We start from the raw sequence: 70,988 nt of genomic DNA, 5'->3' as shown, positions 1-70,988 counted from the left end.
TATGCCCCACACACGCTGTTTAACACAAAATAGTGTCATCTGCTCAACAACTTCAGCACGTGGGGCGTCCACTCCTCCTTCATTTGTCTCTCGTGGGTCCCACTGCCCCTAAAATTAACTTTACAGTTGCATAAGCTGAACCGGAAACCACGCAAGCCCAGCTCAATGCACCTGCTTAAGGCTTGATGACTTAATCCCTCACTTCGTGAGCACCATTTAGTATATATTCAACACAGCAACTTCCACTGCCTCCCCGAATTTTGTAGCGAGAGCTACATTGGCCGTATTCTCGCCGTTTCGCTGTGGCCGGTAGCCACACCGCGAGCTGAGCCGTTGCCTAGCAACCGCCGCAGCTGGCAGCGCCGCTCGCCGCGCCATCTGGCATGACGTCAGAGGGGGAGCCGGTGAAATCGCGTTGCAACAACAGAAGAGGTGCCGGCGTTGAATTGTATATAAAGAAGGGGCGGCTCGGTGGGATTCGTCGTCAGATATGAAAAGTGAGTCGGAGAGACAATCAGGCTTCGTAGCAGGAACAAAACCAAGAGGAGGTAACGAGCCGAGGAGACCGAGGAAGAACGAGCCGCACGCCTAGAGGAGCGTCGTAAGTACGAAGCGGCCAGGCGAGTGGATTCAGATGAGAATGGTTTGTCGTCTAGTTCACCCTGATTTACCAGAGACAAACCTTGGCCTCAAAGTACTGAGTCGGAGCCATTGAGACGGCTGCTTGCTACTTCACCGACCATCGGGCCGTCTTTTTGGCAACTGAGAAACAACAACATGAACACTTTGAAAATTAATGCGTTACAGTTCCAGAATGTCTAGATTTTAATGTAACCAAGCTTAACGAAAGGTAACAACAAAACATAAACACTGAGACGTACCAAGCTAAACGATAAGGATGTAACCACAGAGATAACCAAGCTAAACAATAAGATTAGCCGTAGCTCTCGCTACGCACATCCAGGCAAAACTGAGTTAAGCCACAGCCATTTTTTTTATTATTCCAATCAAATTAGTGTCTGTAAGTGACTGTGCTTCTGTATAAGCAATATGAGTAGAACAGCGGCCCATGCACACTCAAATACGTTTGGCACCGGGGGGATCGAATAAACGGAAAGCTGAACTAGTTGGCGACTAAATTAGTTTGCCTCTGAGGAAAGTCTTTGTTGAACACTCTTCGCACCAGTACCTACATCTGAGTTCTAGTAAAATCCCTAAAATGACAAAAGTAAAATCAACAAAGAATTCTGCGAGCCAATCTAAGGCATAACAAGACACCCTTGCCCCAAAAAGCCTTCCTGTGGCTAGCCACTCAAAGTGTAGTTTTAAAATTTAGATTATACCGGCCTCGTTTTTCTCTTCTGAACTACGAACTAGTATAATAAATTCAAACTTTTCTTTTATATTTGAGAGCGACCGACATCTTACTGAATTGGGCGTGGGCTGTAAAATAGTCCAACTGTAACGCCCATGCCAGTAAAGGGTTTCTTTTTTTTTTTTTCTGGAAGCCCTAAGCACTAATCAGGTTTGGCATCTGGCATGGTTTCCTTTCTTTATTTCTTTCCCCAGGGTGATTTCCCCACGGGCGGCTTAATAAGAAGCCCTACGCCGTCAAGAGCGGCCTCTATTGGAAATGGCCTCTATTAGCATCCGGCGTAGACGAGTACGGACAACTTGCGCGGAGAGTGGCAGCATGAACGAGCGCCTGATGGACTGATGTCCACAACAACAATCTCACTGTGTATGTTCCATTGAATAAAGAACGGAGTTTTCTGGTCTGCAATTCTACGATCTCATTCGAGGTACGAATGATCAAAGCGTGCCCTTTCAGCGCTACTGGCATGGAGCGCTTCAAGGAGTCAGAAGAACAGAGCAACTTAGTCATCTGGTACCCCCTGTATATGTATTACCGTGCTAGTCAAAGTTGGCAGCGCGGATTCCGTCACTGGAGAAGGGGTTAAAACGTTCTGTTGCTCTCCAGTCGCAATTCCGCATTTTCAAGTCCCTTGCTCAGCGACGAAGGTTGGCATGCTCCGCCCTCCAGCACGTAACAAGGCGTCTCAGGAATTCCAGCACGGGAAGCCGCATTCTTCCGCCAGCTCCTCGAAAAACGCTGCAACTCGGGCCAATCAATCACTCCCGTTTTTCGGTTTTATTCCTTCGCCCCTCGCTCGAAATTGCCGGGCGTTCTCAGCCCACCTACACGCAGCTGCTCAACTCTCCGTACATACATGCTTAGCGGCTAAAGCCGCGGAAGGGTTCGGGGGGGGGGGGGGGGGGGGGGGGGATGCAGTGACGCCCGCATGCGAGCACGCGTTATTAACTCGGCACCACGCAGCAGTTGCGCCAGCGGAGAAATTATTGTCGCTGAGGCGCGACGCAGGCAGACAGTCACGCTGCCTCGGGAGCGTAAAAGCCCCGACCGACACAGCGCGCTCTCGAGACGATAGGCGAGGAGGATGAGTAAGAGAAGGAGAGAAGCCCTCATTCCTGTACCGCTTAGCATGTTGTGCGATACTCCGCCCCTCTCGCCACGTTCCTCCTGATGTAACCGCGCAGCGCACGCAACCGACCTCACCTTTACCCCTATCGCCGAGGCAGGGCACGCAAGGTCGCTGGCGTACCTTGAAGAAGCAGCAGCAGCAGCAGCACAAGTGAGGAGGAGGGTGGGGGAGAGCGGAGGGGCACCCTGTTGATTGTGCGCCATCCAGCCGACAAGCCCGGTGGCAGCGGAGCAATACTAATGAGCCGACGGCTCCGCAGAAAGACACACCCGGCGCCGTGGCGGTGTTGCCTCTCCCGCTGCTCACGCTGCGCTCAGGATATGCACACTACGCCGCCCCCGCTGCGGCGAGCGTGGGCCTGCGGAGGCAAATTCATTAGCTGCCAATGTCGAAAGCACGCCAGCACCAGCAGGAGCAGCGACCGCCGCTGGGGACGCCTTTCCCAGCGAAGGTGTGCTCGACCCCTTCACACACTCTCTGTCTATAGCTACGTTGCGAGAGCTATAACCCCTAGCACCGCTTGGATAACTGAGCCTGGAGGTTTCACTTAAGCTACAGTCGATTCCAGAAAGCTATTCACGGATGAAAAAAAAAATGAAAAAGTACATGCGTTAGGCAGGAACCTTGGCATTATGGGCGCCTGTAGTGAGCATGTGCTCATCGCCATGCACGAACCAGACTCCTCAACTGCGACCATTATTCTGGAAAGGGAACCACGCTTAACTGACAGTCCAGCTGTGTGTCTACCGCAGCGCTGCATACATTTAGTGAGGCACAGCGTAGCTACGAAGTTGGGTTCCGACGGGCGATTCCGCGTGGTCAACCGGAAAGGTTTGCCAACGCCGTCATTTCCATGGCCCGCTGAGCGACGATGCCAGTTGGACAACGGGCGCCGCGCACGCTGCACGGCGCTACTAGGCCTCCGGCAATTGCCGTGGGCCCCTCTACGCTGGCAGGCCTCATGCGCTGAGCGAGCGCGCGCGTCGCTTCCATTGTTTCGGGCGGGATTCGCGCACTAGTGTTTCTACGAGTGCAGACGTGTGTGCGGTCTGAAATGAGCGAGTTAGAAGACTGCCCGGCTGTGCCGCAAGGCGCGGCCTACAGCGCGCGGCCTTTGTTTCTGACCCTTTGGGGCGAACTGGATAAGCCGGCAGCAGTGGGCGGAGTTGTGAAGAATTGGCTCGGCGCGGCTAAAGAGTGCCGTGGTTCTGACCTTTCACCGTCGGAGCACTAGGCGCTACCGTTAATAAACGACGAGGGTCAGAAGGATACCTTTGTAAACTTTGTTTCAAGAAGGTAGAGGGTGTTCTGTCGTTTACTACTCCTGCAGCAATGTCGCTGGCGGTTTATGGGGTTGGAGTTTGTGAGCCGTCGTGAGGTGGCTTAGGATGGTTGTTTGTGTTACTGCATGTCTAGAATTTTTGTGTCTCAGGCAGCCCTTTTATGGACTAGTCCCCAAAGAGGTATAAAAATTTTATTTTATATAGTTGGTTCAGCTTCGTGGTTTACAATGAGCCAAACGAATTCATGCGCAGAGCAAGTGGTTACCATTTTTGTGGGTAGTTTTGTTTGAACAGGCATCTTTAGGTACTTGCTTATGCTCGCAAATTTTAATGTAAACACAACCCTTGTCACCCTTTGAGGATAATGTTAGTCAGCAGTAGTCGATAAATAAAATAAAAAGAAATTAACTGTAATGCACTCCATGGCGAATCAAATACCTCTAATATTTGGAAAAAGATGACAAAGAAAGTGAAAATGGCGTCCTTTGCGTGTCTCCTGTAATGATAGCAGCCACTAATCGCACATGTGTAGAGAGCTGGAAGGTACTGGCTTGTTGGGAGTTTAGCTTAGCCTGTACAAAAAGTCAAACGTTTCTGTCTGCTGCTTTCAGGTGTTGAGGATGAAAATCGACCTGGCCGCACCATAGCCGTCGGCGTCATCATCATCAGCCGAGTTGATGAATCAGATAGCAACGACCTTACTCAATGTCTTCATACTACTCGTGTTTCGGTGCCACTCACGAAACAAATAAAAAATAACAATGCAGGAGGAGCCCATCTAAATATATGAAAGATAAGAATTGCACCAACTTGTGCTCAACAAGCGGGGAAAGGAACTATAGTTCACATTATGTTGCTGACGACAACCAGCTTTCCTTCGAAGAAAACGCAAGGAAAGAAGACATGTCGAGGTCAAGGCAGCTTAACACATATCATGGCACCAGAACAAACCCGAAGCAATAGAAAAATCGCTCGACAGCAAGTTCACATGTCATGATGGTATTGCCTAAACGAGGTAGGGGAGCAATGTGAATCACTAAAGAAAGAGAAAGTCAAGGCAACAGAACCAGAAGACCGCCTGATGTTTCTGGAGTCCATGGTCTGCCTGTCATCCCTGGAGGATTTGTTCTTGTGGCAACTATCCCGACGTCATGGGAGTTGCCTTAGGTGACCGTTGCCTCGTAAAATAAAATCGATCTCTACGCGTACGTAAATACGCGTACACTATGGGTACATAACTGAGCGCACATTGACGACAAGACTGCCATGACGCTGGATGGATTTTCCTCCAGTCACTACGGCTAACTACCTGAAGCACTAGCACTAGCCTCAGCCTTCTCTCCGCTTTGTGGTAGCCGACATTTTGATTCTCAACATTTATTTATAACTTAACAGCGCAACAAAGAGGACCGCCGTAAGATATGTCACTTTTCTTTTTGCCGTCTTTCTGAATACAGGTCACTTTTTATTCGCGTGATACAAACGAACGCAAGGCTGTACCGCGTCCGAAGCTATGTTTGCTTACAACTCTGATGCCGCTCAAAGAATACAGAACTGAAATAAATATTACTTAGCTCGGTCACGCGCTATTAAAGCTGTTGTGCGTTTGGTTCACTTGCTTCATATTCGCTGCTGCTTCTAAGAGCAATGAAATGTAACTGTGGCACCGACATGCTATCATCAAACATTGGATATAATTAGACACAAGGCAACGAAATACTACGACTGGTTGCACGAGATTAAATAATATGATAACGCGCAGAAGATGTCGAGCGCATCATCAAATATTGTATTCCAACTACCAACTTAAACCTTGAAACGTTCAGCAAACGCAAATCGACGTATTTCAAGCGTAACTTATCTAACTTGCCGTCACGCTTCATGAACTGAAACGTCTTACTGATTTCAGTGAAATCGCAGTTTCGATGCCTGGATGCGGGGAAGGATTTTTAATGAGCACTGTATCAAAATTACATCAATAAGAATCTATTTCTCGAGATTTCAGTGCGTACTAGGAAACTGACCTCGATGCATCTCCATTTGGAACCGATCACTACGGCATTAACCATAATACACAGTGCGCCCTTAACCCCCCTCAACCCACCCCCATTTTCCTCTGGACAGCTGTCCCTCCGTAACGATATCCATTGCACCAACTTGAAACAGGGATAAACATTTTTGGCACCCGAAACAATACAGATAGCCATTTTAGGGTTTCAACATCATTGAGGCTATATGGTTCGAGATTCCGGTGCTTACAAGTTGTCCCGACTCAGTGGCTTAAAATTTTTCAAGTGCCATTGACCGCCGGTGCCAGAGGTCATACAGGCAGTGCCTGTGTCTCACAGCTTCCGAATTTCAGCCAAAGAAGACGCCTCAATTTCGAAACCACAGTTCTGCAACGGCGTGATTAAGGAACTCCGCCTGTAAGTGCCGAAGTGCGGTACACAGGCGTACGGGCCTCCGCAGGCCGAGGAGCTGTCAGTCCCGGTTGTCCGCGCAGTCAGGACGGCGGTGGCGATAAGCATCGGCCAGGCGTCGCCGAGCCGGACCCCCTCCCGCTGTGTTTCGGAAACTGCATTGTCACCGAGAGAGCGGCTTGCGGAATGTCCCCGGGTCCGTTCTCGCCGGCGTCTCGCAGCGCGCTCGACCGCGCCGAAGAATTCCAACTGCGTTTTGACTCGGCTCCCGGAGACCGCTCGGCCAGCCAACAACACTCGTTCTGTTACGCTGGCCGCTTCTGTATCCCTTTCGCTTAGCCACGCTACTGACCCCGAACACTAATGCTTGTCGGCGTTTTGTCATCGGGCCAGGTGTGCCACTGCCGCCGGTTTTGCAAGGCATCCTCTGCACTGTTGTCTCAACGCGGCACCCTGCGGGGCACTCTTGGGAGTTGGTGATTGCTGCGGCGACAAACAGCTTGTATTGCGACGCGATGAGCGAGAAGAGGCATCCGCTAGCAGCAGCTGTTCTCCTCCTGCAGTTGAGTGCATGGCATTAGTGCCTAATAGTGCCACTGTAGGGTTCTTTGCCATCGGAATATTTTAAATAATGCCCCAGCAGAAGAGGTCAACTTCCACGGCCGGAATGAACTAAAACAGTACAACCCTGTTGGCAGGATGTTCCGTAAATACGACAAGATGTTTTCAGGATCGAAGCCTTTGATCGCAATTATTTTTTTCGTTTTCATGACCTGCTGAAGACACGGTTCCCTTTGCCAAAAGATCTTCCCGTCTTCATGTGAGGTTAGGGTTGTAGCACGATTTAACCTCGCGTCGTTATCCCTCTCAGCATCATATTCCCCTTAACACAACCCATATGCGCAAAAACCTACGTCCAGAGTCTCCGTTACCGAAACCCCAGCGTGCTAAGCGCGTTCTCAATATCTTGTGAATAGTGTTACGTCACCATCGCAATTGAGGTTATTGCAGGCAAAGATTCTACCTATGGGTGATTGGTTGATGTATAGTATGATGTATGTTTGCGTAAAATTGCATCCTTTTAGGCTTGTACTGCAGTAGAAGTGGTCAATATTTACATGCATTGAGTACTGGGAGTCCTGATACCACTCCTGGGACATGGTGTAGCGGTTAAGTGACGCGCCGCTACCGTACAAGGCTGGCATTGATGTGGCTTGAGAGACCTAGGTTACTTTTCCCGAGGAACCACTCACGGTTAATGATTAATTGAACTGCTACCTGCCACGGGGGCACATTGCTCTCAATCCATTGGGAAGGTTGTGGTGACGCCACAAGGCCACGTGACCGAGGTGGCCCACCTGCCAATCAGGTGATTGGCACCCGGCTCTTCAAGGTCGCGAAGGGACCACACGGACAGACAGCAGCTTTTCAGCGGAGTGGAACCATTAGTGCTGCCGCACTAGAATAAATAAGTTATTTATTGTTTCATTTCCAGGAAAAATAAAACCGCATGATTGGCAGGCATACACGAATATCTTTGCTTTCGTGGATGCTCTAGCGAAAAGCCAAGCTGCATGTCGACAGCATGCGCTTTTGCATTCAAATAACGGACAGGGGTGCAAACGGCACAAAAATGCGATGAAATTAATGACGCTGTCGGGGACCTGAATGAACAGGTACTTTTGCAGAATGTAGTCAAACGAGGTATCAGAATACAGCTTATTGCTGTGCAAAAGTTTCAGAACTAGTAGTGCATTATGCACCCGCGACCGTGAGTGAAAAAGCCTCTTTTGCAGCGCCATGTCTAGCGAGGTTGCTGCTACTGGGAGCTTTTCAAAGTGGACGAAATGGAGTGGGGCTTTTGGTGCGGGCCTTTGACACACCTCTTGAGACTGGGTGTTTTCCTACACCAGCCGTGGTTAGGCTATTGCTAACCTTTGAACACTGACAGTGGAGAGGTTTCTGTTTCTCTTTTTTTACCGTCTGGGCTGTGTTCGGCTCCTTCCCCAGCTTTCAAGCCGTCGGTGTCAGGTCGTCGTCGTCGGTGTCGTCGTCCGTAGGCATGCCCTATTCCGGAGAAAAAAGACAGACAACTGTATACAACATAAGTACAAAGCTCCTGGTTCAGCCACAACCACTCAACGGCCACTCTTCACTCCACCCTCCGGCGAAGGCTAGCTCGGGAAACCGAGTTCATACCGAAGGTCCTAACACGGACCACGGTGCGCAGCACATTTCGCGTCAACCACGAATCGCCGCAAAAAGCCATAAAGGCTATTTTTGTTTCTTCAATGGCAGTGGCAGCCATGCGTTACGTCATCCATGGGTTACCAGCTAGCGGTGATCAGTGCGCCGTGTCCTAAGGATAAGTGGCTGTAAGACACTATTATTCATTCTCATTCATTTCATTTCTTTTATTTCAAGGCATTGATTCCGGTAGTTGAGAACTCACAATGCTGTTCTTGAAAAACAAATGTAGCTTCAGGATCAGAAGCTGTTTGCCATGCGATATCGTGACCTCAAAAGCATCACGCCGCAGTTGAAATTGCCGCTCGTTTCTTAGGCGTGACGAAGATCTGGTTTTAATCAATTAAATGAAAGCTTATATATGCGTCACTGTCAGAAAAACGATATGTTATTTAGAGATAGTTTTGGCTAGGATTTAATCATGTTTTTTCTTTTCATGTACTTAAAAAACTCTTGAAATGTGTTTAATTTGTTGGCTGGTACATCTATATGAATTGAATTTGTGTTGTTTGAATAAGTGTAGCATAGATGCGCGGAAAATTAATTAGGCAGAGATTCTCTGTACGTCACAAAATTTCGGTGTCTCATTGCCAAAGTTCATCGAATTTCATGTTTTTAAGAAATTTTTGCGCTTTCGTAGCTTTACACTCTTAGAAAAAAGGGGCGAACAGGGGGCGAGAGGTTAGTCTTTTTGGGGACTAACTGACCTGCCACTGGCAATCGTCCTTTTCGGGACTAACTGCAAAGGGTGTAACTGTTCGTCCCCTTGGAAAGGGTGTAACAGTTAGTCCCCGGGAGCAGACATTTAATGAAAAAATGCGAACGACTCGTGATTTCCAGCGTAATTTACAGCGGGATAGTTTCCGACAGAACTTCACACATATAACAACGGTAAAGGAAACAGAAATAAACATACATGAAAACACCAGGATTCGAACCGACAACCTATGGATTATGAGCCGAGCGCGGATACGACTACGCCACCAAAGCGGACGGTGTACGGCCGAAAATAAAAGCCTTATATGCGAAACACACACATTGTCTGTCTGTACCGCTCAAATTGTTATCAAACATATTGCTGTTTAGAGCACAGTACGGTGATCTTAGTGTCATATGCTTTTTAAACAACCTGCGGTAAGCTTTATGCGCACGCACAACGGTCTAAATCGCGTTTTGGCCAAAAAACGAAGTGCTGAACTGTGTATACGCGTACATTACGGCCGGTACTTCACAACCACAACAGTTGTTTTGTTTTCGTTTCTTTTTTTTTTGCATATAAAGTGGTCTAATTTGTTGCAACTGGCAGCTGCACATTACAGCCTGTTGAAAACATAGAAGGCGATGGTTCACTGCGTTTTTTGTTGCTGGCGGACAGCTGTGACAGGGGATTGACTGCTTCCACTCACCGATTCGCTAAGTGTCGCCGATACTTACACAGCACCACATAAGCTCGTAGACGACGGCAACGATATGAAACTACGTGTACTTGCTCAACCCTAACCTTTACAACTTGCATTTGACACGTATTGAAGCCCGTAGTATTTGTTTATGCACTTGCACAGCAGCCAGACGTTTCGGTGGCACGAAGCCTTTTCTCACTCAAAAGGGTATCCGCTTCGTCACAGGCAGCGGCGGTACTCTCACTGGCCTTAGACCACGCCCTGCGCTTCAAAAATCGAGTACTATTGCAGTCAGGGTCTTCTCGCGCGATTTTCGCGTGCTGCTATGCTGCGATTCGCCCCCCGTTAGTCTCTTTCTCGGCAGTTAGTCCGTTGAGTTTGCGCACGGCGCGCATTTTTGGCAAGAAGAGTGTCGTGTGCAAATTTAGGGACTAAAGAGCCCTTTTGAGGACTAAAGTTGTCTTTACTCCCTCCTGAGCCGGTTTTTTTCTTAGAGTGTACACTGAAAACAAATTTTAAAAATCTGTAAGCTTACATTGCCCCCACTATAAAACGCTACTACTCGCTATTATTACGCTACTACAAAAATGGACATTGATAATTGCATCTAGAGGACATTGTTACGTCCACTTCCTGACTTTTGACAGAGTCGCAGTTATAATATTACCGCAAAACAAAGTAAAAAGTGAGGTATGAAAATTTCCTTTTCGTTATACTAAAAGACAGTTTTCTGAACGCATATTACGTAACTTTAGCGCAGTGAAAGCGTAATGAGAGCGTTCCCGCAGACGCACTTTATTTGTTGAAGAAAAAAAAAAAAACCTGGCGTCGGCAACGACATAAAGCTTCCTACTTTGTCAGTTTCCCTTGCAGTTCCTTTTCAAATTTTTTTCTTGCTACGTGAGTAAATACATCCACAATAAAACAACTAGCACATGTTGCACACACACGCTTCGTAAACGCAGAGCTCCCAGTAAACAGGAAAAGGGCGTCAAGTGTTTCTGAGGGTATTGATGCTCGACCTTGCAAGGGGTGTGCTGCACTCATGCCTGCGTATATCAGCGCCAAGGTTGCACGTGAGGAGACTACGCCTTCAAATTTCCGCACTGAGTCTCGCCTTCGCATTCCAAACTCAGTGCCATGTTCTTTTCACTCTTGGTTCAGCTCCTGCGTTTGTGAGATCTCGGCGTCAAACGTTTCCGCGTATATCCTCCTTAATGACATGGGCTCAGATCTCTGCGTCCATTCACCTCTTTTTCTTTGGTAAAAAACCCCGCGCTTTTAACATCAGACGCCCTTGACTGGATGCTTTCTTGCTTCTGAAACTGCGTTTTTCGCTGGGGAAAAACCGCGGAGTCGTGGCACTCTCCCAGAATATCGTATCTGCATTTTTACGTCTGTTCTGAGACTGAATCTTATCTCCGTGCTAATTTGGTTTTGCTATTGTGTTTATAAATTATTTCCTTGCACTGAGCAGTCATCGCATTAACGACCAACGGTGATGGAAAACGCGATTAGTTGCTGCGAATACGCGTATTGGAAACGTACCAAACAGGTCTATCAAGATCTTGCTCATCATCATCATCAGCAGCAGCAGCCTGACTACGCCCACTGCAGGGGAAGGTCCTCTCCCATGTCTCTCCAGTTAACCTTGTTCTTTGCCAGCTGCGGTCACCCTATCCCTGCAAACTTCTTGATCTCATTCGCCCACCTAACTTTCTGCTACCCCCTGCTACGCTTCCAATGGCGGCCTGATCACACGGTTGAAACATCAGCCTTGAGCTGTACGTGCTTGGTAGAAGCACCACCACTTTGACCACTGATACAAGCGAGACCTGTTAGTTTCTTCTATTGTGATGTATGGGAACGTCGACAAATTCAATATTTCCGGTCGCCATAAAATGGTCTGTTCAGCAGCATGACAGGTGTTTTGCTCCATAACAGCAGAAAACATAGAAACATGCACTGCTGGATAAAACTTCTTTTTGTTTCCGTGAGACCTATCGACTAAACCACTCCTACGAACGTGCAAGAAACTGTTGTCTACAGTGCCTCAGGGTTCCGAACAAAAGTGGCAAACTGCTGCGACTATACAAAGAGAACACGGCTACGTGAAACTTCCTCGCGTGTTAGGGGGCAGAAAGATTCATGCGGTGTTCGATGTTGACCATAGTTCGCCCTCAGCAAGAGCGGCGATACACATTGCACCAGTTCGGAATTTCGCCGCAGAAACTCGACCCTCCACAATGTGGTGTTCGCGTCGAAACAAAAACCTTTGGAAGCACACGCAACAGACGGTCAGCGGAGACAAAGGATCCACCAGAAGAGGAGACGCGGTCGGGGGTTGGTGGACAGCGGCCGGAGGAAGGGGGGGGGGGGGGGGGGGGGGGGGGGTGCAGTTGCGGGCGGCGTAAGGGTAGGCGGCACAAGAAGATAAAGTTTGGATGCGTCGAGCGAGCCACGGCAATGCTGCTTTTGTTGACATGCGGCGATGGCGGCTGGAACAATGTTCCACGCCGCGACACAGCAGAAGCAGCAGCAGCAGCAGCACAGAAAACCTTTCCACCACTCTCTTTCCCTCGTTCCCTCTATACATCCGCTTTCTGCGTTTTAGTTTTCTTTATTCTTTCTTCTTTCGTTTAAGCGCGTCGCGTTGTGTCCGCGCGCGCTGCTTACTGCTCCTGCCCATTGCCCAACAACGGCCGTCTTTTGTTCCGTTCCATGCCAGGAAGAAAAGGCAACTACTTTTCGGAAGCTGCGCTGTTAATTCTTGTTTGTTTCTTGCCGTACTTTGCCTCCCGCGCTTGCCCGCGTGTTGCCATTTTATGGGCGAGACAGTAGTGCGGCAACGGATTCGCCCCTCTGCGCATTGCAGCATAGGCGCAAGCGTGCACTTGGGCATGGAAGACGCGTCGGCACGTACTACATGGTTTCTCCCCCCATTCCCATCCCTCCTTCTTCTCAGCTTGTTTGAAATGTACACGAGCGGTCGTCGGGTATACACATGGTCGAATGCGTCGATGATGCCATTTCAAAGCATTGCAAAGCGTAGCGCATATCCTACAGTGCCCGTGGTTGGGTATGCACGCGACGTGGTAGCGGAAAAACACACGCGGCCTCTGTACAGCTCTCTCCGTGTAGCACTTGAAACCAGAGCAGCCCTTTCCGCGACGCTCTTCAAAGCTGCACTCCGGCATTTTTTTGTTTTTTTTTCTTCTACATTTCGCGCACATTCCTTAATGTTTTTGCCCATTTTGCTCATGTCTGGCAGGATGGTATAATTTCGTTTTTTTTTTTTTTACTTCTCCACACGCCGAATATTCGTGGAATGCTTGGTAGCATTGGCAACTGCCGCTGGGTTTAGCAGTTGTCGCATCCTTTCGTTCAATGCCAGCTGGTGGCTGCGGACTGCAGCGTGTATAGTTATGCGCGTTTAGCGTTAACCAAGAGACATAGAAAAGAAAGCTTAAAGACAGATTGGCGTCGCCAGCGTCGAGCCGGCGCTAAAGCGTCGCTGCGCGACGCTCGGCAGCCTGGGAATTCGGGCGACGTTAATCTGATGGCTGCGCCGCTAGCCGCTGGAGACGTGCTGTGCTTTAGGCCACTGCACGACGCGTCTACGCTTCCGGGCGTCGACGCGTTCACGTTCGCGCTGTCGCCATGTTCAGAGGCGGCGAACAGAAAGAGCTGACTGCAGCGCCTAATGTGGTTGAGGTTGCTGTCACGGCCCTTTATTTAATGGTCCTCTTTTGTTAGCTGTGGTGGTCCAGCAGGAGGTTTCGTTAGGAAAGGAATCTAAACTAGTCATATGCGTGCCCCATATTTGTCTTGCGTGCGTGCGCGCGTGCGTGAGCACTCTCCGAAAAAGCAAATACACCCGAAAGCTATTTCGTACGTGCGACTCTAGTTCACATTGACATCACGTATCGGTAATGATGCCTGCCACGGTCCGTCATCATGTCCGCATTTTGAACCAACAAAGAAATTTCTGGTGTACACGTAAACCACAAGCGTTTGCAACCGTACCTGCTATCATGTACTTGTTCCTGCGTGGACGCATTAGGTATTTGATGAGCATTTGAACTCCGCAGTGACTCGACCACTTACAGCTGTAGTTATTGGAAAGAACGAAAAGCCTTATTAAATACGTATTGTTCGTGTATGAAAAAAAAAACAGAAAATAGATCTTCGCAAAAACCTGCTCCCATCGGACCTTGCGAATTTCGCGAACCTTTGGAGGTACTCTGCCAAAATGGGGGATGTATGAACAACTGACTAAATATTGCAATACAATGGAAAAGCACGGATGTCTGCTGTAAATGATTTAACGCTGTTCAGCAGCGCTAAATAGAGAAAATGTAAAAAGCAGTCTTTGATTGTTTTGTTAACAAGTGGCAAAGAGCCAGCTTTTTCTCTTTTTTTTTCCTAAAACGAATGTGCAATGTTTTTACGCTTGATACATTAATCATGTTTTCTTTTCAAAAGTACTCACTGCGTAAACCATTGATTGCAGACTCGAGGTATGAGTAATCGAAGGGTAATCTTCGTGTTTGAAAAACAAAATACGTGGTACAGATGATCATTGTAAAGAAAAAACCAGTTCTTACGGCACAGGCTTCAATCAAGAGACATGGGGGTAACTATTTGCGATCAACAAAAAGCCTGCCGGCACACCGCACGACAAATTCAATGCGTTTATAAAGAAAATAAGGAAAAAGTCAGTCACTCTGGTCGCGAAAAGAGAAGAACTTCAGTTTTGAATTTGGTCCTTTAGTGAAATCAGGTTATATGCTTTGAGGACAACAGGGTTTTGAGGACTACAGGCCTTCTGATGTCTTTCAACGTGGATGCAGGTAGAGGTAATTGCATATGCAGCGATGACGGTATGTTCAACATTTGCACAAGGTTGGCGTGCTGACTATTCTGAAACCACGACCTCATACAACTTTTTCTGACCATTTGTTGCATTTTATAATAGAGGTTAAGTAATCAATCCCTCATTAGTCGCCAGAAAAAAAAGAAATTCTAGATTTTCCCGTTACTGCGAAAATTGTCATCCCCAATGACTGGCTTACAAACACACGCGCTCCGAAAGTGACAGAAAACCAACTTCCTTTGTTGACGCCCGGAGCACGCTTTAGCTATGCTCTACAAACACGTTAAGAGCGCGTCAGCGCTCCGCAGACACGGTTAGCACACGTTAACGCGCTTTTCAGTGCGAACACGTTTCCTGAAAGCCGTTGCTCAAGGCCGTGCTGGAGCGCGTCAGCCTATACGAGTAGTTGCCCGACTACCCATGGATTATTTGCCTTTCTTAATCTACTTTCTTTTCCTCCAGCTTCTTCGAACGCGTTCCGCGAACAAAGATTGCTCGAATTCCTCGCGAACTAGAAGTTTCTGGCTACTTAGGAAGATAAAGGCCGGCTGAAGAATTAAAAATAAAACGACATAGAAGTGGTGCTCACCGCCCGAGGCGCACACATGTACGCGACGTGACTTGTCCTACGGAGTCGCCGGCTTTCGTAAGCATTTCATTAACGTGCACAAAGAGGCTTGCACTGAAAAGCCACGTCGCACTTTCGCAAGGACGTGGGGAAGCGTCGCTCGCGATTCGCCATCCGTCGTCTCTTTGTTAAACGAGGTGAAACTAAATTGGACAAAAGGTGCTCGGGACCTCACGCCTGCCCCTCTTCTTTTCCGACTCCTTGCTATGCGTTCTTGATGATTCGAAATGATTCCTCGATCTGTTCCTTCCCCCAACCCTCTTCTGCCGGCTTTTGTGAGTTCGTGCCTCCGCTGTGGGGCCCCGCTAACAATTTGGCGGCGAGGAGGAAATCCGTCGCTCGAACTGTGCTTGACGAATACGTTTAGCGTGGCGATGTTTTTCGTGAGCGGTCTGACCTGATCTTTCTGGAGAGAAATGTGATGGAGTTTCTTCCAAGTGGGAGGCCGCGCGGACGACACACGTGTCGACATTGGCTTTACCTAATACAAGCACACTAATTCGCGATGTGTGGCTCGGACGTAGCTGCAAGAATAGGTCGCTGGTTTGGTTGTCATTACCGTGTTCTACGAAAGATGAATGAGAGCAGAGCGTGTAATCATCCAAAATACAAAAATAGAGTGTGCTTTCGCTTTGCATTTACAAGGAAAGGGCACCGATAATCCGTAGAACAATAGCCAGTGGAAAGCAGTGCCCGAGAAAGTCAAGAATTTCAATCAAGCTGGCGTAAGTGCAAAAGTGGGCAGTTGTCCTTGTACGTCAAGAAAATGGGCGCACAAATATGGAACATAAAATAAGGAGCAGATACAGTGTTTTCCTTTGTTTTGTTATTATTGACGTTTCAGCTCTTTAACCTGATTAAAAGCTTCTTAGCGAGGAAGATAACAAATACATTCTACAAATAAACTCTCAGTTACTGAGAACAGCTAGAAAGCGTTAAACACCTTCGCTGGTTCTAGCACGAGTGGAGAGGTAAGTAAAGAGGGAGGAAGAGAGTAAAAGCGGCCGGCGGCCTGTGTCACACATCGTTTTATACGAAGGTGAGAAACCATTTTTATAAGACGCCGTCTGCTCAGTTTATGTCACAGACCTAAAACAAACGATTCCCACGCTTTGCCCAGCAGGCGCGTTGTTGCTGTGTAGCCTTTGCTGTGTTGCTGTGTAGCCAGTAAAGAGAAAGGCTTTCTCTTTACTGTGGTGCCGTATTCACAGATCTGCTTCCAAGTTGCTTTGACTTTCGCCTTGCGGAATCATGCTGGCAGGAAGGTCAGATAAACAGTGACGCTTAGCTCTCACCCAATGATCGTGAAGGAATTTAATCGCCATCTGCACTTTCAACTGTTCTTTTTTACTGTTATTTTGTTGTTGTTGTCCTCCTCTTTCAGCTAAAACCAGAATCCGCTCGTATTCTGCCCACCCAGTGTGACACTCTTGATTTGCTTGCTTTTCCCTTCGTTTTAGTGTTGCTTTTTTTTTCAGCAAAAAACAGGAAGGTTTTAATGCCTAAAAACTACTCCGAACAGCTTCAGGTGGACTCTAAAACCCTAACTTGTGTTTGCAAAAACAGCACAGGAGGTAAAATATAATTTTGGTATTTTTATGAACGCGGAGGAGAGCATGTTAGGAATACCTATCTGACTGCATAACAATTCAGTTTTTAGGCAGAGTTTAGACGTCTACCACAAACTAATAAACAGACATGGCATCACATTACGGTAAGAAGGAAAGTTATTCCACACTACTATTCAAACGCGGACTTCGAAAATAATATAACCTGATACTCATATTGCAAAACACGTAAGAAAACGAATTATATAGCACCGAATTTCACTTCCAATAGTAGTAAACACCAAAAAGGCATACTCGGACACTGCTGCTCGGAGGAATTCATCAAAAAACGCACATGCCTGCCCACACACATCCAATACTGCTTTACTGGATTGCTGATGCACAAAAAACAGACAAGCACATATCGAGGAAAATCACGTGCATGTAATAAAGAAGGACTTAGCCGTTCTTCGAGAATCCCACGGGATTCAAGGATTCGAATGTATTTAAGATGTAAGCAAAGCATACAAGTTTTTGTGTGTGCTAGCTTTTAAAGTGGTGACGTAATCGTCGATTAAATTTCGGAATTCTCCTCGCAGTGTCATAGAAGTGCGGAAAAGGTCGGTGATGGCGCCACGCACAGTGAGATTTCAAATTTCCGCTGCATTCGCCCACACACTGCTATGCGGTGTCGGATGTTGCTGAACAGCACTTCGCAAGAAATCGGTTTTCTTCCTTTAAAGCAAGCGTTTCTGCGCTAGAAATGCACTGCCAGAGTAGATTACGTCATAATGCTGCCCCCCAACGGTCAATCTGAGCTGCAGAAATGCCTGAAAGCCCCGCAACTTTATCCTTAGATTACGTCGACATTTCAAATGGCAGCACTAGAAACTTCTATGCTAAGTTTCTCTTATTTGGTCTCTTTAGGCTCGTCATATCATGAAACCTCTTCGACTGCCCTAAATTTAAGCAGCTCGTTGGACATTATAAAGGAGTGCTCCAAGGGACGAGTTTATAATTTTTGATCAGAAAATAAGATTCATTTCAATTATTTGAGCATTCCGATGACGCACCGTCTTATCATATCGAGCTTCCGAAGCTCTACTTTTTTTTTGTGCTACTACAGCCCTATAGGTCTCTCCTACGCAACAAGCGACGACTCCCTAGTGGCCACATTTCTGTGGAGCAGGGACGCTGCAACGCAAAGACTCCAAGAGTAAAGCAGCTGACCTGCGCAATTCGCTCCCAGATGACGGTCACTGAGGGCATAGGATGACGATTTTCCGACCCCGCGGAAGTCGCGTCCACTGCAAGATTACATAAATAGTAATGAAAGTATCTCCCTCACTCCCACGTAGATACAACTAAGACTTGTTTTAGGCCCGTCCTCTCGCCTTTTTTTTTTCTTTTTCGCATAATATAATGTAATGTTGTGTAGCCTCGCAAGGCTATCGAAAGCTTTGTAAGAGCATTAAGCCCAAGGAAAAAGGTCATAGTATATACCAGGTGTTCCGGATAAGCCTTCCACTATTTCTTTAAGATAGCGTTTTTGAGGAAAACTTAAGTTTTTTTTTGCGCCAAAGCAATACCAAAGTTGGCGGACGTCAAAAAGCAGGCGAATCATGCTAACTAGAAGAGTGATCATCTAAAGTTAAATAGTTAAGTTTGTAACTATTACAGATAGGCGCCAGATTGCGGTTACAAAGAAGTATCCGACCATAAGTAGTACTCATCCCTTTTTAGAGTTTCCGAAATGCGATTACCCTCCTCACAGTGACTCAACTAATGTAGTCCATTTCTTCTAAAACTGCACGCCTGTGGGGAGCGCAAAGCGACGTCAATCAAATCGCGTCACTCTGTGACGCACGAACCTTGCGACGACCTCCACCTCACCGTGCTGCGGTGCTCCCCGCTCCTCGCCACTTCGCTGCACGAGCGTGGGCGGGGCCAATATTGTCGCCTGGTGCGCAGGCGCTCAATTTTCGAATGGCGCGAGAAATAGCTCAAATTAATTGACCCACAGCGGCTACGGTTCTTGCGTTTTCGAAATTATAAAAACTGAAATGTCCATTACCAATGGCCGACTGCAAACATATTTTCAATTGGGCGCCTAACGGTAAAAGTAAAAAGTTTGGCTATTAGAATTAGTTAATCAGTTTACTATCTGACATGATTCGCTTCTTTCTTGACGTGCGCCAACACTGGTATTAATATGCCGCAGAAAGATTCTCCTTACTCAAAAACATTTTAAATAATAAGTTACGGGCTTCCCTGAGACACCTGGTATATATTCTAACAAAGACATCAGCTCATGTCCTGAACCAACTTAGCCTAGTAAGAAAATAATAAACCCACAAAGAACCCCTAACGGCAGCTTTGATAAGCTGGTTTCTCCGTAAACACAGCAGCGTAACGATGGAGCAAAGACTGTCAAAGAAGAATGTTTTCGGGTAAGAGTTCAATATCGAGTACGTTGAAATAGCTGCAAAGGAATGAATCGCAAGAAAGATGCAGCTACACACCTTGGACTAGTAAGGCGTGCACGCAGGGCAGCTACCCTCAGCGGAGCCCTGGACTAGGGGAACCGACCCTGATGATAAGATGGAAGACTCCATCTGAAGCCGCAAAAAAAATATTGTAAAATAGAGCAAATAAACGTTTTGCACCACCGCTACACACCTCTGAAGCAAACAGACATGGAACAAGATTCGCAGAGGTGAAACTAGTCATTTACCCAGTGAACCCTTGACAGGCTAATAACCGAAACGTCGCAGAATAATAAGCAGGGTACCCTATTCCAAACGCTGTTCAGTTTGTCATACAGTCAGTACAGCTGCCGAGAAGCTGGTGACAGCATCTCGAGGAGGCAACAAATCGTAGTACACAACTACGTCGTACCTCAGCGACTAGACACAAGAGTCAAGATGTCGGCCGCACGTGTGCGGCATCCCGTACAGCGTAGCAGCCCGCCAGTCCGTCCACATGTATGTAGAGTGAGCGCGCGCGAGCAGCCTCCGAAATGACGACGATGACGACAATCCATTTAATGCGCCGAACACAAGCCGCCCACGATGAGCGGGCAACACAGCCACCTCTACATCTGCACCAGACTGCTCGCCACGGAGGCCACTCCTTTGGTCGCGGCGTTCCTTGTGGGGGTCTCCGCGTCGGTGCTTAATCAAGGCGCACACTCCCGCTAGCCGACCGGTAGGCCTACGACCGCACTTCTCTTCGGTAAGGAGGGGAAGAAGAAGCGACGGGCCGGGCAACAAAGATCCGCGTGGTTTATTATGGCGCGATTATGCTTTTGTCCCGGTTCGCGCGTCGCTCCCGCGCAGCCTCCCGCCTCTTCGCGAAGACGACGACGTCGACGAGCTGTGGCTAATGAGTGCAGTGGGAAAGAAATGGCCGCTGGGAAAGCGGGTGTCCCGCCGGGCCACCCACTTCCGAGAGGGTCGAGCGCGTGCCTCTCGCCTGCCCCGCGTGCCTCTCGCGAGCTCAACAGCGTGCGTGCAATCTCACTTGCACGGAGGTTATTTGTTCCTGCGTTCGGTTTTGCCCTCTGTATGGATGTATGCGTGCTTCTCTGTGTGTCCATGAATAAGCTGTGCGCGTGATGCACGTCGATGTGTGTGTGTGTGGGTTTCTATGCGTCCTTAGTGACATGCAACGGAGACTTGCGAATGGATGAACGTTTGCCGTGACCATCAGATGTCGTTGCCGACATGCGTACGAGCGCGACGGCATTTCATGTGAGCGCAGAATCCGTCGCATGGCCGTCAAATAAACAAAATCGATTCCGCACCGACACCTCCGGCGGCGGCCTTTCGCGTGCTTCCGTCGTCTTGGGTCTTACCCTACTGGCGTACTGCTAGTTCACATCTGTTCTGGTTTCGTAGAGACAGCCACAAAGCGACTGGTCCTTCGGGTGTCGCGGATGGCGGGGTAGTGGCGATGTCTTGCCTCCATTCTCCCGAAGACTCAGCGGTGCGTTACGAATCGGAAGATGCGAAGAGCTTTTGGTACGGGGCGGAACCCTGCTGGTGACAGCCTCCAGTCTGGCTACCGAATTTCTCTTATATGTTTGTTTTGAACATCCTAAGCGTCACCGCAATTGCTGAGGTTGTATTGAAACCGTGTGATGAAAATACGGATGGTGTTACCCTCATCCGACGTGTGCCTTGCGTTTGCAAACGAAATCCCTCTTCGACCTACTCCGCTCTAGCGGTACCAACTGACCCTTACAGAATACGCGGGTCAAGCTGCCGGAAAGGTTTCTTGCACCCTGACTAGGGCCAATCGCGCCCCTGAGGAAAATTACATCTAGTCGCTCGTTGAACTTTACTCTCGCACTATCTGATCGGCTCAGGCGATTGACGCCACGAATGAATCCCTTTGCCCGCGGCAGCTCCTCTCAGCGTTCTTCTCCAGACTGTCTCGCACACGCGCGCTCGGCGTGGTTCCCGTGTTCGCGATTATGCGGAGCGAAGCGACGTGAGGAGAACGCAGGCAGGCAGCGAGTCGCTTTCATGCGCGGACCCCGGCGTGCTCCCGTCGGGGGCCCCCGTGATTGCCGGCGCGCTCTCTTCCCGCATCCGTGCGAACTCTGCTTTCCTTTGCTCGGTGCAGTTTTGTTGCTGCTGTCGCTGCTTGCCGGCGACGACGGGTCTGCCCTAATCGCTCGCCTCGTCCGCAAGCATGTATGCGTGTTGACGCTACGCGGACTGGTTAGGCCAAGCCGCGCGGCGCATTGTTTTCTTGCTGAGGGGAAGCTTCTGTGAAACGTCGATAATGAGTGAATGAACCTTTGCAGTTGGGAAGGTAGGACACCTTGTCCGGAAGGTGGGAAGGAAAGAGAGAGGAAAATATAACTAATAATAACACCCTGACGTTGCGAAACTTCTTTTTTTCTTTAGTGAGTCGAATCGTGTTCGGCGCGAAGTAAATCGATACAAATTGCCTCCGCAGCGGAGTCTTCTACATGTTTCTAAAATAATGATCCCCGGAAAAGAGTGCTTTTATATAGCACGGAGTGAGCTGAAAACTGGAATATCATGAAGTGTTAGTCGCTCGTAGTAGTCTGAAGCGGTAACCGCATAATGCGATTTTTCCTCTAGACGCGAAGTACGATGAAAACAGCCGTCTCATACCACTACTGCTCGCCCACCCACGCGAAGTTACGAGACTTCGCGATAGAGCAGCGCGTTTTCAGTGTTCCTCGGTTGCCACCGCTTCAAGGTACAGTCACCTCGCATTATCGAATTAGTATAAATCGAGTTAGTATAACTGTGCTGAACAGCGTAACAACTGCGCAGCGTAACGAACGTTAACGTAACGAGCAACGTAACGAACGAAAGACTGAACAGCGTAACGAACGATAAAGGTGATGATGCAAAACCCTATTTCCTAATAAATTGCGTTTCTAAGGTACACAGCTAGAGGAATAGCGCCCAGCTGCATTTTGTGGTGCCGAGACTTGCAAAAAACGAGAGATACAAATGCGGACGTAATTAAACGGAGCACGTTATTCCGTTCTAAGCACAATCCCGCCCTCAAGTCACATTGGTTGTGGATGAGAATGCGCACGAGCTTCCAGTACCAGCATGCACAGAACACAGCTGGCAAATTCATTTAGGCAAGGCGTGAAAAACGTAAGAAGGCAATACCATCCTCCTCCGTTTATATTCGTACTCACTTGTACGCCTCAACACCCTTTCATGCTCGCTAGTCCTAGCAGGATTTCACTGAAATGTTTTGATTCATGGCTCATGACGCAGCGAGCATCGGTAGCTTCTTCGCTGAAACCACGCTAGAAAAACAAACTACGCTGGCAAAAAAGCGTGATTGAAAGAAGTTACGTACCCGCAAAGCCTTCTGCTTTTCGCTAGTCTCGCGAGCTGCTTCCGGCCGATCAGCGAAATTTTCTGCAAAACCACAACCTGAGCGATAGCGGTTCGGCCGCTGCCAGCCCATCGCGCAGTGAATGACGTCGCGAGGCGTGTCGACGAGAATTACTACGTCATATAGGTAGCGCTTGAAGCAGCAAGAATTTCTGAGATTTTAAGAATTAAGCGCGTTTAGCATCGCTCTAAAAGCGTTAATAACAGGAAGCGTTATCTCTGTTCTTTCTATTTAGGTGGCCTCGATGGGCACAGTGGGACCACAGCTAATAAATAAAAAAGTGCCCATTGATCACATTTTCTTACCAAAAAGTGCACCGCAGTTCATGTGACCAATCACGTCACCATGAGCAAGATGCTTGAGCGGGCTTATTTAATATTCTCCGTGGTGGCAGCTTAATAGCGCATAAATGAAGGACCAAGCTAAGAGAAAATACACACAGCTTAATACAAAGATTCTTCTAGTATATATGACTTTTGCTTTGTCTGTTATTTCCCCTGCGCATAAGTTCGTTAAGGGAACACTGTAAAGAAGGTGCGCTCGTAAGAGAACTGGCAGCGTTAGTATGCCAGAGGCACAGCAGTGAGGCCGGTCCGCGTGAAAACGTCATGCAGGTCGCGATGTGTTTTCTTATGTGATGAAGTCGAATCTGATGAAGAAAATCCCCCGGGTTAGTTTCCGACTGCGGATTATCATCGTACAAAATTTCATGGCGTGCTTATATGCCTGCATACAACGGTACAAAATGAAACGAACAGCGATATTCACTAAACTTTACAAGTGTCTCAGAGGCGTCACACGCACAGGCATGTCATATTGTCATGGCAATAGTATCACGTAATGCTTGATCGCACTCACTTCGCTTTTTCAATATTTTCAGTGTCCTTCCTCTTCTCCGGGTAAATTATGAACCAGCCATAGTAACTTTATCAGAAAAAATTGACAGAGAATGTTTACTACTTTCGAATGAATGCGAAAGCACGGTTGTATGCTACGCAGAAGACGGCGATAAGCAAGCAGTGCGGCGGGACACAATATATGCTTTGTTTACTGAGGTCAAAAACAGCAAAACAACGAAGCGCTTGCGCTTCGGCAATAGACGGCAAGAGACGATTTTGCTCGGCTCTGAACCTCCGGATTAGTACTTTCGCACTAATTACACTTTGAATGATAAACCAGTATGAGCCGTTAGGCAGAAGTTTCAACAGTAGAGGTAGAAGGCATGTCTTCTGAAGTCTACACGGTATCATATGCAGTGTTGTCTGGTTTGGGTCTTTATATTTGTATAGTTCAGATATTTAGTTCTGTTTAGTGGAGCGATAGAGTGCTATAAGGCATCCATTTTTCCATTTTTAATCCATTTTTAGTCCATTTTTAATTTTTTAATGTTTTTTTTTTCATCGTTAATTCAGGAATGCAGTTTGGTCGAAACACCAGCGACCACCGCTCCGAAGATTTCAGAAACTTTCCGAGACATTTGCTCATTCATTTGCACTCAAGAATTCAGGAGCTCTGCATATTTTTTTTTGTGGGATTAAAGTGAAATGAAATCTGTAGTATGACGAGCGCTGCCACAACGACTACATGAATCGTTTATTGACACTCCACTAAAGTTCACGCGCAGCTTGGGTGTGACCGCACTACGAAGCGCTATACAATAACCAGCATTCGAATTTAAAACATAGGAATCGGCCACTAAAATTAATTTTCAGCACAGATTATGCCTCTGTGCCAAAATCCTGACAGGAATGTGGGGAAAAAATATTTGTAAACGTTATAATTCTTCTGTTCAGTGATTGGGCGCGAATATGGGGGCTGACTTTCAACCAGCAAAGAATCGTACCACAATAGAGACCTAGTCTTCAATTGTCTTTTCTGGACTCTCTGCAATGAAACCTATTATTAAACTGGTTGGCCCCTGCACTTCGTAACGCAGGGCTTCCTTATGGTATTCCGTAACTCATGGATAATCAGCTTGCTTTCTAAAGAACAGAATCAAAGATACAAATGGGCAACCTGCTTCCCATTGACGCTACACACAATTCGAAAGTTCTCTGCTTGTTGTGTCTTTGGTGCCTAACCACGAACACTGCGTTGGCGCGCGTTTTAAAACAAGCTTGCGTTCTCCAACGCCACGATTTCGGCGCTGTTTTCTTGACGAACGCAGCGATTATCACGATTAAGTTCAACCCTTCGCAGTTCGCAGCAGCCCAGACAAGAAAAGGCTTCTTTCTGTCTCCTACTAGCACTGCAACGGAGACACACCTGCGCGCGGTGGGCAAAGAGTCCTGGCCCGTCGAAGAAGATGCTGGGGAGCGGCGGGCGAGCGGGAGCCGACGGATGAGCGTGGGACCGCGCTCTCGCCTGGCCCCCGCAGGAACCATTCTTCTCCAAAGAGGGTGCGAGGAGGCGGCGGCGAAACTAAGAGCCTGTCCCCTCTCCCGCCAACGGCGACGCTGTCCGGGCGCCGTCACTTTCCCCTTCTTCGAGCCTCCTTACAACGAGATGACCCGCAACAACGTCAGAGGGGGGTGGGGGTCGCCTCTCATCACCGCCTAGCGCGGGGCCGGGGTATATATACGGACGGCCATTCAGCCATGGCCACAAACCGCACCGCCATGGCTTCTCCGGGGATTAGCACGGGCAAGGTAGGCATCGCATGTTCTCTGGCGCCGTCCCTCGACGGAATCGCGTGCTGGCGAGCGCGTCGACGAGTACGGTCACGTGGAAGTGCTTCTGGAAGGTTTCCGATGGACTGTACCCTGTGCTGGAAAAGCAGGTTGCGTGGAGTCAGACGGACGGAGCTCTTCGTTGCTTCCTGTAGGAGTTGGTAGCGTGGGCAGTGGATAGCACGCAGTGGACAACACCAGGCGCAGCCACATGGTTATCCTGGAGGTTGTTGTTAGCGTTTCAAACTTACTTCTTAGCGTGGAGGCACGGACTGTGTAGTGGATTAACACGGTGAAACGTTCTGGGTGAAAATGTTGACTAGCTCTACTATTTAAGAACCAAGCGGGTGATTTAAACAGGCTGTTACGCTGACTCCGAATAGAACACCGCCTTGTACGGATGGGAACGAGGCATTCAGGACCTATGAGCATGTATCAGTGCTCATACCATGCGTAATAATTAGCGTACTTATCATTATTTTACGATTCCCTAGCCTAAACTGGTGTCAGGGACACACACAATGAACTCATTTGAAACGCTTGATTAGCTAGAACGCCTGTTCATGGTTCTTGTTTTAATGCGTTATTTTTAGTTCGTCTTAAGCAAAATTCTGGATTGCACAAGTGACCACAAGTACCAGGTAACCTGAAAAGACAGATCGACAGTCGAGGGGTGGCTCGTGCTTGTGTGTCATGTGGAAGACATATTTGTTGGATACGTAACACTGCTCCATAGTGAATCGCCAGCTCCTCAAAGTTCTGTCGTGTGGTGTCGGCACCGTCGTTTGTAATTGTGGCGTTATTTAAAGGCACCCCCTATCTCATATACTTGAAGATAAGCAGCATGGCAATCAGTCAGTTAAACATTCCGGCTACCTGACACTAGATTCTTTCAGGCAGCTGATAAAACAAACTGTACATTTTAAGGCAGGCATCCTCATAAACGCGCGCAAAGACATGCAGAGAAGGTCACACGTCTTGCATGTGATCTTTCTGAGTTTTTTTAATTGAGGACGGAATTGCTGCAACATTAGAAAATGTTCAGCGCAAACTAGCGTTTAGTGTAAACTAGCAGGCTCGACTTTGATTCTAAGCACCGTTATTCGAGACAAACGTTGGTGACCAGCAAGCAATATATTCAGCAAATCGTAACTTCTCAATGTAGCCGTTCAAATCGCAAGCGTTCGAGCAGTCAACAGTTCAGAAAAAAAAACAAGGAACGTCTTCACCAGCCCGTTTTAAACATTTATAAACTCGATCCACCTTGATAGATCTACTGAAAGTCATGCTAAAGAAAAATCGATTGGCTCGCTTAGGCAGAAACTTATCACGTGACTGCCCACGACGGTTCAGTAGTTCCGCGGCGTACGGGAATTGCTCCTGCTTGCCTTTTTTACGACGGGCATAATTCGAGGTAACCACTTCCGAAGCAGCCGTCAGCCTCCATTCCCCCAGGCTTCGCTTCCCTTAAAAGGATCTGAGGTTTCCTTTCTTTCTTTCGTAACCCTCCCAATTGTCTCTGCTGAATCGCAGGATAGCTCCAAAACAAACAAACAAGCCCGCCAAGTTCCCCGTACGTCGGGCGGGGATGTCGCAAGAATTCATTTGGTCATTGGGCAACCCTTGTTAGCGACTTGCCCTCGACACAGTATTCGCCCCTCGCCTTATTTCTTACCCTCTCTCATCACCCTCCTCGCAACCAAAATACGCTTCCACGTTTTCTGCAGGTCGTTCTTTATAACGAGACGACGTGTTGCGCAATGCTTACGTGACGGATCATCTCCAGCTCGTTTTCTTTCTTCGTCATTGGCCGCGACGAAACAAAGCCCTTATGAAAACATGAGGATTCCGGGCAAGCGCCTCCCAGTTATACTTGTCTTTCCTCGTGAAATGCTTTTGCTTTCTTTCGGCTCCGAAATTGCGAGGTCCGTTTTTGCCGCCGCCGGGACGAGCGAACGATGGTGGCTGCGGCCCCGTTTCTATCAACAGTGATGTGCACTCGAGCGCGACTGCGGAGGATCGGCGACATCGGAAGTGATTCTGCATGCATGAGTGCTGCCGGCGCACAGCCGCCCCTATGGCCATTCTTGTTGGCTGCCGTGGACGGAGCAGCGCTCAGAAGCAAAGCCGCGCCACCGCGAACCGAGCGTTCTTCCTACTCCGTCCCTTCTCTCTATGGGCTCTTTTGTGCCCCCCGCACTGACCGCTCGACTCTTGTTTTCCAGCGCCGTCCGAAGCTATTTTAATCAATGTCGCGTCGCGAACGGCTCACATTGTGTCTGCGCTGTGCGGGTTGTGAGGGCGACAAAAGGGGCTGCGTTCTTGCAGCTGTTCTGTAGAAGCTGATCCTTATTTCCTACCATTCGCGCAGTCTGAGCATGTCAGATGAAGAAGGAAGTCCGTTGATGTTCGGTACTATTCGATGGCAACATTAACTGAAGCCATGCTTTCTTGTATACCGACTGTAGTCCTCAATCTAGAAGAAGAGCTTTCTTCTGTGGCGGACAGACGTGGTTAAACCTCCCTCGGCCGCTGTTGGCTGCCTGGTCCTTTATTACAACTGCAGCCCGCTTAATCTAGTTAACCGCTAGCTTAATTTATCTTCACACAGCATTACTGTAGTGCGTGTTCTGCTCCGACCAACTCTCATAGTATGTTTGTTTCAGGTGGTGACGTTGATATTCCTAATACTCTACGTAAACACCGCACAGTGCGAAGAAAAGAAGGTAGAAACAAAGAAGGCAGATAAAACAACTCTTGAGCCCCTGAAGGCTTCGGCGACTGCACAGACCGGCTGGTATGAAGGCGTCGGCGGAGGCGGCGCCGGTGGCTCCGCATCGTGGGCTTCCGGCGGACAAGGCTACGGTGGTGGTGGCGGCGGTGCTGGACTCGGCCCGTGGGCTGACACCGGCAAAGGTTCTTCTGGCATCGGTGGTGGTTACGGAGGTTCCGGCGGACTGGGACCTTGGGCAGATGCTGGCAAAGGTAGCGCCGGTGGTGGATACGGCGGCGGTGCCTCATGGGCCGACGCTGGAAGTGGTGGAATCGGCGGTGGTGCCGGGCCGTGGGCAAGCACGGGTAAAGGCTCAAACGGCGCTGGCTTCGGCGCGGGTGCTGGTCCCTGGGCTGGCGCCGGAAAATCTTCGGGAGGTGGCTACGGAGGCGGCGCTGGCCCGTGGGCTGGAGCTGGAAAAGCTGGAGGATTCGGCGGTGCTGGGAAATCTTTCGGAGGATCTGGAGGACTTGGACCGTGGGACCAAGCTGGAGGCCTCGGCGGTTCCAAGTACGGCGGCGGTGACGGCGGTGGCGGCAGTGGCGGTGCATCTTGGAGCCAGGGTGGCGGCATCGGAGGAGGAGGAAAGGGAGCCGGATGGGACTTCTCTCAGGGAACCAAGTTCGGCGGTGGCTTTGGAGGATCCGGCGGAAAAGGAGCAAGCTGGGACTTTTCACAAGGCAGTAAATTCGGAGGCGGCGCTGATTCCTGGGATCAGGGTGGGTTCGGCGGCGGCAAGCTCGGCGGCGGCGGTGGTGGTGCATCATGGGCCCAAGGTCAATTGGGAGGCGGCAAAGGAGGGTTCGGCGGCGGCGCGTCGTGGGACCAGGGAGGAAAATCGTTCTCCCAGAACGCTCAAAGTGGACCTTGGAGAGGCAAAACAGCTGTACCTCAAGACTCGTGGGCGCCCAGTGGATCCGGAGGATATGGAAAGAACACTGTTGGCGTTGGTCCGTGGGCCCAAGGAGGTGGTGCAGGAAAAGGTTTCAGTGGAGCTGACGCTTGGCTGCAGGACAGTCCGGCCGGAGGAGCAGGCCCGTGGGCACAAGGGGGCTCTGGAAATGGCAAGGCGGGATCCGGGGCTGGGCCTTGGGCGCAAGGAGGAGCTGGTAATGGCAAGTCTAGTTACGGCGCTGGTCCTTGGTTCGGAAGCTTCGCGGGAGGCAAGAACGGAGCTGGCGGAGGCGCTGCGTCTTGGGCCACAGGTGGAAACGGCAATGGCGGAAAGAAGCTTTCTTCTTCCGGTCCTTGGGATTCCGGAAGCTTTGGGAACGGTGCTAAGGGAGGAGCAGGTCCTTGGGCTCAAGGAGGAGGTGGATATGGAAATGGAAATGGTGGCGCGAAAAGTTTTGGAGGACCAGCGCCTTGGGCTGGTGCCGGAAACGGAGGAGGTTCCAAATTCAGTTCTGGAGGTGGCCCCTGGGACCAGGGCGGGTTCGGCGGAGGAGTGAGAGGAGGTGGGCCGAAACCATGGGCTGGAGCCGGTGGTGGAAACGGCGGTGGCAACGGTGGTAGCAGTTCCTGGGCAGGACAGGGTGGGTATGGTGGAGCAGCTGCAGGACCTTGGGACAGCGGAAAAGGAGCTAACGGAGGGGCTTCGTGGGATCAAGGAGGTTTTGGCGGTGGAAAAGCAGCGGGACCTGGCCCTTGGGCTGGGAAAGGAAAGTCTAACGGTTTTTCTCAGCCTGACCTTGGAAGGTTCCCTGGCTCTGCTCGCCCTTGGGATCAAGGGGGTTCCTACGGAGGAGGAGGAGGTGGAGGAAAACTGGGTGGTGGTGCTGGCCCGTGGGATAGCAGCAGCTTTGGTGGAGGTAAGGGTGCTTCCGGAGGCCCTTGGGCTGGAGCTGGAGGAGCTGGAGCTGGAAAAGCACTTGGAGGACTTGGTGGTGGCCCGTGGGCGCAGGGAGGAGCGGGGCCTGGTGGATCTGGTGTGGGACCTTGGGATCAAGGTGGCTTTGGAGGCAAAAAAGGGGGCAACGGGGGAGGCGCAGTAGGACCTTGGGACAGTGGCTCGAAGTTTGGTGGTGGTGGTGGTGGTGGTAATGGCGGGGCCCCATGGAGTGGCAACGGAAATGGTTTCGGAGGGGGAAAAGGATATAACGGTGGGAGCTCCTGGTCTCAAGGTGGTAAATTTGCTGGTGGAAGAGGAAACGGAGGTGTATCATGGACGCAAACAATGTTCGGAGGCACCGGTGGCGGGCCATGGCAACAGGGAGGCTATGGCGGTCAGGATTCGTGGGCTGCAAAGGGAGGGTCCGGAAACGGGAAGTATGGTGGGGGTGGTGGCGGTGCCGGACCATGGCAAGGCGCTGGCGGAGGAGGAGACGGGGGTGGTTGGCAGGCTGACCAGGGCAGCGTTGGTGTGTTTATCGGAGATGTGAGCCAAAAGGGCGGAGGAGGTTTCGGTCAGCAGGCAGGACCATGGGCCGGAAGAAGGAAGAACAACTACTTGCCTTCCCAGGGTGGTGCTGGCTGGGACAACCAGGGTGCGGGTCAGTTTGGAGGCGGAGGCGGTGGCGGCGGTTGGGATGCCGGTGCGCAGAAAGGCCGCGGGTTCGGTGGTGGGCCCAGGGGAGGTGTGGGAAAAGTTAAGTGGAGCTTCAGCAGAAATGATCCCTGGGCACAGCCTCAGACTTGGTCCGGTTCCTGGACAACAGACGGAGCATCACAGCAGCACACTTCGACGGGAGTCGGCCAGATGATGTTCGGTGGCGTGGCAGACTGGATGACAGCCGACAGGTACAGCGCAAAGTACGGAGCAGGCGGCGGTGGAGGCGGCTGGCAGCAGCAACTTGGTCAAGGCAGCCAGGGGCCATGGAGCGGAGGCGGCGGAGGGGGTGGCGGAAAGTGGTGACCTTTCACGCTGCCGCTTGTGCGAGTTGTGGTTAGTATCAGTTTCAAACTTAAGAATAATGTTAAATGAATAATAATTCAGAAATGTTAACAATAATACAAGTGTTAGAGACAGGAAATGACAGAAGTCCATGGCCTGCATTACTGGCTGTTCAGCTTTTCAGGAATGTTTCGTCATTTCGTGGGTAGAGCTGCATTTGAAACAAACAGTTTGAGTGATTAAAATATTTATTGGCTATTAATTCCAAAAAGGCTGCCAAAGGAATTGAAATCTGGTCACAAATACCTGACGTTAGGCAAAATGTGCGGCAGCAAAATGCCTGCTTGATTATTAAAAAGTTTGAAACAGGAGTTCGTTAAGCCAGAATTGAGAAATAGTTGCCCCTCGTAGTACCACGGGCATTAAAGCGGATTTTGCTATTATCCCTGATTTATGTCATCAATTAACCCTTTCTCCAGGTGGTTGCTGCAGTAGCCTGCGTGATTGAAAGGGACTGGTAGGACACTTTTGGCACATTACGCTGGGCATAATTGCGATGATCCTCTGAACAGTGAATCAAGCCGATCAACTGCTTCAGGCGAAAAATGCAGTATCATCTGTTTTAGTGACTTTGTAGAGTTAAATGTTGCGTTTTGATCTGATGTCTGAAACCACATGTTTCTTCACTTTGTCATCAGATGCCATGAACCCCGGGTTTTCATGAAGAACGGGAGACGTCAACGAGCTCGCGACGATTCATCGTTGGCAAAGGCAATATTTTGCGCAGCTTCTTCTCCTTTCCCAGAGCCATGCTCGCCTGTATAAAATTCAAGAAACGGTTCATCTGTACAAACTCTAAGTATGCTGTGCCGAGAGGCATTTTTCCGCGGTCATAAAAATCAACCTCGCTCTAGACATCCTACACACTTTAATGCAAAAGTCGTTATGTTGAATGTTGTCTGTATTGTTGTTAAGCTGAATGGTATTTTGTTTTTACGTACTCGAACTGTGCTGTACTATACGAGTTTTACCTCTGTTGGTTGTATGTGTGCCAAGACTGCTTGACTATTTGTCTGTTGACAGGATGGCGAAACTGCGCCGCGTTTTTCTGGTCTGTGATGCGCTGCTTGTGTCACTCCGTTAGCGCTTCTGAGACAGCGGGTGCATTTGTTGATGTTGAAATGTTTATTGTACCAGCCTTGTTAAAACTTGCAGGCATGTGCAAGTTGTATTCCCGGCGGCTGCACTTTCTTGCCGCCGACGAAATAAAACTTCACATAAGAAGATTACTTTTCCATTACTGGTGTTTCATGTGTTATGTACACTCTGTTAATCCTAGTGTAGCAAGGTGGTACTGACGCCTAGAAAGGTGTCAGTAATGCCTTTTTTCTTGCTCTTTTGCTTTGCCGTTGTTTCAAGCAGACGCTCGAAGGCGTTATTCTTAACCAGGGACAGTGTACCCCACAGCTGACTCTTAATTCCACATGTCAACGATGAATTGCTAGACCCCTTGGTGTCTGTGCTAACCTACATGAACTATTTCTAAAAACGTAAATGAAAAATCTAGGAAAGCCGTTCAAGCGGCACTGAGGACCAGCTGAAGATGACCTGTCTCTATTAATTGCCATGTTTTAGCTAAAAAAAAAGACTACTTTCACTGAGATAGGAGCCTTTATGAGCAAAAAAGGACAAAAAAAATTGATATATGGCTGGCGTCGCTACCGACAGATTTCGCGAGTAAACTGCTGTGGGTTAACACAGTTTCCTGGACGCGAATACCAGCGGCTGGCTACACACTCATTCACTTCAAAACGGTGACCACGGAGTCATTTTCGCGGTGTATGTCACGAGTTTGAATCGAGTGGCAGGAAAATTTTTAATTTCCATTTTGTTAGAATAAAATGCGTCTTTAGAGGCTGTCAAACATGAGCACACCAAAAAAAGCCAGATAATAAATTTCTTATGAGAACAAAAATCAGGTGGAGTTATCTTCCGTGCACCTCTCAGTATAAGTTCGTATTAGAAGTGTGAACAGAATTAAATATACGCTTAAATGCAACATTGCACCACAACGACATCGAAGCTTCGCGCAGACATGAGACTTGCCACTAGGTCTTCTAGCGCCGGCATAAATATAAAATGTGAAGAACACGCACTTTGCAAAGAACGTTGCCTCTTGGATGGACTGTAGCTGACTATCCACGACCGCATAGGTGTTCTTCAACTACGAAGAACAACTTAACTTCAGTTCCGAAGTTTCTGTGGTAGCTGTATTTCCCTTGTAGCCGTATGGCTGCACTTGGGTGGTTGCTAATGAGTAATCACTCCCCTATTACGAATGTACTCCACTTTGGAGGATTACCCTACACATTGCACCAACAGCGCTCCCACTTCGAGTTGTTGATAAATTCGTTCTCGTCCTGTCATATGTTAGGCGACTCGGTTAACTCTATTGGTAGAGCAACTGAGACCGTGACGCGGTGGCCCCAGGTTCAAACCTCGGACCAGGATGAATGTTCCTCTAATTGTGAGGAGGAGGAAGAGGTAGAAGAGGAAAGGCAGAGAGGTTAACCGGAAGAATAATCGATTTGCTACCCTACACCCTCTAATAGTCAAGTTTCGATGGAAACTACATAGCTTTCTTTTGTAGCCGTATGACTGTGCTTGGGCGGATGCAAATGACTAATCACTCCATACTAGGTGTCATAAAACGACAAATAAAAAATCGTGCATTATTTTTTGTTTTCCTGACGCCGGCCATTGATCGCTACTAGCCTTGTCCAGTTTCAATAGACATTGTCCTCGATTTTTTCCGTTGATGCAATCACGCGATGAGCAGCAAACCAGCTCAAATTAGAGCAACTCTAGACCGAGTGCGTGCTGGGAGGCATTTTGCATACCTGTGCACAATAGCCTACTAATCCATGCACCCGAATGATTATCACTGCACTCTCCTCCGATAAATCTTTCAGCCACTTGCCCAGTGAGTGTGCGAGCAACCTCGCTTCCCTCTGCACTTGGACAGTGTCCTCATTTTTGACAACGGAGCAGCAGGTGCAACGTCTTTGTGAGAACAAGCTTGCTTTCGGGTGGCCGTTAACGAATCGCCTTCATTTTCTGACGGCCGAATGGTCGTCCGCCTTTCTACCACAGTGAGCAGGAGCAGGATAGACTGCCTGCCTGTTGTTATGGAGATTCCTATCGGCCGTTTGTGAGAGCCGAAGATGAGTTTCAGCTCGTTAACCGAAGTTTGTGCGCTGAGGCTTGTTGTGCCTGCGTGCGCTCCCTGTTTGCTGCCCCGGAAACTGAGAAAGCGCTATCGCACGCGCATGGTAATATCTGCTGGACCACATATCGCACTGCAGATCGAGCCGCAGCACTCGCGGAAGAGTTTTTGAGCCCAACGGCCGTCATTTTCGCCTGATAACATCTTCTTTGCAGATATGGCTGAATCTTGCATTCGAAAGTGAACTGTGAAAAAATACTCCATTCAGATTAAACGTAAAGGGACGAATCATAACACAGGGCTAATAAAGCATAGCGTTCATACACATGCAAATCATAAAAGTGCCGCAAATATTTTAACTAAGCAGCCTTAGCATATTTTGCATGACACAAACTCATTATTATCCACATAATTCTCCTCATGATCCTCATGATCCTCATTATCTATTAGTGAGGAGCTGAAGGGGCAATGCTCCACAAGTGCCAATTTTTTCCACCTCGAAAGAACACTGAGATCTGCTGCTTGCGAGTATTATTCCAAACAAAAATTAAGTCCCTGCTTCTTCCTGTATATAGTATATAGTAACTATATTGCGGTGGAATCTAGTATCTTTGACCCGCACTTAAAAATCTGTCTGGACGCAAGCATTTTACTTGCGTAAAAGGCCGACGATGGCGCCACCTGTCTTTTCTAGCTTAACAAACTACCTGGGACACTAAAGTCTCCTTAAGTGCTACGAATGCGAAAGCATTGTACTCCACTACTGCTTCCGTTGCTGCACTTGTGGTTGATTATGTCTGACTTATTCTGTTCGTTTGCGTAACTTAGTTCGCGTTGGCCACCAAACTGCACACCATTCGGAGATACGTGGTTTAATGACCGTATGTGCAGAATTGGTAATTCTCAACTTAATATTCATTGATGGTGGCGAATCCTGATACGACTACCAGCGCAATGGCGCAGCGGTTAAGTGATGCGTCACTGCACTGGCCGGAGGCTGTTCGTGTCACAGCCACCCGTAGGGATTGTGCGACCCATGTTGCTCTTTCCGAGCAACTTCTCACGCAGCTGGCACGACGCTACTCCGAACTCACCCGAGCTTCCTTCCACTGGCTGCAGCTTGCGCGGCGCTCCTACCAATTTACCCGAGCTTTCCCGATTTACTACCGAGTAACCGAGTTACCGGGTAACTCTGGTAAGCTCGGGTAAGTGCCCACCGAAAGCGCACATCTTCTGTCCACTCCGCACATGAGGCAAGTAATGCTTACGCATTAAAAAAGCTCAGTTTTTCGGCGAGTGGGGTGTGTTTATGGTCAGAACGCAGTACCCTGCTAATACAAGCCAACTGATATTTTCCTCACTTTTCTTTTAGCGAATTATCCCAAATACGCGTGCATTGTATGGGACCCGTATACTCTCACTAATATATAAGCACTTGAGCGGATCCAAAGGAAAGCTGTGCGATTCATGTTTTCGCAATACAATAGAACTGCTTCCGTCTCTGCATTAATGCAGTCGAATTCCATACCAACCCTTCAGTCCCGGGACAAGTTTCTTCGGTTGAAATTCTTATTTTTGTTATTTAACCATAAACTTGGAATTAATTCTTCGCCGTATCTTAATTTACAGAACACCAGACAAACCCGACACTCCCACCCCCTTTCTCTGACCCCGTACTTTGCAAAGACTAACTTATTTCAGCACTCTTTCTTTCCGCAAACCATCAGTGACTGGAACAGCTTACCAGCTTCGTGTGTACGGTCTCTTTATTTGATAAGTAAACATTGTTAGTTTGTTTTTAGTTTGTTTTGTTAGTTTCTTTTTCTTTTCCATGTCATTTCGCGCTGCTCGTTTTCTGTTTGCACTTTGGTATTATTGCTCATTTTGTGTTCTGTTCTGTATCCACTCCTGCTTGGGCCTCACGGCCTGCAGTATGCCATAAATAAATAAAATAAAAATATGACGCTTCTTCGCAGCAATATTCTCGGGCTTTCCTTGGCAAGGTTCGAGCGCAGTGATTAAAAAGAGGGCTTCTTCAACGAAACCCATCTAACTCTTTTCTTAATTATGCGCGGATATTATGGCTACCCTCCCGCAAATCGGACACTAACGAAGCCTTCTGTACCGCGTAGGCTACAACGAGCGCCGTTTACTATAAAAAAGAAGCCGATTTACACGGCATAAGAACTGCCTTTGTGAAACAAAGCTCATGTACAGCCTTTTATGGCTTGTTACAAATATTCACGCAGCCATACAGCGTATACATAAATACAACTTGCGCACACATGGCAGTTATCAGCTGGTACAGTAAAAGCACAACGATATCACAGTTTTGTTGCGCTTAAAGGTGCAGTGAAGAGGAATATGAACTCGTCTTTTTACCGCGGGAACTCGATCTACACGTTCCGAGCATTCTTAGAAACTTCGAATTATTGTCCTGTGCGGCCAACTTTATAGTTTAAATCGGATTAAATGTCCCGGCTCCCGTGTTTTTCTGAACTCACCTCTGAAAGTAGGAGTCAACTAATGCGTGGTGTGCCTTTCAGGCTGTCGCGTGGCGGCTTCGCTCTCGCTTTCATTTAGTTTTTCTAGATTTTCTTGAATAAATAAATCCAGTTAGAGTGCTCTCAATGTTCGTTGACGCCTCATGTTTGAAGGACTGCGACAGATAGGCGGCCCACTCACAACTCATGCAAACTTTATACAGTCACAAGTCACCCTAATTTGGTTTCCTTAATACATTTTTAGTGTTGCGTTGGAGAACATGCTCTCCTTGCATGTAATACAAAGAAAGTGGTCAATGGCAGGAAAGTGGTCAATGGTCAATGGCAGGCCTAATTTGCAGCATAGCTGCAAATTAGGCCCAAATTCGACCTTTCGCAGATCGCTGCGTATCACACCGCCGATGGTAGAGCGGCAAGCCGCCACGGGACTGGCTGAAAGGTTGGTTGACTCCTCCTGCCGTCTGCGGTGCGTTCAAGAAAAGGTGGGAGCCTGGATGTTTAATCCGGCTTTAATTAGGGAAATTGGCCGCACAGGACAATAATTCCAAGTTTCTAAGGATCCTCGAAACGTGCACATCGAGTGCCCGCGGTAAAAAGACGAATTCATGTTTCTCTTTAGAGAACCTTTAAAGTTAATCCGCTGATATCAGTGAAGAACCCTCAGGAGAAAGGGGAGTATGATGGTGTCGATGAGAGTAGAGGAAAGGCTCAACGCCAAATCAGTCTCGCTCAATCACACTGTTTCCTTAATTTCTAGATAATTTTCTTCAATTAATTCCTTACATTCTGCCACAGAAAAGGAAATCCTGCCATTGACCACTTTCTTTGTATTACATGCAAGGAGAGCATGTTCTCCAACGCAACACTAAAAATGTATTAAGGAAACCAAATTAGGGTGACTTGTGACTGTATAAAGTTTGCATGAGTTGTGAGTGGGCCGCCTATCTGTCGCAGTCCTTCAAACATGAGGCGTCAACGAACATTGAGAGCACTATCGATGGCTACGGTTTCAGGGTCACACAAGCCCTGCGTTCTTCAGGCTTGTAATTAGCGCTTCGAACTAAACAGCCCTCACTTTCCAATGACGGACCGTCTTTGTCAAAAGTAACCAGGCTTCATGGTTTGCTTCTAGCTCGTACAGAGGATCCCTTACGGCTTCTCTGAAGCTGGAATGGTCGGTAAAGGTAAAGACTGGAGGTCTTCTTACCTTCCAAAACCATTTGAGCTTTAGGAAGGCCACAAGGGCGCCACTATACAAGCTAGAACCAAACCATGAAGCCTGGTTACTTTTGACAAAGACGGTACCTCGCACGTAGGAGTGGGCCAGAGCTCTCCTCGGAGCAAATACGCAGTATTGTGTCGCGCGCGTACTGCATACACTGCACGCGCGTGCAAGGAAACGGGCCAACGAGACATTTGACATCGTGACGCCTGCCTTCGTGTCCCCATGGCAACCCGCAGTGGTCCCGTCGTACAATAAGTAGGCGCGTGTGTCGCAAGGACAGGGCTCCCGAACGGGCTCATACAGTTCCACGCCGCTGGTCCACGCCAATTACGCCGGCTACGTGACCTACCTGCATTACCCCGCGCACTCTGTCCATGTCTGCGCACGATGGCTGGCGTTCGTGAAATACGGCTCCCGCTTTGGGGAAAGCTTGCTGATGATGTTAACGCATGCCCGTTGTCGCAACCAGTCTGGGTGCGCTGCTAGGGCGCGTGAGACGGCCTTCGTGTCGTCAGCACCGAGGTTTACATAACTATTGGGAAAACTTTTAAGATTAAATCGCCTACCCTTGTGATTTCTTGGCTGAAGCGAAAGACGACACGGAGGGGCGATTTATTTATTTATTTATTTATTTATTTATTTATTTATTTATTTATTTATTTATTTATTTATTTATTTATTTATTTATTTATTTATTTATTTATTTATTTATTTATTTATTTATTTATTTATTTATTTATTTATTTATTTATTTATTTATTTATTTATTTATTTATTTATACTGCTCATATCTTTTTGGGGATTTTTGCAGGAGTGCGTTTTATCGGCAGTCGACCAGGCATAAAGACAATTTCAAGTGTGCAAAAAGGACAGTGAAAATTGTGGGGACAATCGGAAAAGGCATTGGAAAAAGGCAATACAAAGATATCGCATGAAAAATCATCACTTTTTCACTTCATAAATGGTCACGAGAAATAAAAATAAATACATGGAAATACAAATACATGGAAAATCCCCCAAAATGTTAGAAGAAGTAAAAAAAGAAAAAAAATCACAGTTTGTTCCCTGACAATACACTTTTGCCAGTTAGCGCCAAAAATATTTCAGTAGTTGGCTGTACAATCACTGAAACATCACGGGAGTTCCACTCCCGCATAGCTGGCGGAAAAAAAGAGAACATAAAGGTATTATTAGCGCAGAAGTATTCTTGTATGGTGAGTTCATTTTTGTGACGCGTTTTTCTGGGAAATATTAAAGGGAAACATAACCTGGAATTGATGTTACATTTAAGTAACACAATTTGTAAGCCTTATTACTACTATCATAACATAAGGAGTAATTATTGCTGCGCACAGCCAAACTCGATTGCCGCCGCTCAAGATAAAGGCTCGACGCATGGCAGACATGTCCAAAAATCTCACGAAGACAAAGACGTAGCTTAGAACGCCCGCGGCACCTTTTCGTGAAGAAAAGGCAAAGAAATATTCAGGAAAATGTGGAAAAACACTTCTAGCTGGCACTGCTATGACCCCAAGCCGCACTTCGTTGCATGCTCAAAATCGCCGCCAAAATTTCGAATTTTCGGTACAAAGTATCTTTTTGTTTTTTTTAATAGCCGTAGGACGACTCGAATTATGAACAGTTCTGGAGGGGATAAAACTTCTTCAATATATTTGCTTCATTAGCATGGATACTCACTGCCCGCGAAATGGCCAGAATAGAAACGGGCAGAGGCCGTTCGATTCCATGCATTTTTGCCCGTTAATATCAAAAACGATGAGAAAAAAACCTCCACTGCCCCAACCGAATATTTTCTTTCCAGTATTTTGAGAGCAGGATACCAGCAATTAAGAGGCAATGCGAAACTGAAAATGGCTTAATTACGCCTCTTTTCTTTCTCTGCCTTCATGCTTTAGAGTGCCAAGGGCACTAGTTGATGCACCTTATCATATGCCGTACTGCCATGAACACCTGTGAAATAAAACTCTTCTGAAGCATGCCCAATGTTGAAAATCGCATTGACCAGCTATCAGTAGGCCAAGAACAGCTATGTACTATCACTTGATAGAATGTGAACATTCGTAGTAGTACATTTACATTATTCCACCATGAGAAAATATCATGTGTCTCATGGACCACTAGATGAATCAGATTCCTCCGCGATATCTTTAAGATAAAGGCGACTACAGGAATGAAGTTCTAGGGGTTAAGATTTTGCCTGATTTAAACTTCACTGCTCACCTTGTATGTACAGAAGGAGACCGTAATCATAAGGTGTTTTTTGTTAACCTACTTCTTATTTTCTTCACGTTCTGTTATCACGAATGACTCGCTTTAGGGATATTTTTTCTGGGAACCAAAACATTGATGTAAACGAGGCACCACTGTAGTCGATTTGAGGGCATGCAGGAATCATTTTAAAGGCCGGATTTTGTCTTGGACTCTCTAGTTTTCTCGTAATTACAAGTTTAAAATACCCACACCGAGTTATGCAATGTTCGCTACTGGCAGCCAACAGATGGCGCGTTTTTTGTTTTTTTTAGGCGGCCGCCCGTTTCAAAGGGAAGGCCACATTATCATCATCATCATCATCATCATCCCTAGGTGAGGTATTCTGGGGACTTTGTGTTCCGGAATGCTTCGGCTTTATAGAGGAAGAAAAGAATTTTGGAGATGCCTTTATGTGATACTTTTGAAGCCGGATGTGAGTGCTCCCCTTGCTAGTTGCCGCCGTCTCAATGTGTTTAGGCATGCGCAGCAGACAATGCAGCAGACGATGCCGCTACGCCCAACTTTTCTATTGGCCGGGCCGTCGGCTAAAGACTCTCAGTAGTCCTTGCGAGAACACGTGTCTCCTGGCACACTTCTTGTTGTGCAGCTCGAATAGCGAGGACCTCTCCTAAGCTTTACTTCCTCCAGCCTGGGCTTGAATACAAATTCATGCATTTAAATTCGGTCTAAAACCATCGGAAGCTATGTCGCGCCCAAATGAGGTGTCGAGCAGGGTGTTCGCATTTTTCTCGTAAGCCCAGTTGAAACGAGATGATGCAGACGATGCAAGATCGTTGCAGAAAGAATAAGTGCTAAGCTGTTCATGCCTGAAAACCACAACAAGAGTGATGTACTGCGCGCTGCTCTCCAGTCGTAAATGAGGTGAGCCGTCAACTTCGGTCTGAAACGTTGGATGCAACAATGGAATTGGCAAAGACTACCTGTAACGAGAGCACAATTGATGATGAAGGCAGCAATTTGTTCGCGCACTAAAAATAGCACCCGTGCAGACCCCCGTGACTTTTTTTTAGATTGTTTTCTTTTCCTGCAGCCAGAGACGAAATTGAGATTTATCTCGCTACCAGGATATGAGGCTAAAGTAGACAAATTATAAATAACTGTAGCTTACAACTTCACTACCGCACTTCAAAGCAGCAACAAGGTCTGTCACTTGGCGAACCGGCAAAGCGGCATACAATACTTACCTTCGTCACTTCAAAATTCTAGACTTCCTTCCCAACCTGCAATGAAACTACCGATGAAAAATTCGCGCGCGATGTCAGGTGGCAGTGAAAGTGAAGACTTCGCTTGGCAGCTTCGTTACTAAGAGACGCATTGGCCGGAAATGGCTTTTTCGATGGCCCACATCTCTTCCTGTCTTCCGTCAGGACCAATTTTTTTCTTTAGTGTTGATCCCGTAACTGCATTCAAAATCACACCGTTATAACCCGTCATTATAGTAGGCAGGATTAGCGGCTGACCTAAATGCGCTCAGAAAATAGGCTTGACGGTATGCAGTCACTTTGCGTGTCGTGCCCAGAGCTTAGCGTCAAACTGCGCCGTTTGATAAAATGTTCTCGCAGAATGCTTTAAGCGTGCTGATGGATGCATAAAAGTGAGCTTGTCAAGAGAGGTCCAGGGTCTTTTAAAATGTAACAAGGAATAAACAGGAGGGAACAGTAATGTTCCTCTTTCTTTCTTCCTTCTTTTCTTCTTCCTTCTTTTCTTCTTCCTTCTTTTCTTCTTCCTTCTTTGTCTTTTTCTTTCTTCCTTTTCCCTTTCTTGCCCTCTTTCTTTCACCTTACTTTCATTCTTAGCATTCTTTTTCCTCCGTTCTTTTTCCTTTATTTCGTTCTTTGTTTTTGCCTTCCTTCCTTCCTTCCTTCCTTCCTTCCTTCCTTCCTTCCTTCCTTCCTTCCTTCCTTCCTTCCTTCCTTCCTTCCTTCCTTCCTTCCTAAATTATTTCTCCGTTTTCTTCCTGCTTTCTTTCTTTTTTTCCTTGTTTTGGTGATATTTATTTCTAGAGAGAAGGCTCTACCTCACGAGCAAACCTGCAAAAGCTGGGCCATTGCTGAAGCCTTGACTTTGACCTTGAACAAATAAATAAATAAACTAAATGTTGTCGCGACTGGGATTCGAACCCGTGGCGGCGAAAACACTATACTATCTCCGAAGCCGATCGCCCCGCGTGTCAACCTGAAACACATTCTCGTGCTGTGCATTGCACATCGTCGTCTTCATCATATTCCATCTGAAGTGCGAACAGATCTTAACCTCGGTCAGGTCTTAACCTCAGTCTAATACCGTCGCCAGACGTGCCGACGACCCAGCAAAAGCAAAATTGTAAGCCAATCAGGCTAAACAGATGTTTTCGTTCGACTACTCGGTTGAGCTATATTAAAACCCTACCATTTCTTTCACATCCATAAGGAGCAATTACTCCGAAGCCAAATTCGAGTACTATTTTCGAAGCGGGCGGCCCATATGCAAATTTTGTGATGGCATGCAAAAAAATTACAGGAGTAAGTTCAAACTGGAACTTATCGACAGAAAGTCGACAGAAGTTGCTCTAACTTCTCCAAACCGAACAATTCCAAGTAAAGAACTATTTTTAATCGTGGCCATAGTTTGATGGCGTGCGAGCTATTTCGGTTCAGCTTGCCGCCAGAATGACTGGCCGCCTGTCGTGGGGTTGTTCCAGGATAGAAGCTTTAGTAAATGGAAGCTAGAGCTCAGGAAAACTTGGGAGTAGAAAGTTTGACGTTACATTTACTAGTCGCTAACCTGCCAATGAGTTAAACAAGTGCGGTACCCAACCGGCTTACCATTTTCTTTTTCCCTTACCCGCCTAAGTTGGCAGCGCCGAGCTATAGGGCGTCCCCGAGCTTTTATGGAAACCGCAGAACTTTCGCGGAGACACTTTGGAGAAAAATGGCGCAGTTGCCGCGTTCCGCTCAGCCGCTCTGCGCTACAGAAGTCGCGCAGGCTTCGCTCGCCCCGTCAGGCAGGGGAGTCCCATCATTTGTCAGCCGAGGCACGGCCCGATTTTTCTATACCAGCCGTCGACCCAGTCGCTTTTTACTTGCGAAAGTAACGCGAATCAAAAGGCACGAAAGGCACTTGTCGTCACCTTTCTGTCTCCTCTCGTCTCGCTTCAATTCGTTTCTCAGTCCTTCGTACTTCCTTGCTTTCTCTTCTCGCGAGCCTAAATGTAATCCCTGGTTGTCTAATATATCATGGCGATTATTTATTCACTGCTTTCGGTTTTTATGATGACTTATAGACAAGAGAGATGAGCGTGCATATTTTTTGTGGCTGGTTCTTGCGTCTATATGCACATGGTTTTTTTCCTTTGTTGTCCTGTGGATAAAAAAAAAGTTTCTGCCAAGTACCTTGGTGCAACATATATCTGCTCAGCTGGCAGGTGTCAACAGTAAAGGTTATAAGAGAACATATTTAATACAAAAATTAAACCTCTTATTTCGGTTCTTCCAGCAGGAACTCTTTCAGCGCTTCTGTCAGCGCTCCCTAGGTTAGGCAAGAAAGGCATTATGCATTGGTGCCCTGGGGAACTAACATGTAAAACAGTCCGCGTTCTAAGAATATATTCTGAATTACCATTCTGCCTGGCACAACATCGATGAGGAAGCTTTCCCTGTATTCTGGACCTGCATTGAAATAATCCGTGATTTCAAATTTGGCTTTTGGGTCTTCATGAAGTAGTCTATTTAAACTAATGTGCGCCAGTATTTATCACGAAAAACGTATAAAAGTATTATCCACAAGTCAGCAATGCGTAAATGTTATTCTTCAGCTACCCCCCATGTTTGTTTTAATGCTCTACCTTTGCAAATTTCTGTAGCAATTCCCATTGGTCACATGAACATGAAGAACCCCACCTGTGCTTCCACAGAAGTAACACTGACACCGCGAGTCCCCCATAAACAGGCTGTGCTTTCTTTCATGCACCACGTTTCTTACCGTCGCCACTAGGCGGCTCCAGCTGAGGGCCCAGGCATGAATTAGAAATTCTGAGCCGGTGTCTCCGGCTGCAGGGCCGTAGAAGCAGAAGCTCCTCTAGGCTCCTCTCGTCGCCTTGCAGAAGGCGGGGGGGGGGGGGGGGGGGAAGCAAGGCACCGCTCGATGGCGGGGCATATCGTGGGACCCTCTCCCGCTTTCAGAGCACGTAAACCGGGCGGCTAGATAATGCTCGGCGCGCAGCGTTGCCGCTCGCTAGCTCGCGTCGCCGCCGCAGCTGTCTGGAGAGCTCCGACTGCTCGGATTGCTGGGAGCACAGAGACAGACGAAGAGAAGATAACAGAAGGAGGAACGCCGCTTCGTGCGTGTGTGGGCGTCAGTATCGCGTCCCGTACTGTGTAGTTTCATTCCTTCGCCGAGCACTCCCCTTTGGGGATGGAGAGGAATGGAGCCAGGGAGCTCCGAAGGAACCACGGGAGTTGTCGGCTGGAGGGCCGGCCGACAACGAGCGGGATATACGGGTGGCAGAAACAAGAGGCTTATATGCGCCAGCGCTGGAGCGAGCAAAGCGCGAGCTCCTGGCGCCTCAATCATACACGGCTTCCGGCGTTTTGTCTTTGCGTTACGTCACCAGTAAGCTCGAGCTTCTTTGATTAAATTATGCTACCAGTGTCTTTTTGCCGCCCTTTCTTTGTACGCGCCAGAGTTTCACCGTTTCGCCTGGCACTGGCGTCGCATATTAATGCCTTTTCTAGCGGGCCCCTGTCTCGAAGATAAGAGCTGTACTTGAGGCCGCGCTATTTTTGCGCCGAAGGGCTGCCCGGCTTTCAGCAAAGCTTCGCATATCACTTTCGTCACTTTGTAGTTGGCCAACTGCTGACGCTATTTTGCTTCCCGTTACCCCACGTGCGTTCCCACCGCTGTAGGTTGGCAGTAGACGCGGCGTCGAAGAACGTTCGTTCGCGAGGGGTCTTTGTCTCGAAAGCCGCCACCGAGTATTGCTTCAAATCCCGCCAGAAAGAACGAGGAGCTTGTCTTTCAAGGTTCTCGCCGACCGTAAGGAGCTTTCCGTCGGCTTCAGTTCAATCCACAAACGACAAGGGGGGGGGGGGGGGGGGGGGGGACCTGTACGCGCGACGAAATTTTCGAGCGCTGTTTATTCCGACCTGTCAGGAATTCCGCTTGTTTTCCTACGCGCGTCGTGCGCCGAAGAACGGGAGGAGACATTAAAGGTTATGCAGCCGCTTTTCGGCAGACTGAAAGGCAGTGGGGGTGAGGGATGAAATGGAGGAGTTTCTAGAGGACACTGTCACGCCGGACCCATGCAACTAAAGAAAAGGACCGGGCGCCACTCTGGGGGCCACGAGAGCGCATTAAATGTCTCGAGGCCCTAAGCCCCCGCTGGACTCCTCTGTAGGAGGGCGACCCCCACCTCCCTTCCCTTAAAAGGCGCCTCGTTGTCGACGACGTTTGCGACGCGCTGTCGACGCCAAAGCGTTGTCGCATGCAGCGGGCAGGGCAGCAGCACTTAGGGGAGGCTGACTGCCCCGCTTTCTTGACAACTTGACGTGGATGCCGGCAGCCTTCCTTCTACACCACGGCCGCCTCTGCCTAAGGGCTCCTCGGGCGCTTAACTTTGTTACAACATAATCGAATAAACAGGAGAACGGTCTTTGCCGAGGTTTCATGTTATTGCTCTTTTCTGCAGGCCTTATGAACGGGCAGTGGCCACTTTCGTTGTACAGGAAGGAGGCTGCGTGGCTTTGGCCGCCAAATTGTTAGCGGAAGTTCTGGCGCTTTCGGCGTAAACCCGAATCAAAAAGGAAAAGGCGGGAACGGGATTTCATGATTGCAGTAATGTTGAGGAGTTAGAAACGCATCTTTAGGCCTGAATTCCAAGGGCGCGATTCCAGTAAGGACTGAGGAAATAGGCTTGCTTATTTAATCCATGTTAGGGAGTGGCGATACTGTGGTTAACCCAAACGGAGAGATTGTAAAACTATAGCCAATGGAACCCTCTAAAAGCGGAACTGATCCTTGTTATTCCTAAATAGAGCTTGCTCCTTTCTTCCTTCAATTTTTACTTTGTTCTATCTCCATCCTTAGAGTTCGTCGTTCCAGGGTGCCCTTTCCCAATTTTGCTTCAGTGCGCTGCCATTGCTTGAATTATACTTCCTCACATTAATTTAAAAGAGAAATGAATTTTTTGTTTCAGCTTTCCTGCTAACGGGGCGGGAAGAACGAATCGCAACAACAAATACAAGTTTGACAGGAAACGCGGCTACAACAAAATGTGGTATTCACATATTCAACCTTTCCCAATACCCACTCGTTATCCGTTAAGGAAAGAACCATAAGTCACTGTAGTTTGCTTGCCTGGGATAAATGAATCCAGCTTCTATTGCATTTTTGAGGCCTTCTTTTCTTCCAGGTTGTGGCTCATACAAAAGCTCGTTGATCTCATCTAAGCACAATTCTGAGTTTAGCTGGTGCTATTTTACACACTGGAGAATAAAATACTGACGAAGCACACATGACATTGGCGATTGCACCGAGTACCAAGAGTGTATTGTTAACATTTCGTTGTTTTCTCCAGTGTCAAAATTGAACACGAAAATCATTTTCAACAATTGTAGCGGAGGGTTAAAGGCAGCTTAGCGCGCTACCATCAGTATAATGACACCCCTATCGCATAATTTGTTGCTCAAAAGAACTTCGTTACCCACTCTGTGACGCTTAAGAATACAAGTAATGGTTAAGAACAAACGGGTGGTACAGTGTGCAAAATGCTGATGTGCGTTTCATTATACTGTCCTTGTCCTGTGTGCAAACGAAGCTGCAGTTTGGCTCAGAATTATACATATTTATTTCATTATGCATAATTCTATACTTTTGTCATGAAGAATCACCTGTAACTAAATAACCTTGCTAAGACGCACCAACCCCAGTGAGTTAATTCTGCTTACAGGGAGAATAAGGTAAGATTTGATGTGATAGTCGGCACAGGCGCAATTACATCAACATTATGGTAGCTATTCCGCGTGTTCAGCACAAATAAAGTTCGCTGTAACTATGTTTAGATCCCTATATCAAACTGCGCAGTTGACTGTTTTGACTTCAGCCAGCCCAAAAGCCGCGAGCTCCACGCGTCAAGAGGAGTCAACAAGTTCAGGATTTAGCCCTCGTTTCCGGAGAGACGTGACAGATTCACAAAAGGAATTGCGCAAACCCAGCCTGGGAGCGCGCGTGCTGTGACCTCTTCATCCGGGTGTTCGTGCGTTTTCCTGATAAGGCGGCAGCTACCGTCCACCTCACACGTACGGACTCAAATCTCATCATCACTAAACGGAATCTCCTCGCTTTTGCACACTGCCTCCTAGCTGTTACCAAACAGCGCCACTCTTTTCGTCACGCCTTTCTTCTCAGGCGAGCTCTCAGTACACTCGGTCTCGTACGACGAACCTTTCGATTTTCCGGAAATACGTCAAGGACCCGTGTGTACCAGACCCGGCTACTCAATCCCCCCCCCCTTACACCGCCCACCCCTACTCGAGCGGGTCATTAGAGCATTAGAGCCTATCGAACCGGCACAGGCGCACGGCTCGCCACCGCATGGAGTAATCGCCGGCTGCCCTGAAGGGCGAGGCGATATTGAATTACTCGCCTGTGACGAGTCACTTCGCATGCATGTCACGCGCTCACTCTGACGTCGCCATATTGAGAAATTTGGCCCGAAAAGCCCGCTTGCGATTGCCTCCGGGTCAGTCCTGTTTATGAGCTGCGCTATGGCCGCCTTGACCTTGATAGTTTGCCTGTTGTCAAGTCCGCAAAAACCGTTGCCGCGGGCTCAGGAGAACCAAAGAAAGGCTCTACACGGGAAACCAGAAAGCGGACCTTCCCTTAGGCCTCTTTGGTTTTGAAGCGTTTCTGTGGTGTCCTTGTCAAAAAAAAAAAAAGTCTCTTTTTCTTCTTTGTTTCGTGGTTGCTTCCAAGCGCGCAATTCTCGTGCGGCGCAATACACCAGCACTACGTTGGCGCTGTTCACACACCGCGCAGTCAGCTTGCGCTCTGCTTCCTGCCGGTCTGGCTAGACCGCGTTATTACACCAACTACGAGACAGTCGCTGGAGCGTGCCAGCTTCCGCTACCCTCGAGAGGGCGAGTGGTGTTCGTTAAGATTCAGTAAACACCACCGTGACTATCGAAGCGTTTGAGCAAAGCGGAGAAAAAGAGGACGTCCTTTTGGCCAGCGTTTCCTCATAAGCACGTCGAGAGTAAAGGCTTTAAAAATATAATGAGCGCCGCCAATGGGGCAGGAAGAGCGATAAAAAGAAATGGCGCATTTACGTATGGAAGAGGCTAACGGGTTGCAGTTTATCCTTTGCGGTTCTGCAGCGACGCAAGCGGCCGTCTCGCGTCTGATGCCGTAACCTTGCCTTCTTCTTCAGGCCGGACGTCGACTCGTGGCGGTCTGGCTATAGCGGCGCCCGTGATTGAGAATGCGGAACGCGTCTGGTCAGATGGTCTGCGCTGATAGTCGCTCCCCAGAACGCCCCCTCTCTGGGCCGCACTCTCTCCTGGTGAAGGAGCCCTCTTGCACGTTAAGGCGCCAGCTAAGGAGTGCAGAAAGAAAGAAGGGCCCTCATACGGATCTTTTGCAACCGAGAAATACACTTTCACCTCGTCGGTAATCTCCGCCACCGGGACTCGTTCCGCGAGCCGCACAGGACGGAGGGTGCGCGCGCATCGGGATTGGTCACCCGAGCACGCCCGTTATAAAAGCGAGCGACGAGGGTGAACACCTTGCCACATTCGACATGAAGGCGCAGGTAAGCGGTTCACCTCGGCGGCTCGCCGGTGCGGTGGTGACGGCGACCGCTGGTCTCGTTAGGCTTGTGACTGGGAGGATCGTGCACCGCGACTCTCGAGGAATGTGCCCCATGGATTAAGCGCGACGCGTTGTTTCCTGCTCTTTTCAGCAATTGGCAATCGTTCTGTTGGCCTCATTTCTGTGTGTCCACGGACAACGGTACATCCCATATGGCGTGGGAATCAGTGGAATTCAAACAGGTAGGTCGGCAGATAGACCGCGTGGTCGATCTGTGCCCTGTTCACACGTCATAGCCGTGACCGAGTGTCACGGTCGACTACTGTCGACCTGCGTTACTAGGCTAAATGTGTGTTCACTAATTTTGACAGCATGACGAGAATAGAATCTGGGCTTTGACGACTTCAAGATACCAATAGGAATAGTTTTTAAATGGTACATACGAGAAACATGCCTTTCGGGAAGTAAGCTCTGGCCACCTAGTTCGATCAATAGTCAAGCCTCATGGCCCCAGTAAACCCCGGGGGAATAACTAGGGGGAGGCAACGTGTGAATGCAGATACAAAAGTGCGATTTAGAAAATATTATTTCATTTGATTGTTCTGAGACAAAATCTATGTTTGCTGAATTTCAATCCTAGTTTGAAAGTATAAGTAATGCAGTAAGCAGTCCCCTCATTCATAAAAGCTGACCCACCTATACGGCTAAATGCGTGCACGTCTTCTGCGCAGGTCAAGTTCCCGCAGCGAATATAATCAGAGCGCCGCCATTACCAAACGCACCAGTGAGCTCTGGCCCGGCAGTTAACTTAAATCTTCCCATTGGACGCTCCTACAAGGCACCCGAAGGGGCATACGGCATTGGATCTGTGGTTCAAAACGGGCGCCTTGCCATTCCTGCCGGAGCTACGATAGCTGCAAACGGCAATGGCAGGTTGACGGAGGCGCTCGGTCTTGGAAGCCTTTACATCGAAAGAGGAGCGAATGGTGGTTCTCTGACTGCCCCTGGCCGCCTTGTCCGTATACAAAAACGGTCTCCTGATGAAAGCCTTGATGCGCCGATTAGTTCTGAAGACCTGATTACCTCTGAGTCTGAACTAAGCGGTGTAGCAACTTTGCCCAAGCATCTTAAAAAAGATGAATACGACCGTACCAGTCTGTATAGGCTTGCCAAAGAAGCGCTCAAAAAGAATCCACGCAAGGGCATTTCATTCAAGAAACCAGAAGGAAGCTACGGCGTTGGATCTGTATTCGAAGGTCGCCATCCACGTTTCAGCCACGACTCGGAAAAGCATAAGAAATTTGAAGCTAAACTTAGCCGGGAGTACCCAGTCCACAGGGACGCATCAAGTTCTCCGGATGGACTCTTGAGAACTCTTGCGGACCATCCCAAAGGAGTATCCTACAAGACGCCCGAGGGTGAATATGGCGTTGCTTCCCTGTTCGAAGATTCCGCCTTGTTCAACCCTTTCTTCCATCGGCGACAGAGAAGACAAGCTGTTGGCTCGGGATCTGTCACAGCCGTCCTTGTTGACTTCGACAAGGATGACTCAGCACCGCAGCCTCCTCTAGCACCGACAAGCAGTTTTGCTCCCGTCGTCGGATTCATGGTGCGGGAGCCGGAAGGTGGAACTCCGAGCAAGCACATCCTCAAAAACGTCATCTACAGAAAACGTCCAGGAGGTCCGAAGCCTTCAGATGTACCCATCAAGCCGGTGCTTAGGATCCCAGACAGCATCGAACTGCCGCCCCTAGGCGGTATCCCTGACAAAACGGGGGAGGAGTCACCGGACATCCAGACCGTTGCTCTTCCTGCCGTACCACGGGTCAGTGCTCCGCCGAAACCGATTGTTTCTCGCAAGGCTACCTCTACGGCAACCATCGAGTTCCGTCCGACATTCCCAGTCGAGAACATTCCGCCAGCCCTGCCTCCACTCCCAAGGCCATCCTCCATTCGCTCGAAGACTTCCCACTTTCCCGGTGGCGCCGACGCACTGAAGAAGACGACGCCTAAACCAGTGGCTGAGACACACAAGCTCGGAGCATCCCCGCTCGTCGCGGTGCCACCGGGACAGGTCGTCTACAATCGACAGCTCGCGTCGTCGGTGCCGGTGCAGCCCGTGCGTACGTCATTGGGTCAATCGCGACCACCTGCCGTTCCGACCCAGGTCTTGAGACCAGGACCGACGGTGCAGCGAGTCTTCACTCAGCCTCAGGTTCAAGCCCCTGCTCAAGTAGCGGCCCCTGGGCAGCCGCAGCTTCATCTGCAGCCTAACGTGGTTGCCGCGGCACCGGGTCATGCAGCGGCTCCTCAGCCTGCACTACAAGTGCAGCCGCAGCTCCAGGCTCAGCCTCGTGTGATTGCAGCCCCACAGCCACAAGCACCTCAGCTTCAGCCAGTCGCCGCGTCTCCGTATCCCGGCGGTCTCTACCAGCAGTACACACCCTTGGACCCGTCGACATACCAAGTGGCGCAGCCCGGCCAGATCCAGGCTTACCAGCACAACCCTTACGCTTTCCCTTATGCGACCATCGTCGCTGACCCTTACGGCCAAGCCAGGATAGCCCGGTCAACCGCGGGAAGACTGAGGTATCAAGCCTCGCCTTTCGACGCGTCTTCTGTCTACGACCTGAGTAAAAGGATTATTCAGGGAGTCCATTCGTGAACGACTCCGAGATCTCTACCCATGTGAGTACCCGGCCACGTCACTCGCTCCGTGCAGACCACTCTTGCTTTTTTCTCCTTCGCTTCTGCTCTCTGAGGCCGTGCACTTGCTTGATTTGTATTCTGAAAGTTTGGGCGCATTCAGTTTTCCCGTAGAGTTATCAGTTTCTGCGCGTGTGTGGGCATGTTTAATTCAGTTCCGCTCGCACTTCTCTCTGATGGCTTTCTTCTTCTTTACCGCGCGCCCGAGGCACATGGGGCGTCGCTACGCCCGGCTAAGCGTTCTTTGATTTGGTTCATTTCCTGCGAGCGGACGCATAAATATGAATGAGCTGGCTAGCCGCTTTTATATTCGGTAGCAGTCCGAGAATGTCGCGCAATACGCGCATTCGCTTTTATTTTTATTCGTATTTTGTTCGTCGCTTCCAGACACGTCTCAATAATGAGAAATTAATCGACGCAGAGCTATCGAGCGTTCAAGGCCGAGTTTTATACAGCGCATTAATTCTCGCAGTGCTAGAAAAGGTTTCTTTTTAGCTCATAAAGTTATGTAAGAACTTTTCAGAAATCTGCTTTCTGCATGAAATGCGTATTAAACGTTTGATATTTCACCAAGCACGTTCTGGTTCGATTTTCACTTTTTCGGAATTTTTCTTCGTATGAAAAATGTATTTTAGTCATTCCTCCTCTAAACGCCCCTATCAACTGTCTGTGTGTTAATCTGGTTCCTTTAGTATATTTTTTTCTTTTTTGCTCTGGAAGTACGAAGAATGAATGCTAGTCTGCGATCTCTAATTTCGCATGGCATGGACAAGGTTACGTAACACCTGCTCGTGGCTTACGCTGTTAGATTGCGCCCATCTTGTCTAGTATCAGTGACTGCGTTATATCTAGAAACACTCTGAGGTCTGATGGTGATATTTTGTCATTTTAAGCTATATATATATTCATTTTCCTTTGCAGAGCATCATCGACTGTACAAATTCATGGAGGCATTCATCTGCAGAAACCAAGATTCATCTCCACGTCATCTCAAGCGGCTCACGAAAGCAAAATTGCCAGCTCGTGATTTCAGTCTTTCATCACCTTCATTGCCGATCCTTATTCGTTGTCTAAACTGAATAAATTATTATCTAGGTTTCTCTGCTCTTTTTTCTTTTCTTGTTACTACCCGACATAATAATCGAATTAAGCCTTCCCTACGAAAAAAAAATATTAGCGAGTACTTCTAGTTTTAACAAGCTTGTCTGGAATTCCCACTGGCAAATATCGGAAAGCGGGCTTCTAGAAAATTCAGCCACCGTTTAATCAAGTGTCTTCTCCTGCACTACAAGGATAGAGCAGCGAGGGGTTCAGTGCAAATAACAGACAAGCTTTCTTCTATTCAACCCACGCGCCAGCACGGTCGATAGCAAGGCAATGATTAAGTACGAACAAGACGAAGGTCGTTGCACTTCGTCGTACCTGCCGGTGAATTTGACGCTGTGCCAGCAAACCGAAGGATTAATGGGTGAAACAAATTTAGAGCCGGTTTCTTCGGCCTTCATATTTGTGTCATTTGCGAACGAGGAATCCGGGAAAAAGTAAGTGTCCCTTAATTAAAGGAAAAATCCGTTTGCGGTGCATTTCTTGCTCGCCTCATACGTGAGCTTCGCATTTCTTTTCATCGTGCTCCCCGAGGCGGTGCTGTCGCAGAGTGAAATCAACACCGGGAAACATGAGGCGAAAACACGTGTAGCGCAGATTGGCCCATGATTAGCGAGCGGTGCAGTCGGTTCATCTTGACTTCAGGAATTAGGTAAATACTCTTCCTTTACGGATATTCGCAAAAGTGTCAAGAGGCAGATATTTCGGACGATCAAGGTTCGTATTCAACCCTTCAAGATTGTTTTATTTTTTCGTGGAATGCACGCGCAGTCATTGTCAAAAGTAAACAGCCCGAAGAAATTTCTGTGCCCCACTGTGCGGTGCTTGTGAGATCCGTGGAAGGCGTGACTTTCGGAAAATCGAGGATCTTCACAAGAACGCTGGCGATGCGGGCCGAACCACGCAACGTGACCCAAAGGGAATTACTGTGGTCACTTATATTTTCATAAAGGCTGCATTTTACATTAGCCTAACTTTACTAGTACGTGACCACGAAGGCGAGACAAACATAATGCACTGCAGTAGTAGTTCGGCACAACATGCTAAGACCATTTATTATTATCGTCTCAGTTGTTTTCATTCACCATAAATAATCAAGTCGCGACCTACCATATCCCCTTGTTACAGAATGTAAAGCTTTTTCACGCACATATCGTCAAGAAACAAAGACAAAAAAGGTACTGCGTGACAGCGTTTGATTCGAAATGCACCCACAGCTTAGAAAGTAATGTATATAATACTTCGGCCAGAACCTTCCAGGACATAAAACCGAGAAGGGCATGGAAAACACGGAGACAGAGAGACTGAAGTTTAGATTAAAGGTGCTGAAAGCAATTTTAACTGCTTTAAACTTTGGTTCTGAGGCTTAGGAAACCGGAAGTGACACAATGTCGCTCATGAAAAGTGGTAGCCAGTGAAGGACAGCTGCTAAGTTAGGAGGGCATAGTTGCAGGCCAGTTGGTAGCACAATATAAAGAACGAAAACCGCAAAAAAAAAAAAAAAACCGGGACCGATGCAGGTGACAACACAGGTTGCTACTAACTGAATATTTAACCTTCAATAAATGTTCAGTTGTCAGTGTCGCCCTGTGTTGTCGCCTGCCTTTGTCCCGTCTCCTTCTGCGTTTTTTTTTTGTTTTTCAATCACTAAGCCCTGGTTTCCTGGGCAGCACCAACTAGTGCCATCAGTCGGCTACCAAGAGCGAATACCGAGTAATTTAATAGGAGTATTTCCAAGCTAATTGTGGCGCAACTGCAGAGTGCTGTAGCGATGCTAGGCAAACAAATTGATTTCGATCGTATAGTCTTCCTACTCTTTGTAAAAAAAATCAGCCGCATAAAATGGCTCCCACACTCACATCGACTAGTTCCAAAGGCCGTAGCAAACGAGTGCGTGTCAGTGCTTCTTAGGACGTTCAAAGCCGGTCCAGTTGGTCGGCATACAAACCAGCTCTTCTTTGCTTTAAGCGACGCGAAAAAGGGCCGTCGGCTGTCGCGTCTGCCGCTGCGAAACAAGGTCGCGCTTCCGCCGCGCTCACCGCAGAAGGTCGGTCCAGTTTCCAAGAGGTCTTTCGCTCTGATTCGCGATAACTTCCCCGGTGACACCTTTTAACCTGGTTACGCCGGGCCAGACGATGGAATCGCATCCCAGAGATGCGCCGTCGAATTATCAGGTGACGCTTTCTCCTCCTACAGCAAGTCGTACATGTCGTACGCAATCAATCTGCGTTGGTTTCTGATGATGACGTAATCAAGCGGCTTCCGTAACGTGCAGTGTGTATTATCGCCTTTAGTTACGGAATAGCTGTGCTAGTAAGATAGAAAATATAGAACTGCGCTAGCAGACGAGAGAGAGAGGAGGAGTAGACAGGACGAACTCAGACTTTCAACTACTTTCTATCGGAAAACGAGGAGCCGTTTCCCATAAACAGCCTTACGCATGCGCACAAACACATGGCATACTCATGTCATATGTCATAATATGATGGTCTTTCATTAAGCTGTAGCTACAGGTCTCTGTTAGTCCGTTCTACGTGATGTCTCGTCTGCTGGCGCAGTGTTATGTTAGGCCAACTAGCCACCAAGTGTTAAGCCAGCTAGCCCGAAGCTATACGCTTCTGGTTGCAGTACACTTGACAGTTTATTTCTTTGAAGAACAAAAGGGAAAGCCCTCGTTTAGCGTCTATTTTGAAACTGCTGCGGGTTAGCCTGTTGCCATAAGATATACCAGTGTTTGTTTTTGTCTGCTTATTAGGCTTAAACGATTGGTATCTGAAGCATGACGACAAATCTGACGCGATATACACCTTTAGATACCTTTAGATATAGGTCAAGTGATCTCTGTGATCTATGGCAGGGCTGCCGACTGACATATTGGGTTAAGGACGCGAAGGCATTGCATATTGTGCACACGTAAGAACAGCTCTCTGCTCGCCGTTCATGCAAATTCAGCGGCGTCCACGAATAACCTGGCATGTAGTTCTCTTTCTTTTTCGTGCTTTTGCGTAAGCTTCTCCTTACGAGGCCTTGCTCGGTTACGGAGTAAGTTGCGTTAGCCTTATCAATAGCCGTGACGGGAATACTGGTAATTAGGTGCTCCGCTTCTGAAAATGCGCGCATAAAGAGTTAGGCTGCAGAACACAGCTGATATTTACAGGTTGATGAGGATGGAAGAATAAAAGTAAGAAATCAAAGCGGTTACCTGGCAAGTCTTCCGGAGGGTGCCGAGAAGATTATAACACGTAAGTCATTTGACTGTTTTTGCCTGCTGTATGCGTGATCCCACAGACATTCATGTATATATAGGATCTCTCTTTAATGGTTATTATTTCGTGCTCCAAAGAATACGAGGTTGAAATCTCCGCCGCCGCCTCCGTTTGTGTGTCTGCATGTGCGTGCGTGTGAGTGTGCGTGGTGTATGCGTATGTGCGTGCCTGCGTGCGTGCGCGTGGCGTATGCGTATGTGCGTGCCTGCGTGCATGCGTGTGTGTTTGTGTGTGTGCGTGCGTGCGCGTGCGCGTGCGTGCGCGCACGCGCGCGCTGCTCGCACGAGTGCATGGCATAGTGAATGCCATGCACGAATGCATGGCAGTCGTGTCCCAAGAATGGTTTGGTTTCGTTTCGTTTAACGGTGTTTAACGTCCCAAAGCGACTCGGGCTATGAGGCACGCCGTAGTGAAGGGCTCCGGAAATTTTGACCACATTGGGGTTCTTCAACGTGCACTGACATCGCACAGTACACGGGCCTCTAGAAGTTCGCCTCCATCGAAATTTGACCTCCGCGGTCGGGACCGAACCCGCGACTTTCAGGTGAGCAGCCGAGTGCCATAACCATTCAGCGACCGCGGCGGCGTTGTCTCAAGAATGGAACGATAACATACATACTTGCATTTGTCGATAATTAGTAATTATTGCGCCCAGGTCGGTAGGAGGTATTTCGTGCCCATCCGGCTCCGTACGTACACGCCTTTCTTCTCAACAGCATCTTCGGCAAAAACTTCGCGAGTTTTACAAAGATGTGTCATCTTGTTACGTGAGATACCCCAGCGTCACCTGCCGACGACATCGCGAATGACTTCTGCCTGAGCTTCGCTACTCTGCCTGAGGCGGCTCTGTCGGCGACGGACGTCTTCCTCCTTTTCGCATAGAACCCCTCTCTGTTCGTCATAGCGCGACCTGGTCGGGCGAGAGGTTGGCGGAGGCTGACCTGTCGACCCGGTTTCTGCCTCTTTGTGCCTTCCGAAACGCTCCCGTTGCTCTTTCCTTTGTGGGCGTGGCTTCTCAGCCATTTGAACGACAGGCAACAAGAAAGAAGAAAGAGGTATGAAAACCAAGCTAGTGCTTAAATATTCCCGCCTCTAATTACAGGCCCACGAGCTTCCGCAGTTGCGCTGTCTAATGTTTTGCTCGACCTCTAAATTTCGAATCAGATGAAATAAAAATATGAAAAGAAGTAAAGGCAATGTAATATCTGCGGAAACTAACCAGCTAACAGATGTGAGTCATATACTTTCGAACAATTATATGCAAGAGCTATGTTTTTTTCATGCTATGACTTTTTAGAGTTTCTTTTCGCAATTTTACAGTGTACAGTTTCTAGCTGACCAGTGGGCATACTGTAGCGCCAAACACACTTAAGGAAAGGCAAATTCTGTCCCGAAAAGGCATTTGAAGAGAGAGAGATAGAGAGAGAGAAAAGCGCTATTTTAAAGACCGATATATTAAGCTCTAAAAATGTCCTAGGCGTGGAGCACTAGCTCGCAGGTCATCCAGTTGGTCCAATACCAGGCAGTTAACCAAAGTAAGATGGGAAGGGGGAGGCAGAGAGGCTTTTATCATTGCGTTAAGTGCGAATCAACGTTTAACTGTAGAGACGAAAAAATTATCGACGCATTTTAAATGCGATCTGATATGCGATAGTAAGGATAGTATCATTATAAGGTGTTCATGTGATATGGTATGTAATTGAAGATAACGTCACGCAAAAGCCTCCCTTCGAAATCGCTGAGTTCACGCCCAATCTTTTTTGGACATATATAATCACAATTCTAGCACATGCATTCGCCTAAGATTTATTTTACAAATTTGTACTTGGCTACTTCCTGGCTTCAATATGAAAGCGCTTAACACAGTGGTTTCATATTTTAACTAAACAAGGGTACTTTTACTTTTCTGCAAATGCTGTCGCGGCTAACATGCGAACGGGTTCAGAACGGCAACCGTGGCTAGTTCATTCCTCTCCTTGTCTGTTGCACTGACGTGCTAAAAGCCTCCTCTTTAAGGATGGCGGGTCGGTGCCCTGGTGCTTCCACCCCACTTTCTCCTCTCGGGAGGCCGCTCTGTCAAAACATAGACCCACAAGACGAGCAACGGCTGATAGAGTGGGCGCACAGGACAGCGACAGCCAATGATGTCGTGGACTTAGGACACCACCCGAAGGGAATAGCGTCCAGTTATCATTGGTTAAATAAAAGTTTTTCTCCTCCTCCTCATCATCGGGAAAAAAATGCGTCGACAATCACGAAATTCGCCCATTGGCTGGAAAGTTTCTTCACAAGACTGGATAATTTTCATTGGCTGGAGCGAAGTGACGTCACCAGAGCGAAAGCGGTTGATGCTTCCGGTAAAAGCATCAACGGCTTTTAATACTGTCGCACTGCCAACAGATCTAGGTACCCTTTGAATTTTTTCCTCCTGAAGCATGCAACGTTTGCGTGGCACAATGTTCCGTCGAAGTAGAACAGCTAACAAGAAATCGCTTGCATTTAACTCACCTGTGACACCTCAAGTGCAAAATGTAGTTCTAAAGGGATCGACTGCCTCTCTACTGAATTTAACTTTTCTTGTATGACGTTGAACTTTTTGTAGGTGAACATAACACCACAGGATGGGAAACAAACTGCCGACGTCGAACCGATCTCTTTTCTCCATACCCTTAATATGAAAAATAAGCAAACGATGCAATGAACTCAGATCCACTTGGGTACCTGCTTTAACATCGCTTTAAAACACAGTGTAAGTAACAAGAGGATGTTAGCCAATAAGCTATTAAGGAGTGTCAGTAAATAGTTTTTCGCAGCGAGCTTCGTCCAATGTGCACACTCATTAGTAAAATTCGCGCAATTGAGTTCTTTTTTTTATTTATTGTGCTATAGAATCGTAAAGCATTCTCGCTTTCTTTAAAACATATTTTAATCGTTTAGGACTCATTCAGACTTCAGGAGTAATGTGGTACGATGTTAAAGGACTTCAAAGCACGGAATAAAAAGATGCAGGTCTCCATCCACTTTCTTTGTTTCTGCGGAACGTCTTAGGAAACTTAGATGACGCGAACAAAAAGCCATTTCAGAGTAATTACAAAAACTGTCACTGTTCGATTGCATTATTTCTCGGTGAAATAATTCAGTCACACTGCAAGCTGCCGAAACTTGCTAGTGTAAAACTTCCGCTCTGCCTCTGACTCGATGGACTAAATTCCGGAGTTCAAACGAGGAACTGCTCTTATGTCACCCGACCTGGAATCCTGGGTACAAAAGAAGCCGGGAAGCGCAATTAAAATCGCCTGACATGGGCGCGCTCTGTGGCCGCGTATTTCAAAGCGGCAGGAATGCGCCTGCAGGTCTCCTTGGCGAGGCAAAGACACTAACGACAGCCGCAACAAGAAAAACGATGAAACAAAGCGAGAGAGAAGGCCAAGACACTGCGTGCTACGGAGTGAGACAACACCTTTCACTTTCGCCGTTTCCCTCGCTTCAATGTAGGCCGCAGAAAGACAAGGATGGACGAGTTAGAAGGGGCGAGAACGAAAAAAAAAATGACGGAAAAGTAATAACAGAAACAAAGATGTCATCCGCACGGCGAGGGCGCGACATCGCAGCAGGGAGTCGCCTCGCGTCTTTCACTTCGCCGGCGATGATGACAGTGATGACGATGACGATGACGGCACTTTTGTCTTTTCTCTTAATTCTCCACTTTCTCGGCTCTCATTTCCACCCCTTTTTCGGCGAACGCTAAGACAGTGGAGACTCCTCCGCTGTAGGAAAAGTGCCGCGGGTATAAAAGCCCCGAGTCGCCAACTTGTCGACACTTTTGAGACGTGCTGAGAGAGCACGCGCGGCGTTGTTTTGATACAGGTGCGAACCGAAGCTCAACTCGAGCGCTGCTCATCGAAGAAACCTTTATCTTTACGGACGTTTCCGCGTGCCACGAACGGCATTTGTTGTGGCCACTGATTTTACCCGCTTTAGCGGTGTCGCCTACGGAAGTTGTCGTTTCTGAGCAGCTTCGACGATGCTCACGGTGAGTATGCTTTTTTCATGCTTGGACTGTTCGACGAACTTCGCTGCGTTGCTTGTAACGGTGAGAGGTTTGAAATGAAGCGTACAATTTTCGCCCCTGAGTTGTGCAGTGCTTGACATCTTCTTAACGTCTCAATAATATAAGTCCGCTTTACCACTACTCCGCACATCTTTATTACACTGTGAGAAATCTGCTATGACAATTCCACTATTTGTTTTGAAATCACAAGGCGAAGAAACAGTTTTGTGATACCAGTTTTGGAATTGCAATCACCCTTGCCCTAGCAATCTTAAGTGTGCAATGTTGATTTTCGCATGACACTTTGTTTAGGTTATTGACATCCTTCGTGACAAACCTGTCGCTTTTACCTTGGTTGAGCTTGGGAGCAGCGTTTTTACAAACATTATGGACACGCTCGCAGTTTTGTCCACGCTAATTTTAACTGCAAATCGAGATCACGAAAAAATGGCCGTCAGCCTGCTTCCCACGACAAATTCATGAGCTCTTTTCAGTACCTAGCTCACGTTACGAGGGGGTACCCAAAAGAAACCGGACTTATTTTTGTTTGAACTTATTTGTTCACATTTTAAGCACAGACCTTCAATATCCTTCAAAGTACTCTCCACTTACAATGATACATTTGTCGAATCTTTCATTCCATTTTTCAAAACATTGTTTAAATTCATCTTTTGTGAGGCTTGACAGTCCCTCCGTCGTTTTTTTCTTCACCTCAGCAACATCAGCGAAACGCTTTCCATTCACCTGTCTTTTCATTGTACGAAACAAAGAAAGTAGCACGTGGCAAGGTCGGGTGAGTATGAGGGTTGAGGAACAAGGGTCATGCCATTTTTGGTCCGAATTTGTCGTAGAGACAGGGCTGTGTGAGCAGGGACATTGCCATGGTGGAAAAACCAGTCACCCGTTTGCCACAAATCAGGCCGCTTCCACCGAACACTGTTGCCCAATCTTTTCAAACCATACAAGCAGAAAGCCTGGCTAACTGTCTGACCCTGCGGAAAAAATACTGAATGGACGACTCCTCTCACGTTGAAAAAAACAAATTAGCATTGTTTTGAGGTTTGATTTGACCTGACGAGCTTTCTTGAGGCGAGGTGAATTTGAAGTTTTCCATTGGCATGACTGTTGCTTTGATTCAGGATTTAATTCAGGAACACTTGAGTTGTCCCCATAGCATTGTCCTTGAACGTCTTTCTGAATATTTCAAAAGTTTCCGTTCCACTTTTTTCGAGAAAAAATCAGAATTTCACCTGCGCACGCTGTTCACGAAAATCAGCCATTGCAAAAACGACACTCACACAAAACAGTCGTCACTCTAAAACTCTGCCTAAACTAGTCTGACCTCCTTCAACGACGGCACTCGGCTTACTGCCTCTGAAATGTTCGTTCTATGCACTCCTAGCGGCAAAACGCGGTACCACAGAAGATGTGCCGATTCAAAAAATTATTCTGGTTTCTTTTGGGTACCCCCTCGTATAAGGACATAAATTCTTTCCCAATAGCTAAAGTCCTAGGCCCGAACCCTGCATTGGCAAAGAGTGCATGTTCGATAACATTTGTTTCTTCTGCAGGCGGGCGTAACTTACTCTCAAGTAGAAAAGCAGCCTTTTAAATCTATGCACCGAGGTCATCATGCATGTTTTGTCTTATACTTTTTCAACAGTTTGAGCTTAAGACTGCCGGTGTTTGTGTCTTCCCAACAATGTCTAGACTACGTTCACGCTGAGGTTATCATTTTGCTTAAAGAGGGTGAGTAATGTTCGGAAGTTCATGTTTTTATTACAGAAGGAGGCCCAGTAGTAACAACCCTAGGTAGGGTCTCCAATGTTGATCGAATAACATAGTCAACCAATATGCAAGGAAAAAATGAAGCAGCAAACATATATTGAGCAGCAGGAACTCAATAATACGCAATAAAACATATACAATATTGAATATACAGCATGCAAGCGGCATATACAAATAACCAAATTAGAGCTCGCGTTATGCAAAAACACGCGACGGCACCAACAGTTTCTCGCAGAGGATTTGTTAAATAAAAAAGAGAGAAGAGGTTTATTCACTATTTGAAAGTGTGGAATGGCATTGGTTTTTTTTAGAGAATGGTTTAAACTATTTTATGCAGAATTAGGTCCACAACTTTGTTGCTGCAACGTAGGCAAAAATGACGAAATAACAGGTTTCGGTGAATATGGAATGATGATTTGGTCTCCGCTGTGGCGATTGTGTGCGGTATGGTTGGTTGCAGAATTCTGGGATAAAGTAATCCTCAGCCTGTTATCCACTGCGCAAAACAATGTATTAAAGGCGTCGCCAATAAGCCATTCAGAAAGCCTTTATCGCAAAGAATTTCGCAAAACATTTAAGTCTAGTTAGGACTTGAGAATTTCACAGCTGATGTTCCGTTGCAGGTTCTCCTTCTGGGTGTACTGCTAGCAGCCGCCAATGGCGAAGATGGAAAAGGCGAGGAGCTGGAGACGGAAGGCCACGGCTTCGGCGGCCTCGGCCAGGCGACGACGTTCCGTCAGGCCGGTTTGTCGGCCGGAAACTACCTCCAGGCAGCTCCGACATATGGCCGCTCCACGTATGGACAATCGGCAGGACTAGTAAGTTCGAACTTAGGGGTAATTTTCTGTTAAAAAAAAAAAAAAAACTTCTGCAATTATGGTGCACTAGCGTAATCGGTTGGTGCTACTGTTATTGACGCTCACTTAGATCCACCTTGGCTAACTGATGAACTCTGTTATGTGGAAACCTCCAGTGGTTTTACTACCAACCATCTTCACTTAGTTTTCGCTTTACTAGGAGGCTTTCTACAAGTAGAACTGTTACACATAATCCCTGATGACCCATTTCACAGCCAGACAGATTTTACATGTAGCATTCAATTGAGATTTCAGAATTAGCCCTTCATTCTCTGCTTATTACTTTCATTTATTTATTTATTTAATTAACTAATTTGTTTTTACTTTTACTTCACTTAATAAGGAGAACAATTTTATACAAGAAGATTAATTAATTAAGAGCAGAAATACAAACAACAATAGGACCGTACGCCCCCGGTTGCCTGCAAGAGTGACCAAAAATCTGCCTCTGCCCGTAATTTCAGTATTCAAAATAACAAACCACCCTGTTAATGGTAGCAAGGTTTCACATCAACCACAGATATACAAACCTTTTTCTCTTCAAATTGGTGATGATCACGGCATCACTGAGATTAATGCATGCCTAGCTGACTCGATATCTCAGTGATCATAATAACTGTATGAGCCAAGATGTAAAAGGCGTAATTACTAACATCCACATTGGATCAGCTGCACAGCCAGAGAGGAAAACTCTGCAGCTTTCTCAGAAACTTTGCAGTTTGAGAAAAATTTGCCCTTGTCTGGGCCGGACCAAGTTTAATAAGCAAGTAGTTGCTCGATATAAAGACTTACTCTAACTTAACGGATACATTTAAGCTCACTGCAACATACAAAAACATTTCATACTTCTGTATCAAGGCACCCACATTCACCTAATAATCCTCAATATGGAGGCCAGTTCAGCTCAAAAATTCACTTACAAGTGGGACGCGCATCACAAAGCGCATCGACAGAAAAGCTACCGCACGACACTCCGATAGCAGCACCCGAAATCCACATTAAGACATACTAATATGATCAATGAGGCGCCTTGCGCTTGTGTCGTTATCGGATGTACCAGGTTATCAAGAAGTAGAGAGATAAAATGGAGGCAATACGCACGCCTGCAGAGTCAGCATTCCTTCATCTTTCCGAAGAATTTAAGAAACGCAACAAGAAACATTACAAAGACAAGAACTGGAAGGAAACGCCAGATTCAATAAAAGCCTTCCATTCCACTTATACCGGAAGACTCCTCCCCTCCGGCCCATAATAGTCATCTTTTCAAAACTAGAATCAATGCTGCTGATACAACACTCCGAACATTACTTCAGATATCTTCAAACACACGAAACTGCAGTCGCTGCCGCAAAAAAAAAAAAAAAAAAACAACTCTAGCGTCACTCTCGTTGTCCAACGTGCGCTACACTCCATATCAAAGACGCTCAGACTGGTGAGTGGCAGGAGCGGTTCACTTCCCGTGGCTGCCATCAATTCATTCTCCGGCCGCACCCATTCGAACTCGCGAAGAACGTGCTGGGCGAGGAGTGGTGGCATCGGTCACCGGACTGGGAGCTGTGGGAAACGTTTTCTCGCTCTCGCTTCTTGATAACCTTTTCACGTTTGGGTTTAGCCTCAAGATTTCAAGCACAGATGCACAGTTGAGCGGAGCCCTCATTGCAACTTGTTGAGTATTCTAAGAATGTTCAATTTTCTTCACTTTTTAATCCGCACAGAGCGCACCTTTTTTAAGTGGATGCGGCGCGCGCGTTGCGAGTCGTCACGGTACTCAAATACAGCTGTGACTTGGCCATGTATTCAATTCGAAAACATGAGATCGTACTAGCGGTCACTACTTCGCAATATCTTTTGTCACACCCGTTGTGAGCTCTTCAAGCATACGGACTGGACCCCCATCACGAGAAAAAAAAAGGAAAAGGTTGGAAGACACCTGCATCTAACAGATATGTCAAAGCAGGTTCAAGCCTAATAAAGATAAATGAAAAGGAACGAAGAGCCAAAATAATTAATTCTGTAGAAACAGCCAATCAAAAACTGATAAACGATGGGCACACCTTAGCGCTGGCATCCACTACGTTGCTATCCCAGGTAGATCAAAGCGGCCTCAACATCACTATTGAAACTTGTCATCTATAGGCTCAAAGAAAAGCTTCCACAATTTTCGCTGTTCTCCGATACATAGTCGAGCCAGTCAGGATTTAAACCACCTTCAACAAGAGCACTAGCTTGCTCCTAAGCACGCCTGGTATATACGACTAAAGATGGCACTTTATCAGCCCCGACAAGAAGACGAATAGAAAGTTTATTCACTGCCTATCGGCTGTCTATTGGGATTTAGTGGAGGGCAGAGCGGCCAAGTACCGCTGATGTTGGCTGTATACCTGATGATAAATAGTATTATTATCGGCGAGTGGGAGACAGTGAGAGTTATCGGTAGTGTCATAATACAGGAAACCGAGGCCGGTGTGATTTCTTGGTATAAAGCACCTCGCGCAACAGCCGAAGTTGGAGGGCTTCAGATAAATTTCTACCACCTAGTTCTATTATACGTGCACTGGCATCGCGCAGCGTACAGACGTGTTTGCATTTCACCTCCAAAAAAATGCGAATGCCGAGGCATGGATTCGATGCAGCGCCCGTGGGCTGAGCAGCCGGACGACGTAAGCATTAAGCCATCAATGGCGTGATATCGAAATTAAATCGTGTGGTGGCATCACAGCACCCATTTCTCCGTTTGACTCCCCAGTGATGCGTCATTTCCTTGCTGATGCTTCGCCCTGAAGTACCACCCTTTCTCCCTCTTTCCACCACCTTTTCTTCACAGGATGGCGGTAGACCGCAGCCATTCGACTTCGGCTACAACGTGCAGGACGAGTTCGGCAACAGCCAGTTCCGCCAGGAGAAAGGTGACGAGTCCGGCTCGGTGCAGGGCAGCTACGGCTACACGGACTCGTTCGGCGTCTACCGCAAGGTGCATTACGTGGCCGACCAGAACGGCTTCCGGGCGGACATCAAGACCAACGAGCCGGGCGTCAAGCAGGAGAACCCGGCCGACGTGCAACTCGCCGTCGAGCCCCCGCCGCAGGGCGTGCTGCAGCAGGCACTGACGGACTCAAGGTCCGCCTTCGTCGGGAAGCTCCCCGCTGCGCCGCTAGGCCAGCCGAGATTCCCGCCGGGACTGTGAGACTCCCTGAAGCCCGAGGGGCCCGCGGAAGCTGCCTCCGCCGGAGAGTTGCGGAGGTGTCTCCTTCACTCCACTGGACGGGAGGTAGCCGTGTGGCGTAGCGAATAGTCAGTGCAGCACCTGTCTTGTTCTAATGCTGGAGCCCTAGTATTTAGTCTAGGCGCTGAGCTAGCCGTGTAGTGCGAACACATGAAACGCACTTCTTTCACAATGGCGCGCTGTGCGTGCACACTACGTCACCAGAACCGCTAGCGTGACCGTTAATTATGTCTTCAGTGGGGGCGGTGGAGGTTTGTTGCAGTAGGATCTTGTCGAACGACTAACATGTGATTCCTGAGGGCACCAAACTAGTAAGCGACAATTAAGGTGGTGGCCTCTGATATATGGGAGTTGTACTAGTTTCTTTCTGGTGCATACCTGTCACTGATAATATACATTTCGTTTCACTTCTATTTATGCGTTCTTTGTCAGAATCGATATCTCAGTGCGAATCACGTAATGAAATGTGTGCTTCGTTTGGTTCCCAAATTCTTATTGCTTTGCAAAGTAAATAAAAACAATTTGGAAGTCTTCAGATGGCGCATGTATCGACTCGTAAGGCAGCACAAATGAACAGAACGCTAAGTCCTAAGAGCAGGGAGCCTCACAGAAAGCTTGTCCATAACGTTCTGAGCTTGCCACCTAGCTTATCATGGGCCCATTGCCTACCAGAAACGAAGTCGAACACACTGTTGAAGTGAAAATGCGAAGGCTTCCGCACCAATGCCACGCTGCTCCTACGCGGAAGGCTGCCGGTGTGTGGAACGACTTCGGGCATAGCGTATCGTGATGAGTTCATGCCTCCGCACAAATGAAACATTCCTCAGGTGCATACCGCCTTTCGAGTCTGGATAGGCGTATTATGCAATAAGCGGCTTGTTTTCCATGTCTTTACGGCGCTAGAAGCTTCTGTATTATGACGGGGAGCCATGTTCAACGTGTCCAGGCTGGTAGACACGTCACTGCCGTTCAAGAAAAAAAGGCAGTGACGTGATGGGCCAGGTCTCCAGTTTCCTTCGCTCCGTTCTGCCCGGGTGACGCGTTGTCTTGGAAAACCGAGTTTGCGCACTTTCTCATAAGGTTCTCGCCATATTTCTTTGCGCCATTTTTCCTCCGGCACTTTTTTTTTCTTCAGTGACGTTTCCTTTCTCACTTGGCTGCACCGCAACAGCTGTTCCATGCCACGCTTGTGGCTGGTACGACGGCTGTGTTACTCTGTTGTACATAAAAACGTTCTCTTCTATTTTTCTTCTCGTTCTTGGTACTGGCTCTATGTCACTGGGATGTTGGATGCAGTAAACAATGCTTCTTTCAGAGTGTGTCTTATCTGGCCTTCTTCTCCAGACGTTCTTGTTTGTGACTTATGCATGCGCAGCACAGGCTTGAAAATGAAGTTTGAGCCGCGGAAGCACGGAGATCCGACTGCATCCAACACGAAGAGTGGTGGCGAAAGAACTGTAGGACGGCTTCCTCGTATTCCTGGCTTATGTAACTTACAAAGAATCTTTCTTTTCCTCTCTCATTCTCTTTCCAGTACGGCAAGGGCTCAGCATATATGAAGGCCTTCACGTGTGACAGCTGCGTGCACTGAGTCGAATGCAGGCTTTCTTGCTTTTCAAGAATGAGTGCATATTGGAAACTTGTTTGTCTTGCATGTTTCCGCTGTGCGAGAAGTTTCCTTTGAATGCTACCAGAATTTATTACGTAATCGATGATGTTTTTCGGTCGGTACGGCCTGAAATGCTTTAATATTTTGCTTCTTTAAATGCGCCGGCATAAAGTTGAGCAACACAGTGTCCCAGAATAACGAATGTTTTCATGAGGAAGCACATGCAATACCGCCTACCGCCATTTATATCACGGCATTAGTCACAAAAATTAACTAGTGCAGCAAGGCATGCGGCTACTGTTTTTCAGCAAGAGTGTTCATTCAAGACGAGCCAAAAGATCGGAAAGAAAAAAGAATACTTTGTTTTCTCTCCGTTCAACCGTGTGCCGTTTGCTGCTAGAAAATAAATGAAAAACAAAAATCGCAATCGACGATTACCGCTAATACCTCAAGGCTCAGCCACCAGCCAAACTCCTTGTCCAGCACACTCTAGGGCGCGTTTGGCACGCGAGGATAAACTGATTTAAAACCACCCAGGCCGTTTCGCCAGCCGCCCGTCCTCGCATTCCGAGAGTGCATTCACCACGGCGTCGCAGCAGCTAAATTTAACACGCAATTATGCACTGCTAGCAAACCCCTCCCGGCCATTTCTCTCTCGGACTGCCTCTTGTGAGATGTCGCGCCACTTAATCGCACACCCAGTTAACGTGTCCGTGGTTGCTGCAGTCGCTCAGTGGCGGGTGAGATAAAACGTTGAAGCGAAAAGAGAGAGAAAGAGGGGCGGTGATTGCGCGCCCCCTATTCGAGTCTGTTTGCGACCGCAGAGCCCGTCCGCATAGGTCAGAGCCAGTGGTGATAACGGGCCAGTCTTTAGAAAGATACAAGGAAGCGCGTTCCTTCCACTTTTCTGTTTTGTCCAGGTCATCTCATTAGGGGAGAACAAAGGGGCTGCTTCCCGAGAAGTAATTTGCGCCGCGGCCGAGAGCTATCTCGTCAAAGCGACCCTCCGCATGGGCTAATAAGTCGCTCGCGGGCTCAGTGTGTGTAGGCGCGCAGTGCCCGGGCATCTCATTCGCACGTTTAAGAAGGCCTGAGGGCGACCCCAGTGGCCGCGTCGGCTCTGCCGGTCAGGTCCGTTAGGGCGCTACCGTTTAACACTTAGGCCGTTACTTCTCAGGACGAGCTAAACTATGAGATAGTTAAAGGAGTAGAGACACAAACCTTTTAGTTTCCTTTCTTTGTTTCCTGATAACGGCGCACAGGGCCTCGAGAACGATAGATGCGCGCAAGATACGATGAAGTGTACTTTAAACATTATAATACCGGAGTGTTTTTTTTCAACAAGAGGTTCGCTTTCCGTTTTAAAGGGCTCTGATGTTAAAGGGCATTGTAGAAAACAAGAAAAAGAAACATGTGCTCCCAGAACAGCAATGCATTTGGGGCTCCATCGTTTGCTACAAGTCACAGTACTACAAGACACGTGTGGTTTGCTCCTGAACACCGTGTCAAACGTTTCCTTCCCGGATTGCTCACGGATTTCTTCATTTCTAATCGCGCATTTAATCTCTGCTTTCAGATTTCGTCGCGTCACTTTTGTCAGTTTTTTTACCTGCTGCTTCTCACGGAGCTAATCCACCCCCCCCCCCCCCCCCCCACACACACACACACACATACCCCCAACCCCACAAATTCGCCACCTCCACATTGCCAACACACTGGCTTCCACATCTACCTCCTCTACTTTTCTCTTTTAACTACCTTCACATCTCGTATTAGCCTAAAACATTCGCCCTTTAAGCACTTGTATGAGTGCGAAGATTATGAAGTGTTTTGTTGTGCGAATTTAATGCCAATGAGTCCCTTTGATTTTATAAGAAAACTTATCAAATAAGCGCCATTCATTCATTCATTCATTCATTCTCACAACGACCGTCTGTGTGGCTAAGGCAGGAAGGTTATTTTGACTCAGTATACTAATTCTCACTGCCACTATAACGATTATCCACAGTAAACCCAAACAAGAGTGAAAGTAAAGTATTTGAAGTGACCACCTGGCGAAAAAACGAGAAAAAAAAAGTATGCCTCAAATTGCATTTTTATTAGCTTCCTGGAAGTGTACTTTTCAATGTGTGAAGTCATTGCAGCAAAGTCAGCATTAGAATTCAAGATAGTGGCTCACACGATGCATGCACCACTTATTCTAATTGGCCACTACTATCCTTCTCAAAGTACCAAACATGCCACCACGCCATGAACGTAATGTATCATCTTTCTCCTACCCCACCTTAGGAGAAACAACGTGATGCGGTGATTGAAATTTCATTCTGTGTGGAAGAAATCACTGACAATTCTTAATACGTTTTCCTCGGTATTTTATCACGTGCGTCGGGTTCAACGTTCATGGCAACGAGTGGGGCTGTCAATAGAAAGTATAGACCGTCCTGTTTAAATTTATGTTCAATGAAAACAGAAGTCATTCAGAAGAATCTTGAGAATGTGTATACCTAGGGCATTTCCTTCGTTTCGCCTTGTATTTGTGCCACAAGCTTGGAAATTTTGAGGTTCAGTAAATCATTCCTGCCAACCATACAAATAACTTTGGACAGCTCTTTCCCTACTGAAGCTTCATTTAGCCACCTAGAACACTCACCATTTATCACCCCCCCCCCCCCCCTCCCCGTTCTTTTCATTTAATACGGAAATGCATATTTACCCTCCAACTGGCATGTTCCACGACCGCGTGGCCTAGTCACATGATGAAGCAAAGCCTTCTGGAAATCGTGAACGCTTCTGCTGTTTCTGCTCTAGCGGGACCACAAAAATCGTTACCACATGTTGGGCCGATGGTGGCATTACGTAACTAAGCGTCCTTTTAGAAATCAGCCTTGTCGCAAATCTTTTAAAACTTGTTTTGTGCTTGAGCTTTAACCACAGTAACAGCTGCTTATATAAACGTGTACATGAAAACAGATTCGCCGCATGTTAGATCGAAAGGCCAATATCCTGATCTCGACGCCTTGTGGGAGCCAGATTCTTGCATAGTGCTTTTATTCTTGTTTTCTTTTGCAACTATACCTGAGAGGGGGCGAACTTTGTCGCTCACTTTGCACTGTTTTTCTGGCGTTTGTAAGCGCGTTGTGCTCTAGTGCTTAGTGCGTTAATATGAAAATCAGCTGCTCTGTCAGAAGCCTCACGTCTTAACATATTACTCACTTCAAGACCACCTCAAGAAATTGTGCATAATTATAGTGGCACCTATAGCGGCACTATAG

The 70,988-nt window shown here is 47.9% G+C and overlaps 3 protein-coding genes across 4 annotated transcripts; all 3 read left to right on the top strand.

Annotated features, from left to right (window-relative positions):
- Positions 1-25,392: 25,392 nt before the first annotated feature.
- On the top strand, positions 25,393-32,368 carry LOC149359010 (uncharacterized). Its single transcript, XM_089571191.1, has 3 exons — positions 25,393-25,454; positions 28,142-31,132; positions 31,780-32,368. The coding sequence occupies exons 1-2, from the start codon at positions 25,404-25,406 to the stop codon at positions 31,100-31,102; spliced, it is 3,012 nt and encodes a 1,003-aa protein (XP_089427317.1). The 5' UTR covers positions 25,393-25,403; the 3' UTR covers positions 31,103-31,132; positions 31,780-32,368.
- Positions 32,369-49,048: 16,680 nt separating this feature from the next.
- Positions 49,049-52,916, top strand: LOC149359009 (uncharacterized). The gene is made up of 4 exons (XM_089571190.1): positions 49,049-49,113; positions 49,264-49,354; positions 49,844-51,800; positions 52,740-52,916. Exons 1-3 carry the CDS (start codon positions 49,102-49,104, stop codon positions 51,775-51,777), a joined length of 2,037 nt encoding a protein of 678 aa, XP_089427316.1. The 5' UTR covers positions 49,049-49,101; the 3' UTR covers positions 51,778-51,800; positions 52,740-52,916.
- Positions 52,917-55,003: 2,087 nt separating this feature from the next.
- LOC149359008 (cuticle protein 16.8-like) lies at positions 55,004-67,423 on the top strand. 2 transcript variants are annotated; one of them, XM_089568964.1, is made up of 3 exons: positions 55,004-55,096; positions 62,651-62,845; positions 65,709-67,423. In XM_089568964.1, exons 1-3 carry the CDS (start codon positions 55,058-55,060, stop codon positions 66,066-66,068), a joined length of 594 nt encoding a protein of 197 aa, XP_089425090.1. In that variant the 5' UTR covers positions 55,004-55,057; the 3' UTR covers positions 66,069-67,423. The 2 variants fall into 2 exon arrangements, with proteins under 2 accessions (XP_089425090.1, XP_089425092.1); XM_089568966.1 differs by lacking the exon at positions 55,004-55,096 and adding an exon at positions 60,171-60,221.
- The last annotated feature ends 3,565 nt before the right edge of the window (positions 67,424-70,988 follow it).

This window comes from Amblyomma mixtum, chromosome 2 (assembly GCF_055824585.1).
Source record: "Amblyomma mixtum isolate Tamu chromosome 2, ASM5582458v1, whole genome shotgun sequence".
Taxonomy (NCBI): Eukaryota; Metazoa; Arthropoda; class Arachnida; order Ixodida; family Ixodidae; genus Amblyomma; species Amblyomma mixtum.
Note: the sequence above shows the minus strand (reverse complement) of the source record. Positions and strands in the feature narration are given on the sequence as shown.

Coding starts and splice junctions, on each gene's coding strand:
- LOC149359010 (XM_089571191.1), top strand. CDS start 25,404: ATGGCCACAAACCGCACCGCCATGGCTTCTCCGGGGATTAGCACGGGC. Junction 25,455..28,141: donor CGGGGATTAGCACGGGCAAG/GTAGGCATCGCA, acceptor TGTTTGTTTCAG/GTGGTGACGTTGATATTCCT.
- LOC149359009 (XM_089571190.1), top strand. Junction 49,355..49,843: donor AATCAGTGGAATTCAAACAG/GTAGGTCGGCAG, acceptor TCTTCTGCGCAG/GTCAAGTTCCCGCAGCGAAT.
- LOC149359008 (XM_089568964.1), top strand. CDS start 55,058: ATGGAATCGCATCCCAGAGATGCGCCGTCGAATTATCAG. Junction 55,097..62,650: donor ATGCGCCGTCGAATTATCAG/GTGACGCTTTCT, acceptor GTTCCGTTGCAG/GTTCTCCTTCTGGGTGTACT. Junction 62,846..65,708: donor ATGGACAATCGGCAGGACTA/GTAAGTTCGAAC, acceptor TTTTCTTCACAG/GATGGCGGTAGACCGCAGCC.